Raw genomic sequence first — 61,964 nt, forward strand, 5'->3', positions numbered from 1 at the left:
GCAATAACAGCTCTTGTAGCTCCTGCTGCTCACAGCCACAGCATCATGTTTCCATGGCAGTTTTTTTTTTTAAATAAATAAATAAATCTGGCTTCTTTTAATCATTTAAACACCATCTCACGCGAACTTTTTTGCTATAAATGGGAGTTTTTTCGAAACTGACATGTTATATTCGCCATTTGTGCAGTTTGAGGGTTAAAGGAAACCCGCCTGGTGATCAAAGTGGATTTAACAGTGAAAAGTTTTCTCATTTTCTGGATTCACAGGAATAAAAACGATGAGAAAGAACAAACTCAAAATGAGGCACAAACCGACAAAAACAAAAAGAGTGAGAGACAGTGAGGAGAAGAGTTTTCCCAGAACAAAAATAAAGTTTCTGACCTCGGAGATGCGATGTTTTGCAGCAGGTTTGAGTCTGAACACGGAAACAGGCGTAGGGATGGAGGGAGCCGCGGTGATCCGGGGTTCGGACTTCGCTGGAGGAGATTTCGGTGAAGAGGATGGAGGGAGGAGTTTCCACGAGTCTCCAAACTGTCGGCTTGAAGTCAGACAGGAAGTCAGTGAGTCAGGCACATGAAGAGTTAAACTGCGTCCTAACACACAGCGAGCCAAAAAAAAAAAAAAAAAAACAACTTTTTTTTCTTGATTGTTTTTTGAAATAAATAAATACGACACTTTCTGTTTCATAAGAGCATAAATTAAAAAGTTCTGATAAGGCTTTATTTTACTGGTTCTTTAATTTCCCGACATTTATTTTAATTTGTTTGCAGATGATTTTCCTTGAAAAAAACTTTTAAAATTTAAACTAATTTATTCATCATTAAAATCTTCGTCCTTCGTGTGTTTTTGTTTTTCCTGCAATTAACTGGAGTTAATTGTCTGAAAGTGCTGGCGAGGTTTCGTGGAGAAAAAATAATTTTTTTTTTGTGCTATTGATTTAATATTATATTATATACCAATCAGCCTAAACATTAACCCTTTAACACCTGGACCAACATGTTGTGCTGCATTCAGACGCCTTTCACAAGTATTTAAACTGCTGATGAGAAAATTCATTTGATTTCTTTTAAAAACATAAAAAAGCATAAGAAGCTACGTGAAAGATTAGTTTTTTTTATACATGATCAAAAAAATGAGGACAAATGTCCAAAAAACTATATGTATAATTCTCTAAATTATTTATGAAAAAATAAAAACCTAATTTATTGTTAGCATTTTCTTGGTCATTTTCTTTCTTCTTTGGGGGGGTTATTTTTAGGTAATTTTCTTGTAACTTTGTGCTAATTTCTTGCTGATTTTTGGGCCTTTTTTTGTGCTACTTGTCGTCCTCGTCCTGTGTTTTTGAAAGAAGTTGAGTCAATCTGCTTTAAAAAAATGTGCTTAAATAAAAATAATAAAAAATAAAATAAAATAAAATGCTAAGTATAAATATAATATGAATATTCATATTCAAAAATATTTTCAAATATAGAACAATGACAATAATAAATACAGTTTTTTCCCTCTCTGCTTTAAAAAGATTTTTCCAAATGTACTTATTTCTTTTAATTCGCTTAAAAGTTTTTGCCAAATTGCTTGTTGCCTTTTTTTCCTGTTTTCAAAAGAAAGTTAGTGAATTTTCTCATATTTAAATACTTTTGATGGTGTCTGATTAAACAAGAGAAGAGATGTTGATCCGGGTTTTAAAGGGTTTCCTTCAGCTTTAAATTTGAAGACGATGATTAAAAAGACACTTTTGAGTTTAATGAGTTAATAACGTCTGCAGCAACGTTTTTAACGAGTGAAACAGTTTTTCATCCTGTAAAACAACTTTTTTAGCTCTCAAAGGTAACACAACGTTGTGTTTAACAGCCAAAAACTGATCATTTTTTCCCATGATTCCTCCAGAGCGCTGCAGAACGCTCTCCGTTTCCCTCGCGGCTCGTTTCGATAATAAAAGCTGGTATGATTTTCAGTTAAATATTTTTTGGGGGGAAAAATAAAGAGTTTAAACCTTTATTATCAGTCACAGTGCTCAAAATATTCACAAGAAATAAGTTAAGTGTAATAATTTAAGGTCAGAATGAGGATTTCGGGGTAATGGCGTCGCTGCGTGTTAGGGCGGCGGACTACGGGACCGACAGCTCAGTGGCTCTTTGGCTTCGGGAGGCGGGACGAGCCGGACGGCGCTTTGACCTTTAACCCCGGGGTGCTCTCGGGGTCGTGAGGCACCTTCGTAGTCTTCGTCGTCGTGGATGCAGCTGAGGCGGCGGCGGTCAAACTCGTGAAGAGGTGCAGTTTTGAGGGCTGGGGGGGCAGCAGGGACCTGCCGAAGGTTCGTCTCCTGTCCTTCGTCTCCTTCGTCTCCTTCGTCTCCTTCGTCTCCTTCGTCTCCTCCTCTTTCTTTACTTCCTTTCCTCCCTCCGTCGTGTGGTGCGTGCCGTTGGTTTCCGGGACGCTGTCAGCGGGGTTTTGGGATTGGGCGGAGCCGGGGTTAGCAGGAGGCGGAGCTCGGGTTGGCGGTGGAGCGGGGCGCCGGTGCGTCAGTGGTTCCTGGTCTTCCTGGCTGGAGGGGTGAAGTACCTGTGACTAAAAAAACACAGAAGAAGGTCAAAAACAGCGAGCAGGAGTCAGATTTTCGACACATGAAACCCAAAATTACATTTTACAATCACATTTGTACATCTGGACGTTTAAATCCGTCAACGATCGCCGACCATCATCAGGCCCATAACTCAACTCTGACCAGCAGGAACAAAATATTCTCCTTTAACTGCGAAGAAACTTGAGGTTTTCTTTTTTAAAAATTTAAATAAACGAGATCTCTCCATCTGATGTGTTTTAAAAATCTCCTCAAACTACAGAAGAATCGAAACATTATTCTGCTTTTCTGCTCAGAGGACGATTTTAAACAAACTCTGGACGTTTTTCACTGAGCAGCATCGAGGAGAAATTTATGTTTTGAACATCTGACATAGATTTAGACTGCTTCACACACACACACACACACACACACACACACACACACACACACACACGGAAATCCTGATAACTTTGTTTGAATAAAATAAAATCGGACAAACAAAGAAACAGAGGAACCTCCTTTGTTATATAATTCATCACTTGTTGGTGAAAAAGAGAAAAAAATGTTTTTGAGTGAGTGAAAAAAAGTTTGTACCAGAGATGGTTCTTCATTTCACCCCCGTCGCTCGGGTGTGTGTGTGTGTGTGTGTGTGTGTGTGTGTGTGTGTGTGCGTGTGTGTGTGTGTCTGCTGGACGAACAGAAACACGGAGCTAAAAATAAATCTGCTTCTCGCCTCATAAAAAATAACCAAATTTCTTCTGTTTTCTGTGTCCTGCAGTGAAGTTTGTGTGATTTTAAATCAGTTTATCTGCTCCACTCTGCTTCTGCGCTGTAACTCTCAGCTGTTTTCACCTAAATAAAAACCAGACGAGCAAAGTTTCAGCGCTGGTTTCCAGTTTGGCCGCGAGCCGTCAGCTTTGGGTGCAGCTCTGATTCACATCACAGTTTTGTTTTTTTTTTTAAAAAAAAGGTATTAAACGATTCAGTATCAGTGTTGGTGTCACTTCAAGGGTGCCGGTATTGATACTGGGATCATAATCACCAAAAAGTAGTAGTAGTAAAGTAAAATAAATAAAATAAAAAAGAGAAAAAAAACAATCCCCAAAACTTTTGAAAGAGAATGTGCCTTCCAATGCTATTATCGTAAAAAAAAATCTATATAAAAATCAGAGAAACAGAAATTGCCAAAATTTTTTATAGTTCTCTATAAAACTGTCATTAAAAAAACAGAAGAAAAAAAACACCAAAAATTTCTAAAGAAAACAACAAAAGCTTCAGCACTGGTTGCTGTTCTTTTCATTAAAAAAATCTTCACTTTTCAAAAATGTTTTCGCTTTCCTAAAAATCTTTAATTTCTAAACAATTTCAATTTCCTCACTTTCCACAGATGTCCTCACGTTTTAAAAATGTCCTAACTTTCTAAAAATGTCCTTTCTAAAAACGTCTCTACTTTCCAAAAGCGTCCTCACGTTCCTTCACCATCCTCACTCTGCAAAGATATCTGAAATCTCTGAAAAACCTCATTTTCCAAAAATGTCTCCATCTTCCAAACAAAGCCACTGCTTTCATGAAGCGTCCTCTCATTGTAAAACGTGTCCTCGTGTCTCTGAGCGTCCTCGCAGAGACGTTCAGCGGTTTGTATCCGAGCGTGAGCGATACAGAGGCGTTAAGCTTCTTGTTGCTCTCCTCGCTTTAATCCTGCGGCCGGCTCTCATCTACACTCCGATAATCCGATTTACGGCCAGAATCAGAGGCGAAGTTAGAAAAGCGAGCAGAGAAATCCATCATGTGCAACAATCTGAGCTTATTGATCGAGACAAACTTCATAACTAATCTGCTGTTCGAGTCCGACTCCGCCGCTCGCCGCCGGCTCAAACTCTGTTTCACGGACTTCAGCCTCAATTTATTTATTTATTCCTGCAGACGGACAGTCCTGAATTAATCACGGAGGATTTTCTCTCAACACCTAAATGTTAAAATGTGATGATTATTTCTGGATATGGAACAAAGCTTTCAGCCGAACCAGAGCCGAACAGGCCGGAAGTGCTTTTATTATTGATTACTACATCAATTTCAGGGCTGTTAACTTTTCTTTTAAACTTTTTCTTTTTAAAATCCCTCAGAAAGTCTTTGAGGAGGTGAACTGATACAAAATTAATACAACAAAAAGAAACAGAAATGAAGAAACTACACACAGACACAGCTGCTTTTCTCTCACACAAGAGAGCGAATCCTACAACTGAAGGACGAGGCTGGAAATAAAGGTGTGAAAGGAAGGATATTTTTTTCTATGTTTTCTATAAAAATTGCCCAAAATAAAGACAATCAACAAGAGTAAAGAGAGGAAAAAAATGGCCAAAATGTTTAAAGCTCTCTAAAAAAAGCTTTTTTTTCAAAAAGAAAAAAAAGCCAAAACTTTTAAGACACTTTGCCTTCCAATCCTGTTTTCTTAAAAAAAAGGCCTTGAATTTTTAAAAAAGTTTTCCATGAAACTGCCAAAGATAAAAAGAAAGAGAAACATTGCCAACATTTTTTAAGTTATCAATAAAAAATGAAAATGAAAGAAAAACGTTTAAACATGCCTTCCAAAACCCTTCCAAAAAAACCTTCACCTTTTTAAAAAGAAGAAAAAAATGCCAAAATTCTTCAAAGAAATCATGCCCTACAATCCCATCGTCACAAAAAAAAAAAAGAAAATGTGAAATTGAAAGTTTTCTATGGAAACTGCCAAATATTGAAAAAAATGAGAGAGAGAAAATTTTTTAAATGTCTCGACAACAACAGACATTTTTACAGAAAACACGACTTCCAAACCCTTCAGCCTGCGAACAAACAAAGGGCTCGACTGGTGTCAGCGTCACTTCACGGCTGCTGGTATTGATACTGGGATGATATTTTAAACAGCACCCACAGTAAACAGTTACTGGTGGTACTGGTGTTCCTGGTGGTACTGGTGGTACTGGTGTTTCTGGTGGTACTGGTGGTACTGGTGTTCCTGGTGGTACTGGTGGTACTGGTGTTCCTGGTGGTACTGGTGTTACTGGTGTTCCTGGTGGTACTGGTGTTCCTGGTGGTACTGGTGTTCCTGGTGGTACTGGTGGTACTGGTGTTCCTGGTGGTACTGGTGGTACTGGTGTTACTGGTGGTACTGGTGTTACTGGTGTTCCTGGTGGTACTGGTGTTACTGGTGTTACTGGTGTTCCTGGTGGTACTGGTGTTACTGGTGTTCCTGGTGGTACTGGTGTTACTGGTGTTACTGGTGTTCCTGGTGGTACTGGTGTTACTGGTGTTCCTGGTGTTACTGGTGTTACTGGTGTTCCTGGTGGTACTGGTGTTCCTGGTGGTACTGGTGTTACTGGTGTTCCTGGTGGTACTGGTGTTACTGGTGTTACTGGTGGTACTGGTGGTACTGGTGTTACTGGTGGTACTGGTGGTAGTGGTGAGGAAGAAGAGACATCGGGCTGCAGACACAAACTCTGCGTCTGAGTCTGGACATTAATATCTGTTGATATAACGTGATGCAGAAACTGAAGCACAGCGTGTGTTTGTGACGCAGGATCAGAACACGTGTTCTGTGTTCTGCATCATGTAAACGTGTAAACGTGTAAATGTGTAAACATGTAAACGTGTAAACATGTAAACATGTAAACATGTAAACGTGTAAACGTGTAAACATGTAAACGTGTAAATGTGTGTCGGTTCTCTGCAGAACACAAAGCTTCAGATAAACCGACAGGACAGAAATATTCTCTGGTGAACACTGACACCTGCTGGAGTCTGCCGGCGCTGCAGCCTGTCTGTCTCCTGCAGGGACACTTTAAGACATCTAATGTCTTAAAGTGTCCAACACGCATAAATAATGCATGACGAGACGGACGGATTAAAGACAGAAGGGCGGAGAGACGGAGGACAAGAGGAGGAGGAAAAAGAGGGAGGAAGAGGTGACGATGAAGGACAGAAAAGACAGAGAGGAGGAAGAAGACGAGGAAGAAGTGTGTCCTCGACCACATGCAGGTGTTCTCAAGGAGGATTCACCTGTGTGTGTGTGTGTGTGTGTGTGTGTGTGTGTGTGTGTGTGTGTGAGTGTTTGAGTGTGTGTGTGTGTAGATAGAAAGAGAGAGAGAGAATCACTTGACTACCAAATATTTCTGCTTCCCGACAACAACTTATAGGACGTCCCCACAGTCTCTCTCTCTCTCTCTCTCTCTCACACACACACACACACACACACACACACACACACTTTTTTTTGGCATACAAACTGCTGATGCGTCCAAACTCTCCCTCTCTCTCTGCTGTCCTCTGATTGGCCCCCCAGAGGCTCGTTAGATGAATAATATCGCTTCACTCTGCATCATCAATTAGCTCAATTATTAAAGTTATGACAATAATTAATGAATTTACATGAGGTTGTAGTTTTCGGCTGCGGGCAGCGAGCTGCTGGGAGAGTACTCAGTTACTCTGCATTAGTGCGACAATGAAACAATTAGAGATTTATTATTGTCTTTATGTGTGAATTTACACATTTTCACCCACAACTCTCAAAACTTTTCCAAGTTTTTTTCAAACGTATCGAATTCAAACTCTTTCCAAACCGAATTTCTGCATCCCACATTATGTGTTCAATGACCGCCAGAAATTTCAAAATTCAACGATAATTTCTGGGTTTTTTTACAGTTTCCATTGAAACCCATTCAAACTGACATTTTTGATCCCACAGCCATCAGAGCAGAAAAACAGGACTTGTATTATTTCTGGGTGTCATTCTGGGCTTTTGACTCTGAATTTGTCATTTTGACTATTTTCCACTAATGAGAGCGGAGCGGACATTCAGAGACACCAGCGTAGACATCGGCGGAGACATCAGCGGAGACATCGGCGGAGACATCAGCGGAGACATCGGCGGAGACATCAGCGGAGACATCGGCGGAGACACCAGTGGAGACATTGGCGGAGACACCAGTGGAGACATCGGCGGAGAGACCAGCGGAGACACCAGTGGAGACATTGGCGGAGACACCGGCGGAGACACCAGTGGAGACATCGGCAGAGACATCGGCGGAGAATGAGAGCGAGCGGACATGGCTGGAATGCGTTCTATCGTAACTCTGTCGACTACATCTCATATTTCAATCGCGGAAAAGTTATATTGTGATTGATATCGTTAGAGTTTATCGCCCAGCCCTGCTCATATGTATCTCATGTTGCAGATAAATGCGACAGACCTAAAGTTGTTGGTGATGTTTTCTGAGGTGAGCATTAATGACTCACAGTATCTGTGATAATATGTTCTGGATTAATGAGTCAGATCTGCTCACGTTAAATAGACTAAAATCAGGTATTTAAATTCTGATCAGCTGAGAAACACAAAGTGAAGCTGTGAAGCTGTTTTGAACTTTTCTCTCGGAGGGTTTGTTTGGGGTTTTGGCATGTCAGGGTTCTCTAATTTGTTATTTAGTTTCTGGGTTGAGGTGATATTTTTGGCTTATTTTAGGGCTTTATGAAGGTCTTTAAGGTTTGTTCAGTTTGTTTTTGACATTTTGCTGAGTAAGGTGAGTCTGTCGTACATTTTTGAGAAATATTTAGGAGGCAGCAGGTTAAAGGGGAAATGCTGCGTCTGGAATTCATTAATGCTGAAAAACAGCTGCAAGGTGAGAAACACAAACATCACAGGGGAGAAAAATGTTCCCCGAATTACAGAGTTACAAACTGAACGTCAGTCAAAGACACCGCTGACGTGAACCTCGACAGGGAGCTTTATGTCCGAAGTCTTCTGGTGCTAATTTTCCCTGTAAAAGCTTTAATGTCACGAACAGCCGACCTTTTCATCCTAAAGCACTTCTGTCATTCTACAGGTTTTTTAAATTATTTTTTTAAAGAAAACATACTTCGAATAAACTGCACAAAGGAATGAAAAAGTGAAGTATTTCCATCTATTTAGAGACTTTTTTTGTTTGTTATAACACATTTTTGTCATGATGAGCTGCTGTATGTTTTTAAATCAATCAATAAATAATACAAGTCCTGTTTTTCTGCTCTGATGGCTGTGGGATCAAAAATGTCAGTTTGAATGGGTTTCAATGGAGTATTTTTTCACCTGAACAGTCTGAATGTAACTATTTAGTTTCCACAGTGTATTTTAGACTTATTGTAGGAGCTGAGCTGCAAATTCACTGATTACACTCAAATACACAATCTGGACTACATTTAGGACACATGCATCAACACACACACAGTTATCACAACAGGAAGGATGGAAAGTAAAATGAAACAGTCTCTGAGGGTTAAAGAGATGGATCTATGATTTTTGACGGGTTCCTTAAACTCTAAAACTTCAAATATCGGTCTAAGTTTGTAAGCTGCAGCTTTAAAATCGTATTTTCCAAATCCCGTCTACAAACTTTTCCACGTGACCTCATGTAGGTTTCTGCAGGGCGACGTCCACACAAGCCGTGACCGAACAGCAGGTCCAGTTAAACCAGTTAAACCAGCTGAATCAGTTAAACCAGTTAAACCAGCTGAACCAGTTAAACCAGTTGAACCATCACCGGCTGCAGACTGCGTGCACCTTCATAGACTTTAACCATCTATTTCTACGTCCTCACGTCACTGCTGAGTTTTACGCGTCTCGTGGAGCTCAGAGTTCACCGAGCTCCGTACGTTAACGAACTAACAAAACTGCGGACATGATTTCCTGAGAGACGCGGCGGCTTCGCTCCATCACGGCGAGGAGATGGAGGGCGTCCTGAGTGATCTCATCTCGAGCGCTTCGAGCGACTGAACAAGCCGGAGTGAAGTGCACCTCATCTAATACAAAATTTAAGAGCCATTTAGAAAGATAATTTTAGCCGGGCGCTGCCTCCTTACGAGCCTCGGGACTCTGCTTTACGGAGCTCATCTCACTGTGAAGGAGAAGGTGTGACCCGGCCTCCGGGGAGCAATGAATCATGGGTAAAACAGCCTGCAGAGCCGGTCTGAGGGGAACAAGTTACTTATGAATATCAGTACTTTTTTATATTGTGGAGTTTTATCTGCATCACAGCCTCTGAGAGTCCCATTAATCTGATTTATTGGCTCAGTAGTTCAGTTTATTTTACATTAAGAGGAGAAATCACACAAAACTACAAAAGTGTGACACAGTAACGTTCACTGTCGTGCAAAAATGATGAAATATTGTTTTTTTTCATGATTTTTGAGGACATACCATACTATGACGTTTCTCCATGATTTTGGAAGAAAAACTTTTTTTTGTGATTTTTTTTATAATTTGACATTTTTGTCGTGACTTTAGAAAACAAATTATAATATAACATTTTCTTCCTGAATTTTGACGACATGCTATACTGTGGGACCGCACCAAAACCAGAAATATTAATTTAGGCGCACAAGAGTTAAGGTTTACAAGAACCAAAGCATGAAGTGATCTGCAGTAACCGGTTTTCACTCTTTGTTTTTAAGTCTATATATATATTTATAAATATATATATATAATTTGCAAAATGCTATTAATATCTGAAGCGAGCGGAGAGCTGTTAGTTTGTTTCCAGCTTACAGAGAATAAATCCGGTTTAACTGTGCTAACAGTCTACTTCAATGAGCGTTAGTATCAGTCGTGTAGCAGGTTCGTGTATTTGTATCTGCAGAGCTCCGATCGCGATTATTTACTCAGATTTTGCAATCGCGGAGCAGCAGAGCGAACTTTAAACCCCAAAGACACCGATGAGTCTCAGCATGTGAAAACAGGACAATTAGACTCAATTCATCAACTAAATAAGCTTTTCTATCCACAGAGCAGCTTCCTCTCCTCAACGTCACCCTCTCTCCACTCACATTGCTGCCTGACAAACACGCCAGGGAATTTAAAAATCTGACCGTCAGGGAAAATAAAGGTGAACACAGTGGAGAAAAGCAGCTATCGAAGAGTTAAAAGGAGAGTATTTCCTAAATCAGCTCCTCTGCTCACCGCAGGAGATCAACTCATGAATAAACAACACAACGATGCCAATGACTCAACACAACACACGAAAATCACCTCAAAACTGGCCGAAAAAAAAAAAAAATCCAAACAACAAAACAATGAGAAAGTAAAACAAAAAATACAAAGCAAGAAAAAAAGCTTAAAAACCAAAATCATTTTGTAAAATAATTTTAAATGTATAATTATGAATATAGTTCACTGGACATTTCTTCCTAGCTTTTTTAAAAATAGTCTTCGACATCTACTAATCTTTTTTTGGGACTTGTTTGTTTACTCTTTAGTCTTTATTATAGTTTATTTTGTGTTTTTCATTAAAGCACTCGGTGCACGTCATTTCTTTGCTGTGAAGCATGTTGGGCTGCATTTCTTGTATGAAAGGTGCTGTACAAATAAAGTTTATTATTATTATTATTGTTATTACTTGAGATCTAAGCAGCTAACTCTTATTTTATTCTTATCGTCTTTTATTGCATTTATTTTTATATTTTCTAAAAACTTCTAAAAACGTGTTTTATTCTTGTTGAGCTTTTGTAAACGCATTTTGTTCTGACTGTTTTTGTCCTGCACCTTTCTGTTTGGCATGATTGTTGATTTTTATTATTCCCTGAGTTCCTGCTTTTGTTTTGTCCGTCAAAGCACTGTGTAAACAAGCGTCTTTAAAGGTGCTATTTAAATAAAGTTATTATTGTGATATTATTATTTCCAGCAGGTAGCTGACAGCCTGGTTTAATACATCTTCAGAGCTGCATGGTAACCCGAGCGAGCCTCTAACAGAGACTGGCCTTTATTTGTCAAAACATGTCGACTGGGCTTTATTTTGAAGTTTTACGGCTTCTTGGCTCCACAAAAAGATGCACTCAACCTAAAATATTTCACTACAAAGACAACAGCTGCATGTCCTTTGTGTGATGGGACTGATGGGACAAAGAGGGATGAGGAGGTGGAGGAGGAAGATAAAAAAGTTTCACCGTACCACGCTGTGTCACTGAAGTAAAGCACTAAGTTTTCCACTCCTGGCCGCGGCAGAGGGGAGGAGGCAGAGACACACAGAGGACAGAGGGAGGACGGTTAGAGGAGAAACAACACACACATTTCCCAACTGTTTCAAGCAGAGACATGATTTCTCAGACGCACTGAAGGCCACGATCCGCATGTCCTCAGCGTGAGACGGACAGACAGCGTGGACGTGAGGAGGAGGACAGAGAGGATGGAGGAGTAACTGTGGTGGAAGTAAATACGGCGGATCGGAGACGTGATTAATGAACGCGTTTAATGACGAGCAGCTCGGAGTGAAGTGACCAGCAGATTAAATTCATGTCTGAACTCGGTTTGGCCCCTCGAGTCCCTCCACTAATGTTCGCTCCCATGAATAAGTTAAAACGACCTTCAGTGTCACACGGAAACTTTTAATTTGGAGAGCTGGATTCAGAGCAGTCGCGCCTCAGCTGAACATCATTTTGAGTGAAATATTCGAGTCACTTCATGCCGGCGGAGCCTCCATTAAAAACATCTCAGACCTCTGACCCCTCACCAGTTTACTTCTGGTAACCTCAGGGTTAAATTAAAGTCCCAAAAACTGAAGGCGACGGTGTGCCAATTTCTCTCCTTTTGGTATTATGTTTTTTTTTTTTTATTAAAAACTGAATGTTAATTAATTTTTTTTCAAATAATCGAATTAAAATACTTCTCTGTGCAGGCTGTGAAACTGTCTTTCATGCAATCATCGCACACCTGTGCTCCACAAAAATAATTTCAGAATACAAAGTCTGAGCTGGACTGATAACACGTGTGGTGTCCAAAATATGGAGAGCATCTGGAGCCAAGGTTTAAAAAGGTTTTATCCCGAGGAATTTGTCAGAGTGGAAGAAAACTGAAGCACGAAACAAAATAACTAGGCTGCCTTTTACTTTTTTTTTTTTTTTTGCAATTTGCAGGACATTTCACGCCAACATGCAAATTTTTAATGTTTCTGAAAAAAATTAACCATTTTAATTAAATACTATCTATAGAGCGTTTGATTATGGCCTATTGTCTGTTTGAACATCTGCTGGTCACTTAGTGTTATATATATAAACATACACACACACATATATATCACTTTTTAGGTCATTCCCTTTTCTTTTTTTTACTATTACTATTCTCTACTATCGTGCTAATATTTGGGTCATGCCTCGTTAAGTTGCTGATTGCTGTCGTTCAATGTTTTTGAAATAAATCGAGCAAATTTTCTCAGGTTTCATCAACATAAAAAGTGCTATGTCTGAGATCTAAAGCGAGGATGTCTGGATGCTGTGTGGCCTTGGTGAAGATGATGAGGATGAAGAGGAGGAGGACAGAGATGAAGACAGGAGTAAGCAGGGTGGACTGGTTAACAGGGTCATGATGGTTTTTGGGAGGGTTAATATGTGACTCACTTTTTCTAGCGAGGTGTGAGGGGATGCTGGGCTTCGGCCTCCCCCTGAAAGGCCTGGAGCGCTGATACTGCCAGGGTGGAGAGAGGAAAGGGACAGGAGGAAAAGCCTAAGGAGAGACACAGGGACGGACACAGAGGACGCTGATTCATAAAGAAAAGAAAGAGGAAATAAAAAGGGGACGAGGAGGATTTCAGATTCTGACTTTTGGCTTCTTGAAGGTAAAAACAGGCGAGAGCTTTTGTAAGAGCTAAAAAAACACACAACATAACAGCGCTGACAATATTCAGAGCAGCAGAAACCTCGTCAGGTACAAACAACCGTGCACAACTTCCAAAAAAAACCCTTCTCTCAGGTGACCTCAGCAAACTTTACGCTCTGTAAAAAGCTCACGACAGCAAACAAACTTGTCGGAGCGTTTTAACAGCAGACGAATTGGAAGATGATGAACAGCTCATCATTAGAGCGTAAATTCTGCAAGTCACTAATCCAGTGAGCTCCACGCCGAGAGAGAAACCAAAGATGACTGAACCGACCACCAGGGGGCAGGATATCAGCTGTCTGTGCATGGAAAAGCAGATTTCAAACTGATGCCAAAAGTTCACTCATCAAGACTGAACTCTGAGAATCTGCAGACTTCACGAAGGCAGCAGAGAAATGTTTGAAGATTGATTTGCTCCATAAGTGAAAAGCTGATGTTTAAAGATGCCATTTTCCCACAGACTGCAACAGTTTACATTCAAAATGCTGCCAAAAATTCAGTTTTTCAGATAAAATTTCTGAAATGTAACACAATTAATCTACCATGATAGCAAAATTTTGTCATTTTTTATGAACCTTGAGAATTTATTCAGCAAGACTTTGCAAGTATGTTTATGCAGCGTTTACAGTCAAACATTTCGCTTTTTTTGTTTCTTTAGATTATTTTTTGGGGCTTTTCATGGCTTTAATTGATAGGACACATAATGTGTGAAAGGGGGGAAGAGAGAAGGGGAGGCATGCAGCAAGGGGTCGAGGCTAGAATCAAACCCACGGCCGCCGCAGTGAGGATACAGCCTCTGTACATGGGGGTCCCACTCAAACCACTGAACCACCAGGCGCCCCCTGTTTTTATATATCAGAAACGGTTTCTGCAGGACAGTCTGAAGACATAATAATAATAATAATAATAATAATAATAATAACACTGAGAAAAACATAAGCAAACTAAAAATAGTTAGATGTGAACTGTTAATAAATGAATATGCTCGCTGGTTCCTTCCTGATTTTAAGGGGTTTCAAGAATTAATACGAAATATCCATAAATATGTTTTAGTCAGGGGATGTCAGGTTACTCTGATGAATGATGTTGGGAAATGCTGCTTTGGTGGAAGATTAAAAAGGTCTACAGGCTACGATAAAAGCGACAGGCAGGATGAATATAAATAAACCGAAGAATTAATTACAGAACACACAAAACGAAAAAGCTGTTAAGGAGGTAAGTGGGTTTTTGTTTTAAGGATGTTGTTCTTGTTCTATTCTGTCTGTAGTTTTCTGCTGAATCCTGATTTGTGAAGAACAATAAAACACTCAAAAACGATGTTATTAAACATTTTGGTCCGTGTGTGCGTGTGTGTGTGTGTGTGTGCGTGTGTGTGTGTGTGTGTTCTTACAGTGTGCTCTCTCCACGGCGTCTGCGAGGCCACGCTCTCTCTCTCCGTCACACTCGTCTGTGTGTGTCGATCCATCCTTCCCGGTGTCTCCTGGCAGCGACACCTGGTGGTTGCCGTGGGAACAGTCTGCTCGCAGGGAAACACGGACGTTACATTGAGCATGATTAAGTTTGAATTTCGTGTAATTCAGAGAGGAATCACGGTAAAGACACGGACCAGCTGCAGGGTGAGCTGAGCGATGGTTCGGTCGCGGCTCCTCAGCTCGTCTCTGAGCTGCTGCACCTCCTGCAGGAGCGCCTGCACCTGAACACACATACACACACTGTGAGGGTTGTGGGAGAGGAATTCTGGGAAATGTAGGATTTTACTGCAGCACATGATGCTGGTTGAAGGAGGGAATGGTGGGCTAGTGCCTACAGTAATATTTCTGTTTATTGTGATGTAATTTCTCTTTAAAAACTTTGTATCTCCAAAATCTGTAAATCCTGAGCTAAAAGGTTACGTAAGCCAAAAAAACATCATCATTGATACCGTATTGAAACCGTATTGTGTCATTAAAAAAAAGACTGTGCCATCAAATCATTCAGTTCATTTTACTGACACCATAAACAGCAAAGAAGACATTATTGGCATAGTAAACAAGAAAGATGCAAAAAAGAAATTAGTAGATGTAGACGACTATTTTTAAAAAAGCAAAGGAAAAAAAAGTCCAGTAAACTATATTCATAATTATTATTATAAATTATTTTACAGAATTATAATAATTTTTAAAGCATTTATTTATTTTAATTTTTTAAATTTTATTTTAAGTTAAGACATTTTAAGTTAAATATTAGTTATCTATTAGTTATTAGTTATTATTATTAGTTATTTTTTAAGTTGAGTTAAATCATTCATTAATTGATATGACCTTTATATCTTTTCTCTTTTATTATAAGTCTGCATCTTCTATAATATTTTTATGTTTTATTGCTCTGTAAAGCACTTTGAATCCCCCTGTTTTATGAAATGTGCCGTACAAATAAAGCCGACTTCACATTTGCACGTACAGCAAAGTTACGTAAGCTCATGAGTGATGACTGGAAAAAAAAAAATGTCTTAGCTCTCTGCTGCAGAGGGAAGAATGATCTCGCTATTATTGTTCTTATTTTTGATCTATTAAATCATAATCACACAAACTTTGACCTGCTGTCTGTGGGATGTCTGCTTTTAAAGGGTTAAATAAAGTTTGAATCGTGCTGACCTGAGTGTCAGAGCTGTGGGAGGAGTCATCGTTGGTCTCAGGACTCAGGAGAGTGTCTGTGGTCAGAGTGTCCTCGTCCACGTCCTCCTCCTGGACACACACACACACACACACACACACACACACACACACACACACACACACACACACACACACATTATTAGAAGATGCATGGTGTTACAGCGGCTCTCAGGATCCACTCACAGTGTATGAAAACATTTCAGAGAAAGTTATATCCTTTCCCCCTTTTTTCTCACTTGTATTTTAACAAACAGCTGTGCAGATATAGATTTATGGAAATTGCATTCTGTCACGCTGAGCAGACAACATTTCTGAATCATACTGAGGTCTGTTCAGAATGAGAGCAAATTCAATTTCAAGTCAATAAAAAGACACTCAAGGATGCAAATGGACATGAATTTGCTGCGGGCGGAGCAAATTACTTAGAAGACGCGACTGTGTGAGCTGAAATGTTTCACTTGGATACAAAAAAAAGTTGCGCTTATCATAAAAATGCATTTCCCCAACTTTATGAACAGCAGAAGACGAGAAAATAGCAGAAACACACAGTCGGTGCACACTGGAGCCGTCTGTATGGTGACTCTTTGGCTGTTTGAGGTAAGTGAATGTGAAAAAAGCACAAATAACACAACCAAAGTTCACCTCACACTCACTTTGAAATGCTCACAGAATAAACTCACACATGAACACAGAAAACTGCCAAACTCTCATGCATTATTGCGTATGATGAAAAATAAACGTAGAGCCCTGAAATGATAGAAACTAGAGTCATATGTCATATGTCATAACTGCCTCACGTGAACCCCTTCACAGTCACACTAAGAGATGCTTTTGCAAAAACATTATAGACTGTAGAATATGTTAAATATGTTAAATGCATCAAGTTATTGAGAAAAAACCAAGTATGACGTGTTGTAAAAAGTGCAAAAGTCAATGTACTACAATGGAAATCTGAAAGCACAAGTAACTTAACACAATAAACAATGAAGCTGGAGCAGGCGGACCAGATTTGAACTCGATAACCCGGATAACCCGGTAGATTCGGCAATTTACGAGGGCTGGAAATCGCCAAAAATCAGCACAAAATTAAAAATGGCCGACTTCCTGTAGGGTTCGGGAGGTGGATCCAAGAGGCTTTTTTGTTTGTCTTGGCATGATACATAAGTGTGCTGATTTTCATAAATGCATGTTAAACTGGGCATTGGGGCTACACGTTAGGGGGTGCTTTAGAGCCATTTTGCCACGCCCGTTTCCGAAACCACCAAAGTACAAAATTTTTCAGCAGGCCGGACGAGCGTACCCCTTTTCATGAGTTTTTGGGAATTATTAGGCTTCAAACATGCAATTGGGGAGAAAACTAATAAATCCTTGCATTCCCAGAGGGTCCTCGCACCGCTGGGTGCTCGGGCCCAAATAAAAGCAGATTTAAAAAAACATAAGAAAAATGACAACATAAAATCAAATAGAGCATCCAGCAGGAAATCACTTAAAGGTCATGTTTAAAAGTATCAATATTTGCAGGTGTGGTTTTATCTTTTCATACATTTTGACCTGACGAGGATCAAAGCATAATGGGAACTTTGTCTATAATAAAGTCGTGTGGCGTGAAAAAAGTGTGCAGGCGTTAATTTTCATCCTCATCTATGCTGAGTCTCAGACATTTAAAGAAAAGTGTCTTTAATGTTTTTGAAAGAAAATGTAAATTCTGCACGTCGTGATGCGTTGATATACCCTGTAGATGTCGAGTAAATATGGTGTTTGTGCCCTCTCACCTGCAGCAGTAACCTCTGCAGAAACTCCAGCTGCGATCTGACTGCTGAACAATCCTCAGCCAGCTCCTCCACATCCACACCCAGACCAGGAGCACCGGGGGACAGACAGGGAGACCTGAGGAGGAGAAGGACAGAGACATTAAAAGAAACTGGTGTCACAAAAACATCTGCTGATAAAGCTGATTCTGATTCTGATATTTTTTGCTTTTTTAAAAATAAATTTTTACTAATTTCCAAATTTTTAGGCCAAAATCTAAGAATCCTGAAGAACTTCTAACCAGGAAAAGTTTCTGGTTGCAGTCTGTAATCTTCATCTCTAAACACCACTAAATCCCCCAAAATCTGACACACTGGACCAACAAATACTGATCCAGCAACACTGAGCGCCGAGTGAGACTGAAGACGCTTTTTGTCACCTTGGAGGACAGAGGTCCAGAATGAGGTCGCTGTCCCCGCTTGTGTCCGTCCTCTTATTCCCAGGATCCTCAGTTAGTTTGAAGCACTGGAAATCACTGAGAGGACAACGGAAACGTTTGAATTTAACATAATCAAACTGATTTATCTGATTTATTTAAATATAAAATCATTTTCTGTATTTCTGATTTGGAGAAAAAACATTTAATACTAATAAAATATTGAAATAATAAAATCCAGCATGAAAATGTTTCTTGTTTTGTGTTTTGTGTGTTTGTGAGTTTTTTCTAAATTTTAGGTTCAAGAAAGGCGCAATATAAATCCAGCGTATTATTATTTTTTATTATCATTATTTAAATTTAGAATGTTGTTATGAATTTCTGATTTAGAGAAAAAGAAATACAAATTAAATAGTGAAATAATAAAATCCAGCATGAAAATGTAATTTACTCTTGTATCAATGTTTTGTTTTGTGTGTTTGTGTGGTTTCCTATTTTGCCTTTGAAATGATTTATCTGCTTTATTTAAATATGGAATAAGTGAAATAATATAATCCAGCATGAAAATGTTATTTACTAGTGAGAAAAAATAATTAAATACTGATATTATATGAATATGAATTATGAATATTGAAATAAATTTTTAAAAAGCATGAAAATGTTATTTACCAATGATTTTTTTAATCATCCTTAATACCTTTTTCCTGAATGTTCTTTGTGGAAATTCGTCAATAAAGACAAAAAAAAGGAAACAACTTTGAGTTGTCTCATGTGTCCTCTGTTGCCTTTTGGTCTTTCAGAGTTTGGGAGGACATTGATTAAAAAAAAAAAAAAAACAAAACAAAACGATATTTGTAAAATTGCATTTAAGACATTCAAAGACTTTTAAGGACCTGCAGACACGCTAATAAAAACTGATCACGGCTTCAGTATTTTCACTGGTAACTTAACTTTTGTAAGTTTGAGTTGCCAAACTTAAATGAAAAAGCGTATTTCATGATTGCACATTTTGTCAATTACGAATGTTAAAAAACTCACGAAACCTTCACGTGGAGTGAACTCAAAAAAGCCAGAAGAGTTCAGAAGGCCGTGCACCAAAATCAGCGTTCAGCAGAGTTATTTTCTGAAGTCACTGAACGATGAGGACTTTAAAAAGGCCGCTCACATATTCAGCGCTGGGCTGCAATAATAAAAAGCTCAGAGCAGAAATTTATTATTCACACAGAGGTTTATAACATCGCTTCCTCCTGTCCGTTCACTCACAGCAAAAACGTGTGATATTCTGATCCCATTTGGATACAAAATATTGATTTCGGTAACCCCGCGCCTTCCCTCTCTGCCCCACCGAGCAGACATTCAGGCTCCAAATAAAGAGAACGAAACCTCATCTCAACTTTAAAAACGAGCCCTTCTGACCCGCGCACGTCAATATGTGCTGATAACACTGATGTTGGCTCTCCCTTTGACCTTTTTCCGTGATAAATAAATCGAGTTTTTTGGCAGCTGCAACTGTGTAATTGAAGAAAATGTGAATGTTTCATGTGTTGAAAGGAAAGTGAATATTCGTGGACACATTTTCCTTGTGAAGAGTTTGAAAACTCTGGAAAAGCTCTTTAGTTAAAGCCCCTTTCCTTTAGGGACTGTTCTTTATTTATGGGAGGAGGGGTGGCTGGGGTGTGATTTATTATTTTTTTTTAACCCTTTGCCACATCTACACATCTTTTTTTCTGCATTTTATTTATAGGCGCCTTTCTTGGCACTCAAGGTCACCTTACATCATCAACATAAAAGCAGACACAATATTAAAAAGACAAAATAAAATATAGAAATACAATATAAAATTAGACAATGCAATTTTCTTTGAGCCTGTCTGAGTGACTTGCATTGCATAACCCTCCCTCCACCAAAAAAACAAGGCAAACGTAAAGGTGTTTTTTTGATGGAAGCAGCCATCAATTAAAAAAAAATCAAAAATCAAAATAAATTTCCAAAAAAAAGCCAAACATCTTTTGAGATGAAAAAAAAGTTTTCATATAGTTTCTGGCTTTGATGAGTCATTTTGATGATTTTTAAAGAGAACGTGGACAGAAGATTTAAAATTAAAAATAAACGGCAGTTAAGTTAAAATAAATACAAAAAAATATTTGTATGCCCTCCCCTAAGCGAAAAAGCAAAACAAAAGTCCCTCCCCAGTGCTTAGAAAACTATGAAATACCTCCACCTTTCTTTGGCACCACCCCTCTAATAAATAACGGACAGTCCCTTACCTTTCACTGTCATTGTGGACGTCCTGCGTCCCCCAGCAGAGCTGTCTCATCCTCCACTGAGCCATGTGGGCCATCCCGTCTCCATCTGCAGGGATCAAACCGGGATTATTACAAATGAAAAATGAGATTATTTGGCATATAAAAAACTAATTAAGACTAATCAAAACTCATCCAAACATTAAGAACTTTACTGAAATTTGCATATTGTGTTCAAACCCTGAAACGATCCTAACAGAATAATTTGCACAGAGAAAATGGAAATTAAGGATGTGGAGATAAACGGGTGGATTAGTGGACATTTAATTTTAATTTCTGGCATTTAATTCCACACACAAATATTTTTCTGTATTAGGATGGACATTTTTACTGATTTTAGCAAGATTAAAAACAGAAACTAAACTGTTCTGGCTGCTTTTAAAACCTTAAAGTTCAAAAAATTGTGTTTATACAGGCGGATTTTATGGTTCAGAACAAAACGTCTGAATATTTTCAGCGTGTGTTAACCACAGACCTTATTTAAGGCATTTTACCCAAAACCCATTCAGAGACTTTGAGACGAGGGAACCAGAAGTGCAGAACTGCTGACGGACTTCCACGCTTTAGGACTCATTACTTCACCACTCTATTTTTTTTTATGTGACTTTATGACATAAACTGTCGCTTAAATACGCACACACACATACGGACGTACCGCTGTTCAGCGAGCCGTCCTCCGGGAGGTCTGCGTCCAACATGAGGTCATCATCGTCCAGATCACACGAGTCCAGGTTGTTCAAGACGTCCTGAAAGACAAACAGACACTGTTATTGTCTTTATTATCTGACATGTCGGTAAATGAGCTTTTTAATGTGCTGAGACGAAACAGAAACAACAATTTCCACATCGAAGTCGCAGGAAACAGACCAAAATGCAACGTTTTTTGTTCTCTCTCGATCGTTTTGCATTCACAGGTGAGAACAAGATTTTTAAAATGTTTGTTGGCAGGTTAAAAAAATATCGAACATCATCGATCGATAACACACAAAAGCAGCAGATGATGGGTTTATTTTCTCATCCGCCAGCCGGTCAGTGGGTGAACGTGAAGGAAAGTGCGTCATTACATGTGTCAGAGGAGGCGAATATAGTAGTATTTTTGGAATAATTCCCTCTTTATTTCCAATTTTTTTTCAAGGTGACACACATGCAGAAAAAAACAGGGTACAGATCTTCACGGCCTTGCATGCACAAAATGAAAATCCCTGAGCGCACACAGACACACAAAAACAAAAACCCAAACCAATTATTCTCTTTCTTCTGTCAAATAGCGGCTACAGCACGAAGGACGGGCGAGCTTTCAGGACACGTGCTCTGAAGAGACTCAGAGACCTTCCAGTCTTTGTCAGGCGCCCGCTGATCGATGCAGGCCGAGGCTCTGAGAAGAAAAAGTGATTTCGATTTTTTGGAAACTCAAAGAGCCTAAAAAAAAAAAAATTTACCATTTCAGAAAGCGTATTGAGCTGTAGCCTCTTCAATATAAAAATCAGTACTTCAAATATTCAACAGGTGAAGTCATTTTTCTCAGATTCGTGTTGTTTTTCGAGGCAGCATTACATCTGTTCATTCATCATATTATTATTACACAAACACGTGACGTCACAGACGTCATAAATGGAGAGACAGCAAGCTCAATTTGCGGCAGCGGCACCTAACTGTGGCACCTCTTGTGGCACCCCCAGATGCCGCAGCTAGGTGCCGCTAGCAGCCGCAGCAGATGCCACTGGTTGCCGAGACGTACCGGGAGGTGCCAGTGCTTGTGCCACTGCTTGCCAGGAGGTGCCGGAGGTGCCAGTGCGTGTGCCGCGGTTTGGCGGTTTTTAATATAGCCTACTCACAAAATTAATATATTACAAGGTGACAAAATTATCTGCAGCAGCGAAAAAATCCGCCGAAAAGGGGACACGAGGATGATATCAGCTTCCTCTCATCTCACTGTCTCTCCGCTGTGTGTGTGTGTGTGTGTGTGTGTGTGTGTGTGTCTGTGTGTGTGCGCGCGCGCGCGTGTGTGTGCGCGCTGCCAGCCTGTGAATACTGGATCTGAAGACAGAATCACTATGAAGCTTTTAATCACTGATTTGCAACTCAGCAACAGATAAAGGCTTTTAAGCTTTTTTTCTCTTTTTAATCTAGATCCATAATATACGTTTTTTTCCTTTTTTTAAATGATCTTTTTTAAAAATGTTTTTTTTTTAATGAGTTGACACAAGATGTTAATTTAAGAAGGATAGGCAAAGCTTCAGCCTACACCTTTTTGGTCAAGGTACTTGTGTTTTGACACAGCCACGTGTTGTTTCTAAAAAAGGGCATCTACAAAGATTATCAAAGAAGATTTGTGTCATCAAAAACAGGAATATTTACACCAGGGGCTCAAAAACTGCAGTATCTGCGGTCTCCCCATCAGTCAGTTTTTCCGATTAAGAAACTAATTTTTAAAAAATCAACAGATATAGAACAGAACATTTTATGTTTTCTTTCCTTTTTTGGCTTGTTTTTTTTTTTTTTTTTCTGTTAACAATCGAATAGTTCAAAAATCTCCTTTCTCTCCAGCGTCATTTCTCTCATTCCTCTCCACTCTACAACATGCAGTGGACGTGAACTCACTTCTGTGCTCGTTGTGACTGAGAAAACGCAGCTGCTTACCGCTCGTGGCCGCGCTGAAACCTGACAACAGGCGTGTGTGTGTGTGTGTGTGCGCGCGCGCGCGTGCGCGTGCGCGCTGACAGCCTGTGAATAGACACAGCGGAGAGACATGAGAGGAAGCTGATATCATCCTCGTGTCCCCTTTTCGGCGGATTTTTCCGCTGCTGCAGATAATTTTGTCACCTTGTAATATATTAATTTTGTGAGTAGGCTATATTAAAAACCGCCAAACCGCGGCACACGCACTGGCACCTCGCGGCACCTCCTGGCAAGCAGTGGCACAAGCACTGGCACCTCCCGGCACCTCCCGGCACCTCCCGGTACGTCTCGGCAACCAGTGGAATCTGCTGCGGCTGCTGCGGCTGCTAGCGGCACCTAGCTGCGGCATCTGGGGGTGCCACACGAGGTGCCACAGTTAGGTGCCGCTGCCGCAAATTGAGCCAGCCCCTGCTGCATAAATGCAGACACATGGCAGCAAAAGTCAATGTATGGTCAATGGTTACGAATTCACGAATTAAACATCAGCTTTTGATAAAACGTAAAGTGTAATATGGTATTAATGTTCAGGTGTTTGTTTGTCATCGATTTGCTTACTGTTTATTCTGCGTGTGCAATTTTCATTATTATAATTATTAAGCTGTCCATGTAACCTAGATTAAATATAAAAATACATAAAAGTATCATACATAAAAAATAAAATATGTACAAATATAAACAGCTATTAAGCCCTTGTTCACTCTTAGTATAAAAATGTCTTCTTTGTATTTTCACGTCGTTCCCACTTCACCACCTCAAAGCTCATGAACACAACAAAGTCGGAAGAACAACTTCGCAACTCATAAACGACGAGCTTCTGACATCACGTGAACGCAGCATTAAACTAATCAGCACTGATCAAACATAAACCGAGATTCTGTTACTGACTCGTCTGTTTCTCTCTAAATGTTTTCCGGAAATATATTTTAGCTCACAGTTCAGCTGTAATACCAGATCGTTTGCCTCCACTGTGTCAAACGGACGAGTTCACGTTATGTCACCCACCAGCGTTGGTGTTTATTGGTCAGTGCGGTGCAGTGCATTCTGGTAGTTGTAGGTTTTTTGCCACAGTCCTTTTTCTCTGTTGTTAAAGGTTCTTTGTGTCTTTTTACTACAGAGAGAGCGGTGAAATACTTCGTTAAGAGATGCTTTGAATGTGAGATCATGAAGAGTTTATAAAGATGCTCTCAGAAAAAAAACAGTACCATTTAAAATATTTTCCACAACTCACATCCAAAAGAAACGTCTCCCCAAAGAAGAAAAGAAGACAGTTTTGACGAGACGAGTTTAAACACACACACACACACACACACACACACACACACACACACACACACACACACACACACACACACACACACACACAGAGTTTGTTTGGAGGAGCTTAGTCACACCACAGCGACCTGAGAGGAAACCAAATGTTCACCCTGAATAACTGCTGCGTTTACACACACACACACACACACACACACACACACACACACACACACACACACACACACACACCTGTCCATGGTGGCTGAGAGCAGCCATCCACATCAACACATTACCTCCTAATCTCCTCTTTCTCCTGCTCTCCTCCTCTCTTATCTCTCTTCTTCTTCTTCGTTTGTTTTATTCTTTCACTTCATCTTTTTTCTCTCCTCGTTCTCCTTCCCCTCTTCTGTCCTTATGTCCCTTTCCTCCCACTTTTCTCTTTTCCTCTGCTCTTTGTCTTTCCTTTCTCCCCTCCTTTCCTTTTCTCAAATTTTTATCCTCCCTTGCTTTAATCTTATTTTCTCACGTCTTTCTTGCAGATTTTGTTCAGTTTTTTGTCTCAGCTGTTTAGTTGCTGCTTCTTGTCTAAATGTTTGATACTTCGTGGTCGTACAAACAGACCGTATATAAAGATGGACAGCATGACAGCTCCCCTTATGTGCACCTCTTCAGTGTGTACCGCCCCCTGGTGTCTGACTGCAGTACAGGTCATAAATCCCGCCCCTCCATGTTACTGAATGTTACAGAGGCCAAACTAAAACCTCAAAGTCCACGCCAAATAAATTTTTACCAAAGATGGTTTCTGTCACTGAAGATAGATCTCATCACCCTGATGTTTGTTCAGCGATTTTAATGTGTTATTAAATTATACAAAAAGGGGATTTTCGCCATGACTGACAGCTGTGACAGCCAATCCGAATGCTCGTATTCAATGATGCTGCTCGTGATTCTTCGCACAGCGACCTTGACCTTTGACCACCAAAATCTGATCAGCTCGTCATTGAGTCCAAGTGAACGTTTGTGTCAAATGAAGAAAAAAATGATTGAGACGTTTCTGAGATATCGTGTTCACAAGAATGAGATGGACGGACGGACGGACGTTTTAATCGAATGAATGACCTCCGCCTCGTCACTCCTCTGCTCTGATCCTCTCCGTCTCCTAATTTTCTCCTCCTTTGATTCTCCTCCTCCCGCTTTATCTCCTCTGAGCTCTCTGAACTAATCGATGTGTCAGGCTCGTAGGGAGGCCACACACATTAACCACCTCTCACACACGCACACACACACACACACACACACACACACACACACACACACACGCACACACACACACACACACACCACACACACACACACACACACACACACACACACACACACACACACACACACACACACACACACACACACACACACACACACAACACACACACACACACACACACACACACACACACACACACACACACACACACACACACACACACACACACACACACACACACACACACACACACACACAACACACACACACACACACACACAACACACACACACACACATACATACACACGCACACACACACACACACACACAACACACACACACACACACACACAAACACACACACAAACACACACACACACACACACACACACACACACACACACACATACATACACGCACACACACACACACACACACACACACACACACACACATACACGCACACACACCACACCCCAATAAAAACAATCAGCTGCTCAGAAAACGACAGATAGTAATCACGCAAATGATGCTCTGCAAGACACACCCGCCACATCCTGTCTGTGTGCAACACACACACACACACACGCACACACACACACACACACACACACACACACACACACACACACACACACACACACCATCTTTCTCACTTCATTTGGCAGTGCTGCACCGACAGACAAAAAGATGCTTTTTTTAAGCGTCGACCGAAAAAACACACAAACGTAAACCGTCAACACACACACACAAACACACACACACACACGCACACACACACACTCTTTAGACCAATACTGACCTCTGGTGGTCATAAAAGGTAATTCATTGCACCTCTGTACACACATCTTGTGTTCATTAATTATTTTTATTTTTCATTTCATATTATTAAATTGCTTCAGTATACTTCAGTATACTTTTATATCTTATTCTGTTTAAAGTTAATATTTTTATTTTTCCTCATTCTTTTGCACGTCCTTGTTTGTGTAAATGTCCTTGGCAAAATGATTTTTTTTCTAAAAAAATCATTTTGGAGTTTTTCAAACTCCAAGTAAAATAAATAAACAAATAACAAAACAGGCAAATAAACAAACACACAGATATTTATTTACATACATATGTAAATAAATAACATCCTGCCTCCCATGTCGAAGCATTTTGTGTGGACTGATTTAAGGCATTTTTCATTCAGGCTCAATCATTATTTTTTTGTTTAGTGTTTTTTTTAGGGGTCTGTCATTTCTATAGTCCTGTTAGAGACACAATATTGTTTTTAAGTTTTTGTTTTAATAACAGCTGGATCCCATTTACATTCATTAAAGATTCATTATTTTAGAGACACAGCTGTAAATATTTGACCCCCCCCCCCCCCCCCCCCCCCCCCCCCCTAATTTTGATTTGTCATCAGTTTGATCTGAAAGTTATTAGCACAAAAGTTCTGGACATTAATATGAACTATATCACAGCAATAAAAGCTTCACACTGCAGAGACGAACTGGTCTGCAGCTGCAGCTGTATTTCACTCTGCGGACACACGATGGAGCCAGACCACTTCGTTCACACTCAAAGCGCCCTGATGACGAAACACGGTGCAGAGAAATGTTTTTATTATTGATTAACTGTTTCAGTTATTTTTCAAGAAAAACTGTCAAAACTCTGACGGTTCCAGCTTCTTAAATGTTTGACTTTGCTGCATTAAATAAACAGTAAATAAAGAGAATTTGGGTTTTGGACTGCTGTTTGGATAAAAAGAAGCAAACTGGAGACTTTCAGCAGTGCGAAACTTTCACTATTTTTTGACATTTTTTTAAGACATTTTTAAGACTAAACAAGTAGTGGAATAATTGTGAAAATAAACGGCAGATCAGTCAGTAATAAAAACAAATTATTATATATTATTTATGAGTTACTAGAAATGGATGAAAATTGCAGTTTGTTCTGTCATGTATTTGTTTGCGGTTATTACTTTTTTCTTACATTTTAGTTGTTTTTTTGTCTTGAAACAAATATTTTTCATCAAATTTCACTGACTAGTTTTCCCCCTAAACTACGGAAAATTATCAAAAAAACTAAATTAATAATTATTAGAATTATATATTCAAGTTGTTTTGTGTTTGAATAAATTAAAAGTTCAAAAGAAAAAAGTTATATATTTAATATCAAGCTACAGAAAAATATACTTTTTTAAAATCATATTTATTTTTATTGTATTTAAGCATTTTTAAATGGCATTTTTTGTTTTTGTTCTTTTACTTTTTTATTTTCTTGTAACTTCTAATTTCTTCATCATGGCAATTAAACATTTTTTGTTTAATTGCCTTCACTCCATGTTAAAAAAAAACATGGTAAAAATCAGGATTTATCGTATATTAACTGTTAACGCCTGAATCTGCTGGAAGTTTCTGACAAATTTTAATTTGTCTTTGTAAATTATGACAAGAATCAGAACCAGAATATATAAAATATATATATATATATATATATAACGAAATGCAAAAAGTAGTCGTAGTTCAAGTGCTGCTGAAAAAACTCAGACTCCACTTTGGCTGCCAAATAACAAGTGTTGCATTCAGGTGTTTTTATGTTAAATTAAAGGGTTGTGGAAGCTCCATTCAAAGACCTCGAGTTCAGACTAGTTTTAAAAAATGTGCAGCAGGAGCCAACTGCATCGTTCTGACATTTCAAACACGAGCAGCGCCGGCCTGTTTCTGCTTGTTTGATGCTCAGTTTGTGTTTTTTTCACGCGTCTCGTTTGGACACAAGACGACCTGATTCTGGAGCCAGAAAGTGTCCTCGAGCAGGACGGAGACAGAGGACGGAGACAGAGGACGGAGCAGACGCTGCTGGAATATCAAACTCTCACTTCTTGTCTCTGTTTTTTGTTCAGCGGCACAAAACCAACAAAAAGCTCATTATGAAGATTTTCAGCCGCTAAAACTGAAACGTTTTCTGTCTTCATTCACTGAATAAAAAAGTTTAAAAAAAAGTAAAAAAGTAGAAATGAGTCAAATAATCAAGCTTGTTTTTTGATGGCTGTTAGAAGTTAATATGAGATAACTCACACACACACACACACACACGCACGCACGCACGCACGCACGCACACACACACACACACACACACACACACACACACACACACACACACACACACACACACACACACGCAAACACACACACACACACGCACACGCACACACACACACACACACACGCACCACTTACGATGCTGTTGAGGTCGGAGTCGAAGCTCCCGATGTGATGGGCGGTGTTGCCGTTGGCGGTGTTGATGGGGGCGGTCGTGGCGGCGCCCCCCAGTGGCTCCAGGCCCTCCTCGTCCCACATGTAGGTTCCTCCAGACCCACAGCTGTCCGAGGGGGACAGGTCCAGGGACGAACCGCCCTGCGAGAGGACAGAGAGGACAACGCTTTGACTTTTTTAGCCTTCTGACTACAATCATGTAGATACAAAAGGAAGCATCTGCAGTTTAGATAATTTCAGTCTCACTTTACTTAAAATGTTATTAGAAGTAGAAAATCCAGAGGTGACTTTTATTGAGTTTTTGTTTAAACAATTATTTTTGTCAGTTTTCACTGATTAAATTACCCCGGCCTCCTAACTTCTCCACTTCATTTCGATTTAATTCTATGAATTTTGGCACTTTTGATAACTCAGTGAGCTGCTGAGAAAGGACCCAAAACTTTTTAACATTTCACTTTTCAATTATTTCTGCAAGTATGTTTATAATATTTTTCAGGTTTTAATCATCTGAAAGAAAGTGTTTAATTCTGACTGAGCTTTAACTGGAGGTTTGACAGCAGGGCAAGTGTGTATTTTATTGTGTATTTGAGTGTATTCTATTTTAGCATCTTCTTTTTTTACTTTGGTAAAGTGTCTGTGAGCATCCTGAAAAGTGGTCTATCAATAAAGTGTATATTGTTAAGTCATGATAACAATTGGATAAAACTGGAAAAATCCTCATATTAAGCTCAAGTTAGAGGTAAAACTGTTTGTCTTCTGTATTTTCACTGAGCTGTACCCAGCTCCAAATATAAAGAAGTGAGACTTGATGAGATTTTACTGCATCATTAATGATATCAATTCTTACTTTTACCTATCAAAAAAATTAAACGTAGAAAATATACCGACAACAGAGGTGACTGACATACAGTTTGTCGCACTAACAGTATTAATATCTCAGAGCTGTTAACTGTTAATGAAGGAAATATTTGTCTTTTCTTATGTTTTATTTTCAGTTAAAATGAGTCTCATTTCAGAGACGTGGTTATGATGACTGTTTGATGACTGTTTCAGGAGCAGCGGGTAAAATGTTTCTCTGTAAAGCAGCTTACAGGTTTAAACAGGCTCAAAGTATTCATTAAGAGGATCAATTAAAATCTGTTAATGGGAGTTTAGAAACTGCTGAAACAGTGTGTGAACAAAGTGTGTGAAGTGTCAGTCTGTAACTGTCGGACGCTGGGTGGAGTTCACACTGTGACCTGCTGCACCTTTAATCTGTGAGTCACAAATCATGACAGTATTTAGGATTACATCATTTTACCGACATTACATTATGTCACAGCGAGCTGACTGCACAGACCGAGGTCCTTTCTAAATGCATGAGGACATTTCATGAAACATTTTTTTCCCCTTTCCATTTAACTGAAACCTGGATCATCATAAGTTTTTTTTGTTTTTTTTCTCAGACGCGTTACACAAACTATTTGATCCTTCGAAACCCGAGCAAACTGATTTGATTGATTTTCTTTCAAAAACAGGCAACAACCAACTTGGCAAGACAAATCGCAAGAAATTAGTAAATGTGAAAGAAAATTACCTAAAAATGAGAATTAAAAGAAAATAAGGAAAAACGGTCCAGAAAACTAAAACTAAACTAAACTAAAAAAAATTTACATTTATAATTATGTTACAGAAAAAAAGTTCTTTGACTTCTTCAGGGTTTTCATGAATACAATAAAATAAAATAAAGTAAAATAAAATAAAATAAAATAAAATACCAGAGAGTGATTTTGTGACTCTGATGCTAAAATCATATTAGTCATGAAACGGGGAAGCTTAGAAATATAACTGGTTGTCTCCGATCAAACACTTTATTGATCGACGCTACCTGCTCGTGGAACTCCTGCTGACTGGACCTCCTCCGATGGGGGAGTTGGGTCAGATGATGCTCCGCTTGCTCACCTGGACAAAAAAAACCAACCAAAATTTACTTTACCAAATGTTTTAAGACTTTTTCCTGACCTGCACATCCATCCCATAATAAACTCACCGCTGAGCCCCATGCCGGTCCAGTCCATACCGTCGTCCAGGAAACAGAGTCCCGCCGCCTTGGTGACGCCGTTAACGGCCACTTTGACCTCATCAAACCTGGCGCAGGATTGGTCGAGCCCCGAGTCTTCTTCGTCGTTTTTGGAGGAGAGAAGCAGGATGCCCACTCCTCCGTTTCCTGCGGACACAAAACCAGATGCTGCTGGTTTCCAAATTTCACGCAAAGAAATTTATTACACACACAATTTTTTTCAGCCCGGAAAAGCACCAAACTTACACTCACGTCTAAAAAAGGAGAAAAAAAACAACGTTGTTTCTTCTTACCGAGGTTGTCAAAGTCGTCCATGTACTCCTGACTGGTGTCATTTCTATCCAGAGACGAGGTAGAGGACAGGGACATGTCCTCCAGCGTCTCCCCGACAATCGACACCTCTCCCTGGGAGGCGGGCTCCACCGACAGCTCCTCCGTCTCTGGAGCCTCCGGAGAACTTTCTGATAGTTTAGAGAGAATTTCAGAAAATTATGAAGAAAAAAAACTATGGAAAAACGTCCAAATGTCCGTAATTATTAAAAATATGTTTTACAATTAAGTTGCAGAAAAAAATATACTGTATGTTTTCTTCTTTACATGTTTTTGATTGAAATCCAGCCAATTAGCTCAGGTTTCGAAGGGTTAAATGTCATCGGTTGTTTGAGATATTTGAGGTGAGCAATCAGAAATCAGAAACTGGGGAAATAAATGCACTAAATATAGAAAACAGGCGGGATGAGATGAATGGAGACGAGAACGTGGGAACAGTGAGTGAAAATCTCGTACCGGGGCTGTTTTCTGTGGTCGACGGCGTCTCCACTGAGTTCCTCCGCGCCGTCAGACCTCGGTTCACTTCCTGTTCTCCTGCGAGCTCATTGGCTGGGGTCACCCTGAGGGGGCGGGCCTGTTTGATGAGTGACGGGCGCGACAGCTTGTAGCTGATGCCGCTGGGCTTGGAGGCGGAGCCAAGGCTGGGTAGGAGGGGCTTCTTTAAGGCGGAGGGCGGGAGGAGGGAAGGAACTCCTGACCTCCCTGGAACAGCTGAACTCTGACCTTTGACCCCTCCTCCTCTGGCTCCGCCCTCCAGAGTCGGGCTGGAGGCGGGAGTTTTTCTGGGCGGAGCCTGAGCGGAGGACGCTCCTCGCCCGGCGGCTCTGTTGTTGGAGTAGGAGCGGGTGACGGTGCGGGGGTGGGAGGAGGAGGTGAGGGTGGGGGAGGGCTGGCGTCGGACCTGCGTGAGGCTGCGTGAGCGGTAACGATCGCTCTCGCTCAGCTGGCTGGACGGGGCGGAGCCGAGGCTGTCGCTGGAGTGCGAGCGGCTCGCCGGCGGCTTCTTTTGGAGGGGTGAACCAGAGCGAGAACCGGGACCTGAACCGGGTCTGGAGCCACCAGAACGGGTGTAGCTCTGAGGCAGCCTCAGAGAACTGCTCCGTGGTTTGGACCCAGAGAAACCGTTCTGCTTGACGCCGAAGCCAAATCCAGTATGGCTCGGTTTGGATCCGCTCTGAGAGACAGGAAGTGTCCTGGGGCTCGCCTGTGGAGACGGCGACGATAACGATGTGGCGGGAAAACCACGCCCCTTTCCTGAGGACGTGGTTGTCTTCTTGGTGTCACGTTGCGACACCACCAGTGATCCCAGTTGGCGCTGGGAGTTAGTCTGATGGACGTTGTTACCGTGGTGATTCTGACCACCTTTTCCTCCGTCCTCCAGCGACTCGTTCTCTTTCCTCCATTTCATGGAAAACGAGGTCGGCACTCTGATGAATCCGTTCTGTTTATCAGAAGCGGGGGGCGCCGCCAAACCGCCGTTGACGCCTGCCGGGCCGGGGTGGTGGTAGAAACCGTTGGTGAGGCGGGTGTTGGCGAAGGCGCCGCCACCGGCAGCGAGACTCGTCTGAGCGCCATGGGAAAGTGCAGCTGATTTGGTCCTCGAGCCGAACTTGGGGAGCCTAGAGACCATGGTGGGCATGGCGGGAGGGTCGACAAGAGGAGGGGCTGACATCAGACCCCGCCCACTTCACCATGGAGACACTGAGCACGAGCAGCTGGAGGGACAGGACACAGCGGAGAGAAAGGTTAGCGCCGTCTTTTCAGGTTATTACATTAACGCTGAGACTGAACACCAACAGTGAATGACCGTGACCTTTGACCCCTCAGGCTGCACTGCATTAAAAACCAACACGACTTTAAAGAGGAAACACAGTTCATCAAGTTCAGACTTCAACATGACAAATCAAACATCTTTTTTTTTTTAAAGATAATATCGTGGCGATTTTTTTCCCCTTTATTTATTTATTTTTTGCAATTTTCATGAAAATATTTTTAAAATTTTTGGTGATTTTAACCATTTTGGGGATCTTTTTTATTTAATTTTCTTTAGGAGACTATTCAAGAATTTTGAGTGAAATTCAGTTTAGTTTGTAGTTTTATGAAATTAGAGATGTGACTGTTTACTTTGCAAAAAAGAACACCATAAACTACATTTGGGAACATATTTTCTTCATGAATTTACAGACTCAATGACATCTATGTGCATCTCGCTTCATGTTTAGGCTGGATTTTGTCGATTTTAGACAGAAAATTCCCCTGCAGACTTCCATGAAGAACACGCGTGTTGATCTGCAACACGCCTGCATGTGAAATAATTTACAGTCAGTGAGTCTGTGGAAAAATCCTGAGAGACGCAGCAGCTCCGACACAAACTGTCAGAGATTAACAGCTGAAACACGTGGCACCAACGCTGGTCTGCAGCTCCAACACTGCAGGCTGAGTTCAGACATGTAACACATTAACCACCTCTCACACACACACGCACACACACACGCACACACACACACACACACACACACACACACGCACACACACCACACCCCAATAAAAACAATCAGCTGCTCAGAAAACGACAGATAGTAATCACGCAAATGATGCTCTGCAAGACACACCCGCCACATCCTGTCTGTGTGCAACACACACACACACACACACACACACACACACACACACACACACACACACACACACACACACACACACACACACACACACACACAGGTGAGGCAGGGTACAGACCCTGAGGCACCACAGAAACAAGGCCGGCCTGTTTCAGGGCTGCGAGTGTTTGATACTAAAAAGAAAACATTTTGTGGGAGTTTCTCTTTTAACAGAAACATGTGACGCTTCAGTGAAAACTTTACATGTTAAACATCACAGACTCCTAAATATACGATCGATAACACAGCAATGAATTATTGTTTTCATTTCTGATCTACAAATTATTTCTTGCAGATTAATCAATTTGTGTTTAAAATAATACAAAGAAGCAAGATACCCAAGAAGCGATGTCACAGACAAAGCTACTAAAAGATAAAAAGATACTAAAACATATCAGAAAGATGGGGGAAGATAATGTAAAATAGAAATAAAAATGATTTTAAAAAATATCTAACAGTCAAAGTAAATACAATCAGAAAAAATAAAGCAGGAAAATGCATAATAATAATAACAATAACAATAGTAAGGAGGATCAAGACAGAATAAAAATAAAAATAAAAAGATGAAATCACATTTAAAAGAAAGACAGATGGTAATGTAAAATAGAGATAAAAATTATTTTAAAAATACCAATAAGAGTAAATACAAAGGAAGGAAGAATAAAAGCAATAAACACAAAATGGAAAATAAATAATAAAAATAAAAATAAAAATAAAAAGACAATGTAATATTAAAATATGAAAAAAAATTCAGGTAGATTTAAACAAGAAATCAGACGCAAAAACATATTAGAAATAAGATGGATGATAATGCAAAATAGAAGTAAAAATATGTTTTTTAAAAACACACCAGCAAAAGTAAATACAATAAGAAGAATAAAAGCAATAAACACAAAATAATAATAATAATAGCTCGTACCGATCGATTGTTTGAAGAGCAGGAAGAATTTCAGTCAACAAGCTTTTCTTTGGTTGATTACAGCAATTTCTTTTTTCATTAATAATTTAAATAAAAATAAACAAATCAATTCCCCGTAGACTTTTTTTTTTTCATTTCTTGAAAAGCTCACAAACATTTCCTTCCTCCTCATGAGACCAAATATAATTAATAAAAATCTCTCCCTGCAGTCGGAGCACATGGTGCTGATGCTGAAAGCCTCCTCAGTCGTTTGTCCGCCCCAGGCCACCGTACCATAAACCAAACCGAACATCACAAGCTTCTCTGGACGCTTAAATTAACCCCGCTGACGTGTTTTTCTCCGACAGAAGAAAGCGAGGTGTGATCGCCGACACAACTTGTGATTTCAGTGTGAGAGGAACAGAAAGGTTAAAACATCAGCGCTGATTTTTAAAATGATCATCTGCACGTCCTGAAGCCTCCAGAGATTAAAAACCTCCTGCATCAGATGCTGATTACTGTCAGAGTTATTAGATAACAGAAACGTTTTTTACCCATGTGTTTCAGTCAGACAGAGAATACTGTCCTCAGTTACGAAATAAAACCCCGCAGCAGAATTCCTCGTCTCTAATAAGAGCGTTAAATTCGTTTGCGTTATAACATCGGCTCTATTTTACACCTGTCACTCAAAGTTAAGTAAATTTGCTGAGCAGGCAGAAAATTCAGCAATCCAAACGCATTGTGATGTAAACGCTTTGAGTATCTTCAGATGCTTTATATTTCTAAAATCTGTTCAGCCTGAGCTAACAGGTGATGAAAATAAAAAACAACAAAAAAACAACTAATATTGAGATATTTTTATTTTTTTAAATTTATTTCTCTCTTGTGTTACTCATTGCTTTCTTTGCCATGTTTTTAGAGAAAAAAGTGCTGGAGACGCCCTAAATGGACTTTAAACCATGAGCAATAGATGATTTAATTTGGGTCCAGTGACTTTAAAGAGGACAAACTAATCGAGTGTTTCCCATAAAAGATGCTGCATTGAGCTGACTCACTGCTTCCCCTCTGCTGTGTCACAGTCACACAACGAGAAGCCGAGGACTCATCACAACCCCAGAAATCCTCCACCGCAAACGACCTGCAGAAATACAGTTAGACCTCGTCTGTAGATCAGCACAGACGGATCAGTCGGTGTTGGTTTAAAATACGGATCGACAGATTATTGGCCTGATTATCTGCATCTATTCCTGCTGTTGTCAGTCGTCGTTGTGGTTATTGTTCAAAAATGTTAGATTATCTGAATGTTGCAAATAAACAAATAAAACATCCATCTACAATTTCTTTCATTTCATAAACTCCAGAACAGAAAGCAGGATGTGCACCAGTGACAGTGACTCAGAGAGTCAAAGACACGTTACATAAGACTCAGAATATGAAATGTTGGAGGGGAAAGGTCACTTTAACGTGGCGTCTGCTCATTTCGAAATCATGAGCTGCAGGACGAGGTCACTGAGGTCAGCGTGTGAGCACAGACGGGGAAAGTTCAGTACGATACTGTAACTCATAACATGCACTAAATATAAAAAAAGATGTACAAACAGTTTATAACGAAGCACTGCAGCGATTTAAAGCTTCCTAACCACTGAGGGAAAACTGCACTGTAGAGCAGCAATAAATTATTATAAATTATTATTATTATTCTGTATTTTTCTCTTAAAGCTTTAAAACCGGAGCAGATTGGCAACTAATAAGAACAATATCATGCAGTAGAACACATACAAGGTTTACTTTTCATCACCGTCTTTGGCTTTAACAGTGATTTAAATGAAATACATTACTGCTTTAAACCACCTGAGTCTGTCTCCTGACGCTCGGTGAGCTCAGAGCGGCTCCGGTGTTTGCTTTCGTGTCCTGACCCGAACAGCTGCGTTTTTGACTGAACCCATCAGTGAAGGATCCCATGATGAGCTCCCTCAGACTGACTGCACTCAGCTGCACTCTGCTTACAGCTCACTTTCACTTCATGGAGTCCACAGCTGAGCAGCCACCAAGCTGCAGAGCTGCAGAGCTACAGAGCTACAGAGCTACAGAGCTGCAGAGCTCCAGAGCTTCAGAGTTACAGAGCTGCAGAGCTGCAGCGTTACAGAGCTGCAGAGCTACAGAGCTCCAGAGCTGCAGAGCTCCAGAGCTGCAGAGTTACAGAGCTCCAGTGCTCCAGAGCTGCAGAGCTCCAGAGCTGCAGAGCTCCAGAGCTGCAGAGTTACAGAGCTGCAGAGTTACAGAGCTCCAGAGTTACAGAGCTGCAGAGTTACAGAGCTGCAGAGCTCCAGAGTTACAGAGCTGCAGAGTTACAGAGTTACAGAGCTGCAGAGTTACAGAGCTGCAGAGCTGCAGAGTCAGAAACATCACGTCGTCAGTTATGAGCAGAAATAACTGCAGACGAGTTTTTCTCTCGTGTCTCGGTGTTGGAGGTGATTTATCAGCTGTGGGTTGTCCTTGAAGCCTGATGTGACTGACAGACTGACAGACTGAGTGGGAGATACGGAGGAGTTTCATTTCAGGCAGCAGATAAATTTAACTCTTTAACTTCAGCAGAGACTTAAAGAGAAAACTCCTTTCTGTAAAACTTGTAACCAGCTCCAGAGCGGGGAAATACCACGCTCTCCGAAAAGACAAACATCTCTGGTGCAGGGTTTCTCTCAGGAACCAGGCTCAAGGCTCAAGGCTCAAGGCTCAAGGTTCAGCTTGACTGTCATTACACAACACAGGATTGCACAACGAAGTGCAGCTCTTTCTGCCTCCGTGCTACACACAGAAAGCGTATTTATAATAATCCAAAAATAAAAACAGCCGAAAACAGAGAAAACTAATGAAATACAGTGTTTCCTACAGAATCAGAATCTGTGGTCATTTTCGTGCAGAGATGGCGCTATAGAGCCGCTACAAAGTCCCCTCTATACGCTGCCTTTGCTTTTTCAGGTGTTGTTTACACGGCAGCGGTTCTTGCGTGAAAAGTTAAACTCGTTGCGGTTTGGTCTTTCCTTCACACGACAACAGCGTTTCCTGGCCTGAAAAAGCTAACTTGTGTCGCTGTGTAAACCGTGTAAACTGGCAACGCGCAGATCGGCAGACCCTGAGAAAACGCTGGCATCACGGCCACATGGGCTTCTCCTATGGTGTGTCATTACAGAGTTACACCGCCACCTACTGGCCCGGCATACAGACTACAGCGTTCAGGTTTTGTAATCTGCTGCGCGTTTCGTTTTGCGGTTCTTAGCATCTATTCGCTGCCCCTACAGATGAGTTTTATTCGTACGTTCAGTTATTTACAAATGCTGAAACCTGAACTTTAATTCAGATTCAATCAACAACACGATCCTTAAAATTCACGGAGCGTCTCTTCGTTTTCCTCCTCCTCCTCCTCTTTTTTATCCCTGACCTCCTCCTCCGTCCTTTGACCCCAGTCTTCTTCCTCCCAACCTCCATTAGCCTGATATTATTCTTTCATCTTCCTCCTCCTCCTCCTCCTCCTCTGTACTTCCATTCAGACACACTCGGGGTTATCAATGTCCTCATGCTCCATTTCTCCGCTCACTGAGCTGAGAACAATCGAGAGCCGCCAGCCAGAAAAGGTCGACTGCATCCGTCTGCGGCCACGAATTTCACTCTGCAGCATACAGTTTATTTTGTGCTTTTTAAATACAGATTTTAATGGATTTAATTTCTTCTAATAAACAAGTATATAGTATAAGTTAACCCTTAACACCAACATTAGCTGATAGATAGATAGATAGATAGATAGATAGATAGATTAAAAAAATCAAGCCAATTTGTTCAGGTTTTAAAGGGTTAATGCAGGGAGCACTGTGTATGGGTACATCTATACTATGTCCAGAAAAGACATCTATATGACGTCCATTGCGGTCTCTCCGTCTCCTGATGGCCGCTTGTCTCTCCAGGTAAAACCTCTCAGGTGGGTCTGTGAGGTCCCGTGAGGTCACGTGAGGTCCTGTGAGGTCCCGTGAGGTCACGTGAGGTCCTGTGAGGTGGAGTTTCATTCACACTCTCAGAGTGAAAAAAGGCGTCACAGATGGAGCCGCGACACCACAGATGGTCGAGGCCGACCCCGCAGAGCGAGTTTAAACTGGACACCATTAATCTGTCTCACGCCGAGGACGGAGCGTGGAGTCACAAACACACTCGTCCTCCTCACCTCTGAGGATCAACGACGAGGACGAGGCTCTGCAGCGGCAGGATCGTCTTCCGTTATCGCTCAGTGATAAATGAATCAATAGTAACCTGATCTGCTGCTCTCAGGCCAAATCACGAAAACAAACCCGGAGAGGACGCCGGAAACATCCGACAGCTTTCATCTGCTTTCATTACTCCATCCTGGAATATCTGTGATGTAACGGCTGCATTTTATCATTTTATCACATTTTGTACAACAGCTGAAAAAAATACGTCTTCGTGTTTTTCATCCTCAGTTATTTTCATTGAATAATCTGTCAATAAAATAATCTTTTAAGAAAATTTTAAATTATCATCACGTTAAATTTGTGACATTTATTTGTTTCTGTATGTGTGTGTGTATATATATATATATAATATATATATATATATATATATATATATATATATATATATATATATATCCTTTTTTTCTCCTACACTTATATTATTATTGTATTGTGTTCTCTGTATTTCTTGGATTTTATTGGATTAAACTGTTTTTGCTCTTTCTTGTCATTTATCTTTTCTTGTATTTTTCTGTAAAATGGTATTTATAATTTAGGGTTTTTTTCTGTTTTTGTTTGTTGTTTTCAAGTTGAGCTTCGTCGTGTTTGAGCCTCGTCCGTCTGTATGAGCCTCTGACTTTTTAACCTCTGCTGACACATTATTTGTTTTCTTTTAATTCATCTGGATTTTATGCAGTTTTTAATTGTGTGCAACTAAAGTAAACTAAACTAAAACAAACCAAACCTAAAATGTGTTGTGTTACACAATGTCTATAAAAGACTTAAAATGTCATAAAATGTCCCATTTTGTCTGACCAACTGTCCAAAACGCAAAATATTCAGTGATTTTTAATTGAGGAAATCCTCATATTAGAGGATGAAATCAAAATATGAATAAAGATAAAGGAGATATTATAACTTATAGATGATCAGATGAAGTGAATTGTTGTGGTGAGTTTAAAGGTCAAATGTTACGTAACTCCCGTGTGACGACTTGTTTATTGCGGAGACGTCGATACGTTAATCTGAACTCTTCGGAGTGACTCTGGTGGCACCGAAATATCTCAACATGAGTCCTTAAAAACCTAAAAAAAACACCCCAAAAACTGCTGTTTCCTCCTCTGAATGAAGCTCAGCTGCCCTCTATCACTCCTCCTTCACTCCTCCATCACTCCTCTATCACTCCTCCTTCACTCCCTCACGATCCTCATCACTCCTCTATCACTCCTCCATCACTCCTCCATCACTCCTTCACTCCTCATCACTCCTCCTTCACTCCTCTATCACTCCTCCTTCACTCCTCCTATCACTCCTCCTCCTCCCATCACTCCTCCCCCCATCACTCCTCCATCACTCCTTCACTCCTCTATCACTCCTCCATCACTCCTCCATCACTCCTCCTTCACTCCTCTATCACTCCTCCTTCACTCCTCTCTCCATCACTCCCTCCATCACTCCTCATCCTCCTCCATCACTCCTCTACCACTCCTCTATCACTCCTCCATCACTCCTCTATCACTCCTCTATCACTCCTCCATCACTCCTCCATCACTCCTCCTCTCTTCCCGTCTTTGTTTTCCTCCTCTGAGCCTTTCGTGGCTTCATGAGCGTCATTAGAGGACGGAGATATTTTCGGCAGAGGGCAGAGTAACGTGACCTCCTCCTCCTCCTCTTTTCTCTCCTGCCTGCCTTCATCCCCGAGCTTTTGTTTCATTTCCTCGCTCCTCCTTGCCATCTTTGAAAAAACTGCAGTCCAGAAACTTAATTTATATTTATGTTAGTGCCATGTTTAATGTTTAAGACGAGTTAAAACTTTATTCACCCTGTAGAAATTGTTGTCCAGCAGCTGCAGCACAAAGTGGAAAAAAGGGAAAATAAATTAAATAGAAATAAAAAAAGGTAATTGAAAGAATGCAAAGAAAACTACAGTCAACAGTAAAATATATTTATTTTTTAAAAGTCACATGTTTACCTTGAAAAAAGATTAAATGCACTTGATATATCATTACTGTTTTTTATATTCTAAAGTATTGAGTCTGTCAGCCTCAAAAATCTATTATTGATTGGACTTTAAATACATTAGATTTTGATTTTCATGTGATTTTTTATCTGTGTTTTCCAGTGTTGTCAACAGTTTTTAATAATAATAATAATAATAATAATAATTATTATTATTATTATTATTATTATTATTATTATTATTAATTATTAATTAATATTATTATTATTATTACTGTTGTTGTTGTGTTTTTATAGTTTTATCAATATTATTTATCTATATGTTTTTTTTAGCATCTGTGTTTTCCTGTATTATTTTCATAATTTTTGCTATTATAAAAATATACACATTTTACCGTTATTTATTTTTAAATGTACTTGATTAATACATTTTGATTGGACTGAATAAACAAAGTACTAATTAATCAACAGGCAAACATTTGGGGTCTTTCCTCTGAGTCTGCTCTACATTTAACCATCATGAAATAAAAGTCTGTCTCTCTCCGTCAGGACGACTCCTCGTCAAAATAGCAAAAGCCACATTTAGCCGCCGGTGTGTTTTTATTATTCATGGCTGCTGGTTGGTTGTGGGTGTGTTTGCTGGGCGTCGGACAGACTGAGACTGCGTCATCAGGCCGAGGAGGATATCTGATCTACGAAGCACGAGCGCCGGCTTTCCTCCCGGCCTGACGTCCAGACGACTAACCTAAATATCCAGTCAGACAGAAAAGGAAACAGCCGACTCTCCTGGATTATTAGAAACTCTTTACAGGCTGGTGGTCGGCAGGAAACCCCAGACAGAAGCTGCTAGCTGTAATCAATGAAATCTGAATTATTTGTTGCGTTACATATAATTTATTACATTTTTTTTTCTTGTACTTGATTCACTGAATTAGCCAAAACAAACATGCACTTTTCAAAACCAAGCTTTACAAATTATTATAAATTAATATCATGTACTACTTTCATTGAGTTTTTTGTTTTTTTAACCAACATCAGTCCTAATTAAAAATATAAAATATTCATTAATATTCAGAATTTTAACCCTTTAAATGCCAGGTTTTTGTCATGATGCCACTATGTTTTTTAGGTGAAAAAAAAATTATTTCAATATCCTTCATGCTAAGCAGATGTTGTTTTTCTGCTGACAGTCTGGGATATGTCAGTGTGTGAGTGTAGCTGTGACAGTCTGGGATATGTCAGTGTGTGAGTGTAGCTGCTGACAGTCTGGGATATGTCAGTGTGTGAGTGTAGCTGCTGACAGTCTGGGATATGTCAGTGTGTGAGTGTAGCTGCTGACAGTCTGGGATATGTCAGTGTGTGAGTGTAGCTGCTGACAGTCTGGGATATGTCAGTGTGTGAGTGTAGCTGCTGACAGTCTGGGATATGTCAGTGTGTGAGTGTAGCTGCTGACAGTCTGGGATATGTCAGTGATCAGCAGCTACATTGACTGTGACAGGTCACCTAGTGGAAATAGCATGTATTTCCTCCATATGCCAAATATAGGTCAAAATGACCTCATCAGGTGGAAAATAGTCAAAATGACAAATTCAGAGTCAAAAGCCCAGAATGACACCCAGAAATAATACAAGTCCTGTTTTTCTGCTCTGATGGCTGTGGGATCAAAAATGTCAGTTTGAATGGGTTTCAATGGAGCATTTTTGGACCTGAACAGTCTGAATGTAACTATTTAGTTTCCACAGTGTATTTTAGACTTATTGTAGGAGCTGAGCTGCAAATTCATTTAAAAGCTGCTAAAAGTGATTATTTTTTAAATGGACTGTTTGTGCATGTTACACGCTTTTCATTCACTTTGTGATAACTGTGTGTGTGTTGATGCAAAGAACAGTCCTTAAGGGTTAACTTACTCTGGTTTAACAGAAGCCTTACACTCTAAAACACACACACACACACACACACACACACACACACACACACACACACACACACACAGAGCCCAGCTTCAGGCCAGATATGACACACACAGCATGAATGCCCTGCCTTGTTGGGCATAAAACCAACAAACACACACCCTCCTCTCTCTCACACACACACACACACACACACACACACACACACACACACACACACACACACACACACACAGTATGGTTGAATGAACGATGCCTGAACGAGCCTCGCCCACAGACAGACGGACAGACAGTCTGATCTGAGGAGTCACCGATTCACCTCCACCTGAAATCTGCTGACACCAAACGTACTGAACGTTTTTGAGGGTGTTTTTTTGTTTTTAACGTCCCTGCAGATGTCAGGTGTCGGCTGCACATCAGGTTTGGGTGTCAGTTCCACCGAAACAACATATGATTCACGCTATCATGAGAAACCTGATGAACGCCACCAATCTTTTCCAAATGACTCGTGTATTCCACCGAGAAGTCAACGCGTTTGAACGAGCGGCTCTTGCATGAAGTCCATGGTCACATTTAACTCTTTGATGCCTGAGTAAATTGATTTGATTTCTCTCAAAAACATGATGAGATGGCGATGAGCAACTTCACAAGACACAGCCCAAAATTTAGCAAGAAATTAGTAAAAAGTTACAAGAAAATTACCAGAAAAAGGTGCTAAAAAATGAAAAAAATTGGTTTTTTTCTGTAACATAATTAAAAAATAGTTTTCTGGACAACTTATTTAAGACATCAAATAATTATTTAAATTTTTAGAATAGTGCATCGGGGAAAAAGAAAATTCATAATATCTTACATCCTGTATCTTAGGAATTTTATGACTTTTGGAGTTTTTATCAAAAATAATTTAATGCCAATTAAAAGCTTATTTTCTAGATAGCTGAATTTAATGCTCTTTAAGACTTTTCAGGGATACAGAAACATGCAGCGTGTTCATGTGGCCCTCATGAGCTCAGGAGCTGAAGGCTGCACATGTTTCCTGGGAGCCGTTTAAAGCCCTTTCGTTCTGGTCCCCTCCCCCCCTCCGCTCCTCTGGTTTCATAGCAACTTGGCACAGACAACATCCCTGTTGTACTGGGAGCTGTGGACCTCCACTCACTCCACCACCATCATTAATCTGCCACAAAGCAGCTCTTTCTCTCCGCTGCTCGCCACGAATCTCCTGACAGGCGGACTCCCTCCTGCTAATCCACCACACTTCATCCAAACAGGCCGAGAAAATACCCACACAACGGTTAAATACGGCCCGAATCCTGACGCAGCCGAGAGGACTCTTAGTAGGCCCGTCACAGACTGGTTTTCAGTGCCGAGAGTCCCTGAGACCCACAGATCGTCCCACAAGACGGCAGAAATGCCATCACAGAATTCAACAACAACAAAACTGTTTATTGGACACAAATCAGGGCCAAACGTCAATAAAGGTAACGCAAAGTTACGTTAGGGATGTTAGTCCAAAGGGATGATGATTCACTACGGCAGCGATACTCAACTTATGGCCCGCAGGCAAAATCTGGCTCCCGATAAGGTGCCAGATGGCCTCCCAAACCATTTCTAATTTACAATGAAAATAAAGTGATTCACACTGGGAATTGATTTTGTACTTTCCGTGTCCATAAGGTGTCAGAGTGCATAAAACAGCATCAAAATAGACTTCTCTCACCAGTAAACGGCCAAAAAATACAAACAAGAGCGGCTCCGATGATTTCATCAGAGGAGGAAACTGTGCAGACAGTCAGAGACCAGAGATGGAAAGATTCACCAAACATTTCCTGCCACCGAAACCCATCAGAGACACACAGAGACACAGAGACAGAGAGACAGAGAGAGAGAGACAGAGACACACAGAGACACAGAGACAGAGAGAGAGAGACAGAGACACACAGAGACGCAGAGACAGAGAGAGACAGAGAGAGAGAGACAGAGAGACATAGAGACACAGAGACAGAGAGACAGAGACACAGAGACAGAGGGGGGGGGGCTTCAGTTATTTATCAGATTAAACACTCACAGAGACGACAGAAGAAGGGAGTCGACTAAACGAAAACTACAGCTGTGAAACACGGCTGACTTGTTTCAGGTCACCTCTTGTCTGCACATTAACCCTTTGAACCCAGAGTAAATTGGCATGATTTCTTTCAAAAACATGGAAAAGAAAGCAATGAATGTAAGAAATGTCCCACAAAATCCCAGAGTTGTCCTAAAATCATAGAAATTTCCTGAAAATCTAGAAACGTCCTAAATTCCTGGAAATTTCCTAAAATCCTAGAAAAGTCCTCTAACTCTGAGAAATGTCCTAAAATCTCTGACGTCCTAAAATCCAACAAATGTCCTAAAATCCTAGAAAAGTCCTTAAAATCCAGGAAATGTCTTAAAATCTGAGAAATGTCCTAAAATCAAACAAATGTTCTAAAATCCTGAAAATGTCACATTAAGTAACGTCTTGCATTTTGGGGGATTTTAGGAAAAGAAAATTACCGAAAAATGAGTTTGGAAAAAGAAGGTAGAACTATAAAATTATCCAAAAATAGGGTTAAAAACTTAATAAAGTAAGCAGCTCATTAGCTGCTCATTAAAACAACCATTGGCTGCAGCCCTGTAGAAACCTCACTGGGACTTAACTTACTGGAGGTTATTGTCTTGCTTTTTTCCCAATAGGAATGGCAGCAAATAAATTAAATTCCTCATGTTCAGCCCACAAACTTTCACCTCAGTGTTACAAAGACAAAGAAAGAGAGCAAACACGAAGTGACAAAGAGGCAGAGCCAGAGAAAGGTCGAGAGTAAACGGAAAGAGTGAAAAGAGAGACGATGGAGGAAAAGGAAATGTCAGAGTTTACGGAGTCAGCAGCAGAACCACAGCGACGATGACTGTGCTTCGTTAAGAGCTTTTCACCAATAAACCACAGAGACTTAGGAAGCCTGAGGACACGGCAGGTCACAGCTTCACATCAGCACTTTTAATATTTAATGTGACATCGCCCACATTTCTGTTTTGACGCAGATTCAGGGAATAACTGCTGATCTGATGTCATTAATCCTGTTTTAAACCGAGACTTGTGTTGTTTAAAAAACGGTCTCAGATATTTAAAATGTTGTTGAGTTCAGTACGTCAGGATTGATACAGATTATAAGTAATTAATGAGACCAATAACATTTGGAACCGATACGCATTTACAATAAAAAAATGATTTTATATTTACAATTTGGAAAATAAACTTGAACACAAAACTTAGTTTAAATGCCTCTAATCGAAGGTTCAACATGATATACAGCAAGTTCCTCGCAAGTTTTTTCAAGTCAAGTGAAAACTAATATTAAAAATGAATGAATAAAAGTAGCTACTTAAGTTTAATTCATTTATTTTATCGGTGATCATTACATTAAAATGCCGATACAGATAATCAGCAAAATGCCAAATATCGGCCCCAAAAATTGGCAAATAATCTGTCCCCGAGTGTAAAGTGTTTCACGTGTGGTCTAAAACTGTCTCAGAGACCCTGTAAGATGCACTGATGATGAAAAACTCAATCGCCTCTGCATTAATTCTCTGCTTTCACTGAAAGTGTAAGTTGAGTCTGGAGACAGATTGTAGCTGAGTCGTCTGGGGAAAAGGTGCCAAGAGAAATAAATTTAATTCAGAGTTAGTCTGAAACTTTTCGTGTAAATTATTCACCAGATGGGATGTTTTTGTTCTTCAAGAACAGACTGGAAAAATGTATTTTTGATAAGATGGACCCAAACTCATCGACTGAGCTTCCCTTTGCTTCATCAACATGAATTAATATTCAGACGCTGGTTATAATTCAGAACAAATTTCATTTCAACAGCTTATTAGAGAACAAACAAGTTGAAGAACAGAAATAAATATCTAGGATGTTTTACTGCAGTTTAACCCTCATAGGGCCTGCTTTGATATTTCACAGACTTGTATCGCTCTGCACACAAAATATGCTTTTTAAAATCAAGCTTTAAAAAAATATTATACATTAATATTATTTTCTACTTTGATTGAGATTATTTTTTAACCAACATCACATCCACTATCCATAACTTTCCGAATTTTTACTCTTTAGAAGCCAGGTTTTTGTCATGACGCCACTATGATTTTAATTTTAAAAAAAAAACCTGGGATATGTCAATGATTAGCAGCATCTAATTTTTACATTATTATTTTCTGCGCAGTGTCAATTATTCATGCTAATACCGCTCTGCACAAAAAAAACACAGTTTTAAAAATCAGGCCAAAAATTATTATACACTAACATGATTTTCTACTTTGATGGAATTTATTTTTTAACCAACATCACTCCCAATCATATATAGAAGATTATCAAATATTCATTCATTTTTAGAAATTTAACCCTTTAAATGCCAGGTTTTTGTCATGATGCCACAATGTTTTTAGATGAAAAAAAAACATGTAATGCTTGTATGCTTTGTAGTTTCCACAGTGTATTTTAGACTCATTGTTGGAGCTGAGCGGGAAATTAAACAAATACACAATGTTGTCAAAATGTGTCAAAATGTATGCCACATGCATGAACACTTCCAAAATTATCAAAAAAAAAGGAAAAAAGAAGAAGAATGAAAAGTTCATAAAATGCACCAAACAGTCCCTAAGGGTTAAATTAATTCTTTGCATTGTGACGTTAGTTTCAGTCGTTTTTTGGTTCTCTGCTGAAGAACAGATTCTTCGTCTCAGCGGGGATCAAACGGCCGGAGCAGAAATGACAGAGAGAGAAATAAAGTCCAGCAGAGCGGAAACATCAGAGAGAGACAGATGGAGAGACGGACTGGACCCCCGCCAGACTGTAATGGACTCACACAGATCGGTCACAGCGTCAGCAGGTTCCCCTCCACCGACACCACGTCAACAGCAGCTTCTGTTCTGCTGCCGTCACAGAACGCTGCAGGCAGAACCAAAGACAGAACCAGCACATCCGAAGGTCAGCAAACCAGCAGAGACACAAAACTAAAGACTGGACGACTACAGGACCAGCAGAGCCAAAAAACCACTGGACAGTACCTGCGACACAAGGTCACCAGAAGAGACCGCCAAAGAACACATCTTCAAGATAAGAGGAGAACAAGGCAGAACCGAAGAACTACGAGATTCAACCGGAGAACAAAGACCAACACGGTAGACCCGGGAGGGCTGGGCGATACGGAATAAAGTCTTATCACGATCATTTTTCCATATCAGTCGATATCGATATATATATCACGATATACATCTAATCAGTGTTTCTGTCGAGCTTAAAGGTTCCTTTGACTCAGTGAGATATGAAGATATTTTAAGGTTAATTTTGGTTTAAATATTTATTTTCTGTCAGACATTGAACATGACAAATATACTGTAGAACAGCATCACCAGCTGGAGGACCTATTCTACTAAAACTCACAGAGGTCCAGGTACTGAAATTTCCTCCCAGCAAAGGTCCGAGCCTCATACCTAAAATCAATATCACCATTAATTGAACATTTTACTCTGATTACAATTAAAGAACGATTATTTTGCTTTATTGCATTATATAAAAATGAAAAGCTCCATCTTAAACAAACTTCAGGTAAATTGAAGCACATTGTGCTGATAATAGGCCAACCTCTCCTGACTGCAGGACTCTGACTTCAGCTTCTGTCAAACTTCTGTGCTGTTAATCATTTTACTCAGGAATTAAAAACGTTTGAGTCGGCCTACTTCTCCTATAGCTGCCAACAGCCTGCCGACATTCACAGTTAGAGAAAGGCTGAAAATAAGCTCATGTGCTTGTGGCCCCGGGCCCCCAAAACATTACATCTGCCCCTGGTAATAATAATGAGAGCTGCTGTAAAGGGCTGTTGGACATGTAATATCATTATGAAAATATTCTGTTATTATCATTATTTTAATTAATTCCAGCATTATATAAAAATTAAAATCTCCATCTTAAACAAACAAACATGATCTTAAGGAGAGACCATCGAAAAGACAGAACTCACAGAACAACAGAACCAAAAGACAGCACCTTCAAATTAAAAGTATTTGAGTAAAGAACGTCTCTGTAAACAGATATGAAAGCGGATTAGAAATTAATATAAACATGGATGAAAGTTGTCGTCAGAACGATAGCCGTTGGGTTCTAGAATTGATCAAATTGTTAAAAAATGACCAGCACATAGAAGAGGAAGTCTTGGCCCAGATATCGATTGGAAACAACAGTTCCCCAAAAAAATCTTCTGTCATCAGAGATCAGCCTGAGATTGCTCAGAACAAAACTAGAGAACGGAGCCAAACGGGAAAAGGTCTTAAGCTGCAGAACCAGACGATATGAGCTAAAGAGCTGAATGAATGGAACCAAATCGACATAAATGTGGAACCAGTGGAGCTCAGAGGGTGCAGAGACAAATAAACCCATCGGAAAACCTGCAGAGATCACTGGTGTGAAACCAGGAGTTTTAGAGAGAAACCAGTGGAACCAAAGAATGGAAAAAACGGGGTTAAAAATGTGAAAAATGTGGAATGCCAACACACAGAAACAGTCATGAGCATTGGGAACGTCCCTCACAAAACTCAGAAGCACTTAAACATATTTTCTTTTCAGCTTCTCAAGACGTTACATTTATTGTTTTTGTATCAATATGAATTTTCATCTTTGAGTTTTGGACTGCTGCTCGGACAAAACAAGACATATGAAGACATATGTTTGGACTGAGGGAAAATGTGACAGTTGTTTTAATATTTTTGACATGTTATGAATGAATGAATCAAGGAAAATATAAATAAGCTGCTATAACTACACACAGTTTATAGTATGTATACACAAGTTTTGTAGTGATTGGATTGGAGTTTAAGTACTAATCATTATATCAGTGGTTTATTATTGTTGTTGCTATCCAGGTTTAAATATCGATGCAAAGGTGTCTCATAAAAGAATTTAAATACACACGTTCCTTCAGCATAACGGGACAATAAAACTAACTGTTTTATCATGTAAACAAATCATTATGGGATATCAAGCTACTATTTTGCATTTTCCTACAGTATTATTTAGTGCTGCAGCTAATTATTATTACAGATTAATTGATAAATGGTTCTAAATTCCCACAACCCAAGCTGACTTTGCGCATGACAAAAACAAGCAGCAAATATTTAAAGTCGAGAAGCTGGAAACCTTTTCTGTCTGGTATTTTTTGCTAAAACAATTTAACCTAAGTTATTAATTTTCTATCCAATGACTAATCTAATTGTTATTTTTGCTCTAATATCAATTTTGAACATCTTTGATGGATGTAAATAAATACAACAATTCACTAAACACAATACTTAAATAATAATTTAAAAATTTGCTTTTTTTTAAGCTAACATTTGAGCATGTTTTGAACATCTGATGGTAATAGTAGTAGTTAAAACATTATTTTCACAATATTTTAACTGATCATATCACTAAATTGTAATGTATGACATTATTAGGGCATAGTTTTCAGTTTTCAGGTACATTTTTATGCATACATTTTTGCCTGCTGCAAATTATGCTCCCAAACAAAAGTTTGATTTGTATTTGCAATATAAACGTGACGGAAAATATCACGATACTAAGCTGTATCGATATTTTTCTCCCACTGCTACTGCATCATAACAGTGAATCTCTGTCAGTGTAAAAGTGGGTTTGTATGATTTCTACACACACTCCCTCATATCTCACCGAGGTACGTGATACATGCAGTATTACATAATGGATTCAAACTGAATATTTACAGTCATTTTTGTTATTTGTGTGTAGGATATCACCAGCAGCCTCAGCAGGTTCACGCGCTGTAACACGGTCTGCTGTCAAACCAAACCTCATGAAGAAAACCTTCACTTTTCATCCACAGGCTGTTAGCTAGCTGCTCGGAGCTGTACTCGTCATTATTTCACCTGTTGTGTGAATGAATCATGATGTATGTGATTACAAATGTGTGTATGATTAACATAAATGAGTCACGGTTTCATGTAAAGGTGAATATTTGCTCGCGGAGGCTGAAACTCACCTGCCGGGCAAACGGAGCATCAGACGTCAAAATGCGGAAATGTGGAAGTTGAGGTGGTTGAATGAAAGCAGCTGGACGTCAGCGAGGATGAGTTTGAGTTAAATCCAGCCGGAAGGAGTCTGAGAAACGACGACAAGCGATAAAAGTCCTTATAAATGATGATAATAGCGATTAAATCCACTGGGAGGTCCGAGAAGGGCGAAGCGGCGGTGCTCCTGCGGTGTTTTCGCTGCTGCTCTCCGGCCTGTAACAGCTCAACACTGCCGAACACTTCCGAACACTACCGAACACTACGGGGTCTCCGACACCAACGTACCACCTGCACGGGTTCTCTCCGTGTTTGCAGGTAAAATATCAAAAGTAAAACCGGCTCGTTTTCGTCTGAAATGCGCCTGAGCCTCTCGTGCGCAGAGGTCGAGCTGCTGTGGACCGACTGCTGCTGCACGAGCTGCTGAATCATCCACACACACACACAAACACACACGTGCACGCGGACAGCGCTTGCCCGAGGAACAGCTGACACTGACGTCATCTGCCCACTGTAAACATAACCCTTTCCTCACCACACTTTTTTCCATGAACATCCTTTTTGTTAATGACATAATTACTTCATATGAAAGAAAGAAGTATGCGGATTCTCCACTGCAGGTCACTGTAATAGATATTAATTTAAAATTGTTAACTGTTACAAGGAAATTATAAATATTACCATAAAACTTCAATTATGGCCCGGGCTATCATTTGCTTAAATAATTGAAGTCAACATACTAATATTTGAGACAGGCGTGTCAACGGGATGAGTTTTTAATTCCTTTCACACAAAAAAATACTATCAAATTGATTAGTTAACCCTATAAATCGTATATACGTGTGTGTGTGTGTATTGAAGGGTTACATGTCATATCTATAAATCTCTCTCTCTCTCATATATATGTGTGTGTGTGTGTGTGTGTGTGTGTGTGTGTATTGGCTTGGTTGTCACAGCTGTCAATCATGGTGAAAAAGTCCCTCTTTTAGCTTAAAATTTCATAACTAATTAAAACCAAAGTTATCAATAAAAACAAACAGTTGAACAAACATCAGGGCGATGAGAACTATCTTCAATGACAGAAACCATCTTTGGTAAAAATGTATTTGGCGTGTAGTTTCTAGTTTTTACTTTGCCCTAACATTCAGTAACATGGCGGGGCGGGCTTTAAGACCTGTACTGCAGTCAGACACCAGGGGGCGATGGAGACTGAAAAGGGGAGCTGTCATGCTGTCCATCTTTGTGTGTCTGTGCTGTAGACCATTTTAAATTTGATAACACAACTTTTTAAATTGGTCCTTCTGTACTTCCTGGTTTGTTCGGTTTTAGGAATGTTGGCTGTGTATGTGAATGACATCACAGGAGGTAAACCCCCCCCCCTCCACCCTCTGGTAGATTTAGGGCGGCACAGCGGCTCGGTGATTAGCACCGCAGCCTCAGGGCGACACAGTTTGTGTATCCTCCCTGTGTGTGCGTGGGTTTTCTCCTGGTGATCAGGTTTCCTCCCACAATCCAAAGATATACACTTTAGGCTGATTGCTTACTCGAAATTGACCCCCAAAACAGTTTTTTTACATCGATCATTGGGTTTTCTCCTGGTGCTCAGGTTCGCCCGGTACAAACATTCACGATTGGACACTCTAAGTTGAACCTAATTTAACAATATTTACAAAAATATTTTTTTTGTGAGGGTTTTCTCCCGGTGCTCGGGTACCCTCACACGATACAATCAAATCAATAAATAAAATAAAATAAAAATTCAATCGTATTTCTCAGTGTATCTGCCTTCAAATATAAGACACACAGTTTAAATATGCTTGTGTGACATTATAGTTTGTATTAAGTATCTCATTTAATTTTGGTCTTTAACCCTTTGAAACTGACTTCACTTTTTTGTGCTGCGTTCAGATGCCTCTCTCTGGTATCTGAACTTTTAAACCTTGAGTGAATTACTCTGATTTCTTAAGAAAACTTTGGGGAAACAGAAAATGAGCACCTTGGCAAGAAATGTTCTCCAGATAAATTTCTAGATATAGAAGATTAAAAAAAAAAAGCTAAGGAAAAATGTCCAGAAAAATATTTCTATAATTATCATAACTATAGCTTATATGTTAAATTATGTAACAGAAGCAAAATATTTTTATTTATTCATTCAGATTTTCTTTGAATGTACAAATAATAAGAAAAAACACTCTACAGTGCATTTTGTGCATATTTAGGCGAATGCAAAAAATGGACACTAGTAAACTATCATATCTTCTTCTTAATGGTAAAAAATTTAATTTACACAACAGACTACTGTAATCCATGGTGAGACGTGGTAATGGAAATGACAGTTATATTACTGCTAATTTTGTTTCAATACATTTCTCTAAATATGTTAGATTTCACAAAAATGACCGGACCAAAATGGACCATAGCTAGAGAAAAAAAAAACATAATTTAGACATGGGCAGGACCTGAACATGCAAACGCTGAAAAGAGTCAGTGTGAATTGTGCAGCAGTTGGTGTGTTTTGAGTATTTTTCCACTAGAGGGCAAAATGTACCTTCCCTCACTGCTGCTGCTCACCAACACCCTGCTGCTGTGATTTTAAAGCTTTCTAATAACAGTAAATCATAATGTACCACATGGAACAAGTAAAAAAAAAACCCTCTTTGAGCACATAAAACTGTGAAAATAAACAAATACAAGAAGTTTCTCCTCAAAGAAACCTGACTTTGGAGCACGTTTCCCCCTTACACCAGAAAGGTAAAGTTCTCTAAGATTTTGTCTCCGTGTACGGACAAACAAACAGACCAAAAAAGACACGCAGTCTATTAGACACGGTGCAAAAATGTCTTTAAAGATCTTTTTTGACTTTTTTTTTCTTCTTGGTAACAAAAATGTTGGTGGAGGGTCATACAGTTTCACCGAGACGAGCGACCCCCCCCCCCCGTTAATAAAGAACAAGCCCCTTATGGATAAAAGGTTTTTCTCTTTTTTTAATCCACTCATATTATGTCACTGTAGCATTTTAATGACTTCTGAATCTGCATTTATTTTGGTTGTTTTTATATTGCATCACAAATAAAATCCATGATCATTATTATTATTATTATTATTATTAACTTATTCCTTTCTGACATTTTTATATTATCATATCATATTATTATTGTTATATTTGTTGTTTTCTTCAGGTTGTGAATCTGTTGATCTGATGGGACACAATAAAAAAGAAAAAATAAAACTGATAAGGGGGCTGTGAAATGAATGCTGATATGGTGAGAGCGGAAATGTAAAGGACGTGAGCGGGTAAAGATGCTTTAAGGTCGCCATACGTAGCCTCAGTCTGTGCGCGCGCTCAGCGGCGGACTAACGGAGCGTCACCGCGGTTCTTTTTTGGGACTCCAGGGGAGGTTTTTTTCTTTTGGTCTGAGAGAAACAGATAATTTTGGGGGGTTTATGCGCGCGGCAGGTGATGATGGAAAGAGGATGGGAGATTCACGAGGAGCGGCTGACATGGCACCGTGAGTCTGGGTCTCCATGGAGAGTTTTTACAATGAGAGCCAGATCCAGCCGGACCGGCACCAGGTGGTCACCGCGGGCGCGGACAGCACCGGGCCGGGTGGAGGTATCAGCCTGCGCGCGCTGACCGGCTGCGTGCTGTGCGTCCTGATCGTGTCCACGCTGCTCGGGAACACTCTGGTGTGCGCCGCGGTCATCAAGTTCCGCCACCTGCGCTCCAAAGTCACCAACTCGTTCGTCATCTCGCTGGCGGTGTCGGACCTGTTCGTGGCGGTGCTGGTGATGCCCTGGAGGGCGGTGTCCGAGGTCGCCGGGATCTGGCTCTTTGGCCGCTTCTGCGACACCTGGGTCGCCTTCGACATCATGTGCTCCACCGCGTCCATCCTCAACCTGTGCATCATCAGCATGGACCGCTACTGGGCCATCTCCAGCCCGTTCAGGTACGAGCGCAAAATGACGCGCCGGTTCGCCTTCCTGATGATCGGGGTCGCGTGGACCCTCTCCATCCTCATCTCGTTCATCCCCGTGCAGCTCAACTGGCACCGCGCGGACAACTCCAGCGCGGAGAACCCGGACGATTGCAACGCCAGCCTGAACCGGACTTACGCCATCTCCTCCTCCCTCATTAGCTTCTACATCCCCGTGGTGATCATGGTGGGGACGTACACGCGCATTTTCCGCATCGCGCAAACCCAAATCAGACGGATTTCGTCGTTGGAGAGGGCGGCGGGACCCCGTGCGCAAAACCACCGCCACCGCGCGTCGACGCACGACGAAAGCTCGCTGAAAACGTCTTTCAAGAGAGAAACGAAAGTTTTAAAGACCCTGTCCATCATCATGGGGGTCTTCGTGTTCTGCTGGCTGCCGTTTTTCGTCCTGAACTGCGTGGTGCCTTTCTGCGAGCTGGCCAAACTGGGAGAGCCGCCGTGCGTCAGCGACACCACCTTCAGCATCTTCGTTTGGTTCGGCTGGGCGAACTCGTCCCTGAACCCGGTCATCTACGCCTTCAACGCGGACTTCCGGAAGGCTTTCTCCACCATCCTGGGCTGCAACAAGTACTGCTCCTCCTCCGCGGTGGAGGCGGTGGACTTCAGCAACGAGCTGGTGTCTTACCACCACGACACCACCATGCAGAAAGAGGCGTGCGCCGTGCCGGGCCCCGGGGCGCAGAGGCTCCTGCCGCCGCACACCGGAGGAGATCCGGAGCAGAACTTCGACAAAGTTTCCGTCATTTCGGATGATTCCCGAAACCACAGCAACCTGCTGCTTCCCGCCATCCTGCAGTACGAGTGCGAGGCGGAGATCTCTCTGGACATGATGCCCTTCAGCTCCTCCGGACCCACAGACTGCTACGTGATTCCGGGTCAGATCCAGGACCTGTGAGACACTGGGGCCTTTAGCTCTGGATCATCCTTTTGATGCTTTTTTATGCACCTTTTTATGTCACCTTATTTACCTTAAAAAAGTTTTTTAAAAAAAAAAAAAAAAAAAAAACTTTAATTCTGAATAATGATGTTAAAAATATCAGTAGATGTGGTGATCTGTGCTGATATTGACTAGAGTAAGAAAATAGTCTGTATTTTGTTAAAAGTAGTGAAATTTGGAAAGCATGTTTTATTAAACAATCTTGGATTTTTTTTTTCCTTTTAAAATTTTTTCTTTAAATTTTTTGGTATTTTTTTTCTTCAACCTTTGACAAATGACACCACTGTCTGAAACTATAAATAGTTCTTATTGTTCTGTTCAGTTTTGTTTAATCAAAATAGACATTTTTTTAAAAAAAAAATTTAAATCCCATACATCATCAAATTTAAATTATTTTATGTAGCAGCATATATTTATATATTTAAATGTTGCATATATTTGCCATACAGTGATTACATCGTGTTGGAAAATCATTCTTACAGTAACTTTGATAGTTTGAACTTTGAGCCCTGATGGTTTAATCCACAAATGAAACATTAAGATTTCTGACTTGATCCTCATTATTGTTCAGAGTGTAAAAGCACAGAGAGCCGCTGCAGCACTGAAGTCCACTTTTTAGATTTAATGGATTCGGTGACATTTTGCAGCGAGAGTTTCGGTCCTGCGGCTCTCACTGAACCTTTGATATGTTAAACTGATCATTAAGAACAATTACAGCATTAATTTCAGTGTTGGGCCCTCGAGGTAATTGTGGGCTGTTTGTGTCTGAGCGCTCGACCGCTGAGCCTCAGTGAAACCAAATAAAACGATGAACAAGAGACGAGACGTTTGAGTGTTTGTGTCCATTCAGGACGGAGGGATCGATGTCTCCGTCCTGTCAGGTATATATGTTTTTCCTATAACTTTTACTGGTCATTTTTTTGTTAAGATTTTATTTTTCTTCGACAATAATTTCTACTTTTAAGTTGTTTTATTTTACTTTTTTGGGAAAGTTTTTGCTTTTTAGAGAAAACCTGCCTTCCAGACCCAGCATGTGGTCATAAAGAAATTCATAACATTTTGGGCATTTTTTTCCTTATGAAAAGTGCTGGTGATCTTTTAATGTTTAAGATTTTTTTTTCTTCAATTGGTAAATTTCATTTGTTCTAAATGTATTTATTTTTTTCTTTAGAGACAAAAAAGTGAATATGCATGTTATTCAGTATCTACACTGGATATAAGTTGGCAGGTGAGAAAGTAAAATAAAGTTAACTTTACTCACGTAGCGTTTTACTGAAACGAGCCCGTGTGACCCCTGTGGACGGAGGTCAGAGCCAATTATCATTCAGCGTCTCTGCAGACAGAAGACAACTGTTTTTGCATCAGAAATGAAGTTTGAAGGAGACGTGTGAATTTAATGAAAACACTGTACGATCTGGGTCTCTTAACCCTTCACCACCTGAACCAGCATCAGTTTCTTGTGCTGCATTTCACTTTCCACCAGCATTTAAACCTGCAAAAATTGGATTTCCTTTATTTAAAAAAAAAAAAAAAAATAAAACCTTTTTAAAAAAAAAAAAAAAAAAAACAAAAAAAACAAAGAAAAACCAAAAAAAACAAAAACACATGGAAAGGCAGTGAACAATGCCAGAAGAAATGACCAGAGAAAAAAAAAAAAAAAAAAAAAGGACTCAAAGTGGTTAAAATTGTTTTTTTTTTAATATGCAATTGTTTTTCTGAACGTTCTTTAATAAACTTTTCAAACAGAAACAGGAAGCTGGAGCCTGATGTCAAATTAACCTGCAAAACAAGAAAATATGAAGTTAGTCATGAAGACAAAAGAAAAAAAAAAAAAAAACAAAAAACTAAAACAAAAAGTAAACATGGAGTTGTTTTTACCATGTTAGGCCTTGCGTCCTCCTTTGGACCCGGTCTCTGGTGGAGACCAGTATGGAGCCTCGACAGGCTCGGAGTCAAAGACCTGAGGAGGAGGAGGAGCGGCATACTCTGGGTCGTACTTCGTGTGGCTGAGGAACTCGTGCATTCGCTGGTAGCCATTTCTGCTCTGGACGATGTAGGACGACGGCAGCTCGGGGGACGTGTTGCTCGCAGCGTCGCTCCGCTGCATCTCGGCATTGGAGTCCCAGACGCTGAAGTCCGGGAAATCACGAGACGGCATCCAGCTGCTCGGCTCAGGGAACGAGGCCCAGGGAAGACCAGGAACAGAGTCTTCATCAGCAGAGTCGGCGGCTGAAGGAGCAGCAGCGTACGGAGACGAGCCGTCAGAGGCCGAGGCCCAAGCAGCAGACTGGGGCCCCGCAGAGGAGCCGGGGGCCTTCTTCCCAGGGCCCGGCGGTGGAGGGGGGCGAGGAGGACTGACGTACCCTGCAGACTGGGAGGCAGCTCCAGCACCACCATAGAAAACAGGTCCATCATCACGACCTGAAACCAAAGAAAAGTTCATCCACGAGAGTTTAGCATCATTGGAGACTTCGCACGTATCAGGGAACGTTCCCACAACGTCGGCTAACGTTACAGTAATGTTTTCTTTAAAACATTTTAATCTAACATTCAGAGAACATTTTAGGGCTTTTATCATTTCAGATAATGTTCCTGTGACTAAGATGTAATGTTTGAGGATGTTGATGTGACAGATCAGAGGAAGTTTATAAAATGTTCCCACAATGTTACATGAAAACAAAGTTTTCGAAGCAACATTGAGAACATGTTAGAGGCCTTACACAACAGTTTTAATGAAAACGTGTTTATTCCAAACAAAAAGAGAACGTTTTTCTAACTTTAAGAACATTTTGGGAACTAAAAGAAAACATTGCATCATTCTCTGAACGTTTTTAGAACCTAACGCAGCTGCTGGTTACCATCGTCTGCTGCAGAGAGACTGCCGGCTGAAGGAGGAGGTCCTCCGATGTAGGGAACTGGTCCATCACCAAAGTCCAGGGCTGGAAACGTGTTCCAAGCAGCAGACTGGGGCCCCGCAGAGGAGCCGGGGGCCTTCTTCCCAGGGCCCGGAGGTGGAGGGGGGAGAGGAGGACTGACGTACCCTGCAGACTGGGAGGCAGATCCAGGACCGCTGGAATCAAAAGTCACAGTAAACCGGTTTGGTGACGAGTCTGCGGCCGCACTGGACGGGGTCTGGTTTCCAGTGGGAGAGCTGGACTTCTTGGGGGCCGCTTCAGGTTCATACTGCAGCTTCACCAGAAGACCTGAGCCTTCAGACTGCAGGTCTGATCCAGGAGCAGATCCACCGCCGGAGCGCCAGGTGTAGGGATACCTGTAGTCTGGACACAAAACGTCAAACTGGTTCAGCTCCAGTTCCCCAAGGTCCTGGATCCAGTTCCCCAAGGTCCTGGATCCAGTTCCCCAAGGTCCTGGATCCAGTTCCCCAAGGTCCTGGATCCAGTTCCCCAAGGTCCTGGATCCAGTTCCCCAAGGTCCTGGATCCAGTTCAGACTTTTGACTTGAGAGTGAAGTTAGGAGTGCGATTAACCCTTCAAGCAAACGACCTTCATTTCTTTAAACATGGCAGTTCAATAAGAAACTCAATAACCCAAAAATGTGCAAAAAAATCCTGCAGATGTAGAAACTTTTCTCGGAGTCAGACGGTAAAAACAAACTCACCTCCTTTTGTTGCAGGAAAACTTGCAGCGCTGCTGAACAGCAGCACGCAGATCCAAGACACCCTGAGACAGAGACAGCAGGACACTTACTCTCCCAAAATCTCACAATCTGATCCACATCGTCGTCTGTTATACGAAGCTTTGACACTCACCGTAGAGACAGTCCGTCCACCATGTTTGACATGTCCTCAGCGTCCTGTGAGCTGAACGTGTCTCCTCTGGTCTTATATTGGAGCTCCAGCTGCTCTCTGCACTCATCACTCTCATTGAAGACACCTGGAGCTCAATCAGGCCTGGAGAGGACACGTCCCTCTGCAGGGGGACATTCATGTTTCAGTATTTAATAAAAGCAGCTGTCAGACACATGTAGTGGAGTAAAAAGTGTAATCTGTAATCCGTCTTGTGCTAAAATGCAATAAATCCTTCAAAGAGGATCAAAGACGAACTGCAGGATTGTGCAGAAATCAAAGCGCATTTATTTTAGGTGTCAATATAAATTAAAAGGCCGACGCGGTACAATATTTAACTCTTTTTGTGTCTCTTTGACATGAAGTTTTGTCTGGTTTTGGTTGTTCTGGGGTTGTTTTGTGTCTCTTTGTTGTTATTTAGGTCTGTCAGGTATGTTGTGTCGCTCTGAGGTCAAATTGTGTCTTTTTTGGTTGTTTCGAGTCTCTTTGCAGTTCCTTTGCATCTCTCTGTGGTCCCTTTGTGTCTCTTTATGGTAATTGGCATCTTCTTGTGGTCATTTGGGTCTCTTAAAGATAATTTCGTGTCTCTTTTACGTAAAATCTTGTGTCTTTTGGGTTTTTTGTGGTTGCTTTGTGTCTCTGCAGTTCTTTGCATTGGTTATTTGTCTTTTTGTGTCTCTTAAGGTCATATTGTGTGATTTTGTAGTCATTTAGGTCTCTTTAAGGCAATGTGTCACTTTGAGGTAAATTTGTGTCTCTTTGAGTCATTTTGTGTCTTTTTTTAGTCATTTTGTGTCTTTTTTTAGTCATTTAGGTCTCTGAGATAAAACTGTATATTTTTTTGTTGTTTTACCCATTTTTGGAGTTATTTTCTGTCTCTCTTCAGTTCCTGTCATCTTTTTGTGGTCCTTTTGAGTGTCCTCCTGGTCCTTGTGTGTTGATCAAAAAGACATTTTGTAAGTGAAGTCCAGAGGGGCCCTCTGACACCGTGGGCCCCTCGGCCTGTACAGAAATGTCTCCATGTAGCGTCTCTGTCCCTCAAACCGCATAATAAATGCAGGGGAAGCTTGGGAATGATGGACCTGTGGACGCGTCCTACAACAGACACTCGAGTGTCTCCTGAGACATGAATGAGGACGCCGTGTAGAGACGTGTTCAAACTAACACTGAAAATCAGTCGCACAGATCGATGTTCGGCGGCGGTTTCCTCCGAGTCGAGTGCAGCGGCGAGTGTCTCCCGCCGCCTCTCACCGTTTGAAGCTTTTGTTCCTCTCGTAGTAACGCGGCCGCCGTCGCATGGCAGCGAGGTCAAAGGTCAGGCAGCAAATCAGACAACAAACACAAGAGGCCCTTCAGAGCTGCTAACACACACACTCTGCTTTGATGTGCAGAAGGAGGAGGAGGAGGAGGAGGAGGAGGAGGAGGAGGAGGACAGGGCTGTGTCTCCCCGCTCGCTCTCTGAAGTCACTTCAGCGCCGCCTGCTTTCACGCTGAAGTTCGTCCTGCCGGAGACGTTTCAGCGGACGAGAGAAAATCTGAATCTGCACAAAAACAAAAAAACGTCTGCTGGACGGATCCAGTGTTTGATTAAAGGGACATTTCACCTCAGATCAAAGACATTTGCTCTTTTATCATAGTTCAGGTGTGAGTTGCTGAGTGTTGGAGATATTTTCGTAGAGATTTCTGCTTTATTTTTTTTTATTTTAGCTGTTTCACTGAAACTAAAATATTTGGTGATTTCTGGTTTTGTGGTTACGCTCCAAACGCTGGAGCAGCCAGCCGGAGGATCTGAGAGCAGCTGCAAATATTCAACTTAACGGATTTTATTCTGGCTTTACGTTACTCACAAATTTATAGTTTATAAGACAGTTTAAGAGATACATTTTAGCTCGTTCTCCATGTCGTTTCTTCGAACTGTTGGCGAGTTTCCAAACTACGAAACGTGGCTCGGTACTTGAGGACGGAGGAAGACCCCGAGATCTTCACTCTGATACGAGACAAAGAAATACGGCGATGTTTGATCCACTTTATTGAGCGGCTGCAATAGAAATAATCATGTTAATATGTTTGACATCCATCACCATGGTTACAGGGATGTTATTGTGAGACAAGTCTCATCACTCAGTGGAGACAGTCATCTCGACCGCTTTATTTTGAAAATATCACTTAAGTTTTGCACAAATCTGGAAAGGAAACACATCTTTTGAAGCTCTTGAATTCTCACTTTCATTATACTTGGAAAGTTTCTTGCAAATAAAGCTTA

General features: G+C 40.6%; 3 protein-coding genes across 5 annotated transcripts; 1 reads left to right on the top strand and 2 right to left on the bottom strand.

Moving 5' to 3' along the window:
• Window positions 1-1,586: 1,586 nt before the first annotated feature.
• LOC121959375 (serine-rich coiled-coil domain-containing protein 2-like) lies at window positions 1,587-51,354 on the bottom strand. Of its 3 annotated transcripts, XM_042508654.1 has the most exons (16): window positions 50,937-51,354; window positions 31,662-32,920; window positions 31,169-31,336; window positions 30,846-31,022; window positions 30,684-30,757; window positions 28,781-28,957; window positions 21,012-21,102; window positions 20,321-20,405; window positions 18,057-18,152; window positions 17,641-17,755; window positions 15,848-15,937; window positions 14,821-14,907; window positions 14,605-14,730; window positions 12,956-13,061; window positions 11,515-11,554; window positions 2,437-2,568 (listed from the first exon to the last, which is right to left on the bottom strand). In XM_042508654.1, the coding sequence occupies exons 2-16, from the start codon at window positions 32,875-32,877 to the stop codon at window positions 2,523-2,525; spliced, it is 2,694 nt and encodes an 897-aa protein (XP_042364588.1). In that variant the 5' UTR covers window positions 32,878-32,920; window positions 50,937-51,354; the 3' UTR covers window positions 2,437-2,522. The 3 variants fall into 3 exon arrangements, with proteins under 3 accessions (XP_042364586.1, XP_042364587.1, XP_042364588.1); XM_042508653.1 differs by lacking the exon at window positions 11,515-11,554 and having other exon boundaries at window positions 2,397-2,568; XM_042508652.1 differs by lacking the exons at window positions 11,515-11,554; window positions 12,956-13,061 and having other exon boundaries at window positions 1,587-2,568.
• Window positions 51,355-54,489: 3,135 nt separating this feature from the next.
• LOC121959227 (D(5)-like dopamine receptor) lies at window positions 54,490-55,854 on the top strand. The gene has a single exon (XM_042508451.1). It carries the CDS (start codon window positions 54,490-54,492, stop codon window positions 55,852-55,854), a length of 1,365 nt encoding a protein of 454 aa, XP_042364385.1.
• A 1,721-nt stretch (window positions 55,855-57,575) lies between these two features.
• LOC121959382 (leucine-rich repeat extensin-like protein 5) lies at window positions 57,576-59,782 on the bottom strand. The gene is made up of 5 exons (XM_042508670.1): window positions 59,666-59,782; window positions 59,515-59,576; window positions 58,755-59,174; window positions 57,775-58,317; window positions 57,576-57,675 (listed from the first exon to the last, which is right to left on the bottom strand). Exons 1-4 carry the CDS (start codon window positions 59,695-59,697, stop codon window positions 57,779-57,781), a joined length of 1,053 nt encoding a protein of 350 aa, XP_042364604.1. The 5' UTR covers window positions 59,698-59,782; the 3' UTR covers window positions 57,576-57,675; window positions 57,775-57,778.
• Window positions 59,783-61,964: the final 2,182 nt, after the last annotated feature.

This window comes from Plectropomus leopardus, chromosome 19 (genome assembly GCF_008729295.1).
Source record: "Plectropomus leopardus isolate mb chromosome 19, YSFRI_Pleo_2.0, whole genome shotgun sequence".
Taxonomy (NCBI): domain Eukaryota; kingdom Metazoa; phylum Chordata; class Actinopteri; order Perciformes; family Serranidae; genus Plectropomus; species Plectropomus leopardus.

What these genes read in the sequence shown, in the direction of transcription:
- LOC121959227 (XM_042508451.1), top strand. Translation starts at nt 54,490, where the DNA reads ATGGAGAGTTTTTACAATGAGAGCCAGATCCAGCCGGACCGGCACCAG.
- LOC121959375 (XM_042508652.1), bottom strand. Translation starts at nt 32,877, where the DNA reads ATGTCAGCCCCTCCTCTTGTCGACCCTCCCGCCATGCCCACCATGGTC. An exon ending in AGCAGGAGTTCCACGAGCAG is followed by an intron (nt 28,958 to 30,683) that starts GTAGCGTCGATC and finishes GTCCTCTCGCAG; the next exon opens with GGCGGTTCGTCCCTGGACCT. An exon ending in CCCACAGCTCTGACACTCAG is followed by an intron (nt 14,908 to 15,847) that starts GTCAGCACGATT and finishes ATGTGTGTTCAG; the next exon opens with GTGCAGGCGCTCCTGCAGGA.
- LOC121959382 (XM_042508670.1), bottom strand. Translation starts at nt 59,697, where the DNA reads ATGTCAAACATGGTGGACGGACTGTCTCTACG. An exon ending in GTGGACGGACTGTCTCTACG is followed by an intron (nt 59,577 to 59,665) that starts GTGAGTGTCAAA and finishes TCTCTGTCTCAG; the next exon opens with GGTGTCTTGGATCTGCGTGC. An exon ending in TCTCTCTGCAGCAGACGATG is followed by an intron (nt 58,318 to 58,754) that starts GTAACCAGCAGC and finishes CTTTGGTTTCAG; the next exon opens with GTCGTGATGATGGACCTGTT.